Consider the following 72089-nt stretch of genomic DNA (forward strand, 5'->3'; position numbering starts at 1 on the left):
TCTCCCCGTGTCTGTGTGGGTTTCCTCCGGGTGCTCTGGTTTCCTCCCACAATCCAAAGATGTGCATGCAAGGTGAATTGGCCACGCTAAATTGCCCATAGTATTCGGTGTATTAAGGGTAAATAGGGGCATGGATCTGGGTGGGCCAGAGTGGACTTGTTGGTAACTTAATCAAAAGGCAGCCTTTCTGCAAAGTGATTCTTTGGATGGCATAGTGACTCAGTGGGTAGCACTGCTGCTATACAGCTCTAGGACCTGGGTTCGATTCCATCCTCAGGAAACTGTCTGTTCAGCTTGCATGTTCTGCCCAGTGTCTGATTTGATTTCCCTCTGGTGCTCTGGCTTCCTCCCGCAGTCCAAAGATGTGCAGGTTAGGTGGATTGGCCATACTGAATTGCCCCATGGTATCCTGGCTAGGTGGATTCATTGTGGGAAAGACAGGGATCGGGTAGAAAATGGGTCTGATTGGGATGGTCTTCTGAGGGCTGGCATGTATACAATGGGCTGACTAGCCTGCTTCCACACTGTGGGGATTCCATGATTTAAAATAAACCACCATCTGTTTGCAAAAGTGTGTGTAATCTATCTAAGGCAGGTAATAGGTAAGAACAGAAGTACAAGCATTTGGTAGAGTGCCCTGACTCTAAATCTAATGAGAAACCATGAGGTTGTAGGGAAAGATTTGGGGGAGTGTGGCTTCTACACCAACTTTGATTAGATTAGATTAGGTCAGATTCCCTATAGTGTGGAATCAGGCCCTTCGGCCCAACCAGTCCACACCGACCCTCCGAAGAATAACCCTCCCAGACCCATTTCCCTCTGACTAATGCACCTAACACTATGGGACAATTTTGCACAGCCAATTCACCTGGCCTGCGCACCTTTGGACTGTGGGAGGAAACCGGAGCACCCAGAGAAAACCCACGTTGACACGGGGAGAATGTGCAAACTCCACACAGACAACACCTAACCTCAATGCTCCTAGTTGCTCTGTTGGCTGATTTCCTACAAATGAAAGCCAAGATAATGAGATCAAGGGAAGCCAAGCATTTTTCTAAGAGTTTGAAGGCGATTTTGATGAGTGAACCAGTGTTGACTGCACAAAGGCAGCAATTGACACTAATGGTTTGGGGGTACTATAATCTTATTACAAAATGCTGGCATAGGGAAACCAGTGGGATATGTTTCTAAAATGATCAAAAGAAATACTGTATGCTTGGAAAAGAAAGTTTAGGACTACTGCTAGCTGTTCAATGTTTTGGAATGCATGTCTAACATGACTACAGGGAGAAATGTATACAGTATATACTGATCACAAACTCTTAGCCTGTGGAATGATTCAAAAACCAGAATGCCATAGCATTTCAATAGAATTACAGCCCTTCCATTTAAAGATTATCTGCATTGTGAGAAGAACAATGCAATTGCTGATGATTTGTCCAAATTGGAAAGAGTGCAAGAGAAATTTACAAGGATGTTGCCAGGACTCAATGGTCTGAGGTATAGGGAGAAGTTGGACAAGCTAAGACATTTTTCTTTAGAGCATAGGAGACTGAGGTGGCATCTTCTCAAAGTGTATAAGATCATGAGAGGCCTGGATAGGGTGAATGCACTCCGTCTTTTTCCTATGATTGCGGACTAGAGGGCATCAGTTTAAGGTTAGAGGAGAAAGAGTAAAAGTGAACCCAATGGGCAACTTCTTTTACATAGAGGGTGATACGCATATGATTCAATAAGCAAAACCAGCAGAAGTGGTTGAGGCGGGTATATTAACAACATTTAAAAGGCATTTGGCCAAATACATGGATAGGAAAGGATTAGAAGGTTATGGGCCAAATGCAGGGAAATGGAGTTAGCGTGGACAGATATTTTGGTCAATGATGGACCAGTTGGGCCAAAGGGCTTATCTCCATGCTGCAGAACTCTATGAATCTACTTCAAATTCTTTTTTATTATCTGAGTACCAAAATGATAATCGGGCAGGATTGCATTTACTATATATAAAGGCTGAATGAAAATGTGTCTTAATTTTCTTTGTACACTTTGTAAAGAAACATATTTTAAAAGTATGTGAAAATGAAGATATGTCCTTTGTTAATATTATTTTTTGGAGCAATGTTATTAAAATAATTGGTTCACTTAAAAGACTGAGAAGGTATTAACAGTGATATTTTAAGAAGGTCACGAGAAGGACAGTTTGGACATTTTTTTAAAGGCACCTACTGGAAGTGACAGATCTTAAGCAAACTGCTTTGGTTTGTTTATTGGAGATCGTGTGGCCACATTCATAGCTGTCAGGGGCTGTGGCTATTTGACACTGTTGGAATTCATTTGGTGCTGAGCTTAACAACTGCTCTTCCATCAGTTTTGACAATATTTCAGCGAATCCGGTGTCAGTGCTGAAAATTCATGCAGCTATTTTTCTGAGCAGCTTCTGGAAGAATTCTAACAGATGATTTCTGAATGAACTGCTTCTGAAAGGTGCCGGTGATGACCATATGTCACTCATCTACACGGGTTAGGCCGTGAGACCAAACGTCATTTGGAAAATTCATTTTACCTTTATCTTCTGACAAATTAACAATTTAGCCAAAGTATTTTTATGTGTAGAGCTGATCTCAGCAGATAAAGCTTTATTCTTTAGTTTCTTTAACTGGACTGTTTGTGTTTGAGTTTTAATTAGAATCATATATTTTATACTGTCATATTCCATATGCTGTTAATTAGCTTGCTTCTTTGTTAAGTCTTGCTTTATAATAAATAAGTCTTGTCAATTATTAAAGAATCCTGTGTGGCTGCTTTTTATTCAGAAACGGATAGATCAGTACGGAACATATATAGGTCAATATGGAATATGTATATAGGCTATTACAGTAACTGAGTAAAAGATGTTTTTAGAAGTATATGTTGTGATCTGCAGCACTAGACAAAGGCAGCACAGGCCTGAAACCTCAGTTGCAGCAACTGACGAGTGCGGGGTTAGGAGGTCGGACAGGAAGGTGGAGTTAAGGCTTTAGTCAGATAAGCCATGATCTTATTGAATGGCAGAGCAAGTTTGAGGGAGTGTGTGAGCCTATTCTGAAGACCTAAGTGCCGTTTCTGATGAACGGCAATCAGCTGGAACTCACAGCCTACCAATATGGTAGATTTGGAAACGGTCAATTATGTCAAAAGGAAACAGAACAGTCACCAGAAGGAAATAAACTTTCAGAACTACAGTGACAGAAGGGGGAACGAGAGCTGATCTCGAGAAGCAGCATGGACTCGGTGGATCCATAGATCTCCTTACAAGTTGGCAGTACTCGAGCACGCTTGGTGTTACCATGCCAGGTTCTGGCCACCATATCACATTTGACGTGCCCTGAATATTCATGTTCTCCATATCCCTCCAGGATAAAATTGAGGATTGTCCTGATAGAATCATGGTACACTTTCAGCCCAGGAGGCCATTCAGCTTGTCAGCTCTGTACCAGCTCTCTGTAAGAGTTACTCACCTCACCCAGTACGTAACCTTTCCCCAAAGATAATGATCCAATTCCCTTCTGAAAGTCTTGACTGACCCTGCACTCTCAGGCAGTACATTCTAGATGCTAACCACTCACTGTATACAAATTGCCTTTTTTCATTTGAATGTCTTTAAATTTATGAAGGGGTTTGATAGGATAGTCACGGAGAAACCATTTCCCCTTACGGACAACACCAGAACGGGGGGGCTATCAATATTAGACATTCAGAAAGAAAACCAGTTGAGAATTCAGAGAAGTGGGAGATTGTGGAACTTGCTCTCACATGGCATGACCAAGGGGAAGAGTGTTGATGTGTTTAAGGAGAAATTGGATAAACACATGAGGGAGAAAGGAATGGGAGAATATGTTAGTAAGGGGGATGGAGGCTTGTCTGGAGCAGAATGGACTATTTCTGTACCATATATTCTATGTGGATAAATTCAACAGATCTTTAGTACAGAGAAGATGGTTTCACGCACTTAGTGCTTTTAATAATTATATATCAGTAAGTCTGCTCTTTATTAAACAGTTGCCAAACAGACTAGCCATATCGTGATATCTCCATACATGTAACTTTAATATTTAAATATATACAGAGTATCTGCTCACTCAGCAGGACTGCAGGCAGTTACCCCTTTTTGCAGTGAAGGCTATTTTCTGTTGAACCCTGCTCTGGGTGTCTGAAAGGGACATTGCTTTTCTCCATAGCGAGGCTCCTGGGTGTTTAAGGTCCAGCTCCCACCCCGAGGCAAGCAACTCTGCATTTGTCCTGGGGCCTGGAACTCAAAGCTCTGAGCATCACTCCGTCCCTCAGGCCTCTTCATTACTGTTCAAAAAGTACAAGCTGTAAATTAGCACCAGAAACACAACAGCCAGAGCACCTCAATAGTTCAACAGGCCTACGATTCAAACTCAGTTGGGAAAAGTGGCCCTGTCCAGGTTTTAATTGCACAGACCTGGGGTGAGGTGACAATTTGGAGAAACAGGTCATGTGGATTGTGTCTGTAATACACTCCAGTTCCTCTTTACTCCAATACTGTCCAATGATGAGCATGGCCATCAGCAATCATCAGTGTGACTCTGTCAGTTCTGTGACCACACATCGCCCCAGCCCTCTGATTCACAACCAGGCCATTCAGCCCAGCTGCTCTGAGTAGACACAGAGAAGCCATTTCCTCTCATGAGTGAGAGACCAGAACAAGGAGACCATGCATATAAGACAGTCACTAATAAATCCAGTTGGGAATTCAGGAGAAAAGTGGGCAGAATGTGGAATACGCTGCCAGAGAAGGTGGTCAAGGAGAATATTGTCAATTTGTTTAAGGGAAAGGTTGGGTAAAGGGAGAAAGGAACAGAGGGACATGATGGTGGGGGTGAGTTGAAGAGGAGAAGAATCTGTGTACAAGCACCAGCAGGGAGCAGCTGGGCCGAATGGCCTGGTTGTCAATCGGAGGGCTGGGGCGATATGTGGTCACAGAACATACAGAATCCTTTCATAATCTTAAAGTCCTCTGTCAATCCAGTCTTCTCCCCACAGGATAAGGGCGCCCTCTCGGAATTGCAAACTGGCAACATGAATAAGTACAATTTGGTGCATCCTACTTGCTCCTGTTCCTCGGCATCCATTAAATGTACAGCAAATTGCCCAACCAGTGGCCTGCTCATCGGAACTGGCTTTTGAAATGAATTACCTGCAGTTCTGGATAACCACACGTTGCAGACTTTACATCCAATGGATGCAGCTACCCTTTGCCCTAAGAAAATCAAAAAGATTTCCACACTAACCCTAAACCCATCGTATACTCTTTCATCAGATAACTGTTAAAAAAAACAAGTTGGACTAAGTCTTATTGCATTTCAATGTCTGTTGTCACCTACCATCCAGAACTGTACCACTGACCCATGAGGAAGGAAATAACTTCCTCTCAGACACCACATTTCACAAGCTCCAGGCACTGCTGGGTTCTGTTACAGTCAATGACGAGCGCTATGAAATGTTGCAATGTGAAGAAACTAGCAGCAAATAATGACTGAACAGTCTGTGTTTACTCAGAATCACTGGTGTGGAAACAGGCCATTTGGTCAAACCAGTCCACACTGACTCTCGGAAGAGCATTTCACCCAGACTCATCTCCTCCACCCCCCTATCCCTGTAACCCTGCATTTCCCATGGCTAATCTACCTAACCTGCACATCCTTGGACCCTACGGGGCAATTTAGCGTGGCCAATTCACCTAATGTGCACATCTTTGGACTGTGGGAGGAAACCGGAGCACCTGGAGGAAACCCACGCAGACACAGGGAGAATGTGCAAACTCCACACAGGCAGTCGCCCGAGGGTGAAACCGAACCCAGCTGCCTGGTGCCGTGAGGCAGCAGCGCTAACCACTGAGACACCGTGCTGCCCCAGTTTAGTGCTGAGAGAAAAGACTGGGCCCCGAATAATGGGCCAAATCCCATTTGCTGTTCTTCTAATAGTGCAATGGAATCTTTCATGGCCTCCTGAGAGAGGGAGGGAAGGTCCTTTCTAAAAACAGCACTCCCAGATGTCATGGACAGTGCTGGATTAGTGACACACAACCCCTCCCGGTGATTGGTCTGTGCAACTCCTGTCAACCACATTCACCTCTGTCAGCTCCATCTGGTGACAAAACTTCCACTGCAATCTGTGTACGTCTGAGAGACCTGTCACTGGATACAGGAACTGGAGGAGGCCATTCGGCCCCTGCCTGGCAAGACCCTGGCTGATCCGTGATTTTACCCCACATTCCTTAACTTTAAAGAATGATGGGGAAAGTTAACACTCACAGATTTAAAATTAACAATTGCTCCGGCACTGATGGCCATTTGGGGAAGAGGAATTTCCCAACCTCTTTGTCCCTGAGTGTTGAAGGCTTTCCTCATTTCGTTTCTGACAGCTACAGCTCCAATAGGCAGTACCTCGCCTCCCCTCCCCCACCACCAACCATCAGCCAAAACCAGTGGAAATAATTTCTCTCTCTGCTCACCGTAATGTCTTTTAAACTTAAATCAAAACATGCCTTAAAGTTCTCAATCCTAATGTAACCCTAAGTTGTGTGATCTCTCCTTGTAATCGAACCCTCCGAGTGCAGGGAGGAAGCGAAACCGCTCTCCCTCCAAGGTTGACCTGTCCTTCCATATTGCTGCAGTGCAGCTTTCTTGCTCAAGTGGCCGAGTCGCATCCATTACTTACGTTTTTACAGAGGATGATGCCAACTAGAAGAGCTATTATCAGCTCCACCACACAATACATGAAAAGCAAAACCAATATCAGCATAGGTGATCGCTGTGGAGGGGTAAGGAAAGATAAAACAACATTGGTCAGTCACAAGCTACTGACAGCAATCCACTTTCTGTTTTAGCTAGAGATACACAATGGAAATCAGATTAAGTTACGACAGAAAATAGGAAGTTATTTTTAAGAAACCACCACCCTGTGAATACTAGCAGAACCTGGTGATGCCATGGGGCTTGTCAAGTCAAGTCGCCATAGTCTTACCAGACCGTAGGGCTGCTCTCTCCTCAGAGAGAGAGAAAAAGAGAGAGAGTGAGAGATGATTGGTGATGATGTAAGCCGAGGGCCACCATTCCTCAGGCGAGGAGAGTCCTTCATGGAAAGCTCAGCCTCGGCTGATGGGAGTTGAACCCATGCTGTTGGCATCACACTGCGTCACAAATCAGCCATCCAGCCAACTGAGCTAAATGACCCCCACGGAGCTTGTGGGTGGGTGGGAGGGAGCGGGGGATTGCTGAAACAGAGAGGGTAGGCCATTCGGCCCCTTTTGATGCAATCTCACTACCTCAGCAATCTAGACAGATGGCATCGGCCTCCCAGGTTGGCGCTGGGGTTTGCCCATGAGCAAATTAGCCCGTTGGGTGGGTTAATTCCTTGCTCTTCCTCAGTCCTTCCAAACGTGTTGGAGATTCTGAAAGGGATATGCAGGGAAGGTTCCACAGTATCATGCTTGTGCATGTGTGGGAAATGTTGCCACAAGGGTAAGAAGAAGCCGAGAATGGTGCTAGGGGGCGCGCGCACACACACACACACCAACAAGTGGTGCAAGATCTGAAGCAAAGGCAGCCCTTACCCATAAGTAGTATCGAGATATCATGGTTGACAGGATGTACACCACAGCTCCAAGGGCTGCTGCAACCGCACTGATGAAATTAAAGATCATCGCTAACTTTTTCTGTAAATCAACAAAGGCACAGGTGAAGGATGAGAATCTGGCCACTCTCACATAGATTTTACATCAGCAAGTATAGAAACAAAATATCCACATGACTGCAGCTTACAACACAGCAAAGACTACCCAGCTATCCAGATGTTCTTAGCCCCTTTAACGCAATCAAAACAACTGGTCTTCATACAGCTCCTTTTGCTTTGCAAAGGGGTGGTTCACAGAAGGGTACATCAGACACAAACTTGACCCTGAACTACTGAAGGTGATATTTCAACAAGCGACAAAAAAATCTGATCAAAGAGTGAAATCCAAGTAGGAGAAGGAGATAAAGCGATTGAGGGAGGGAAATCCAGAGTTGAGGGACAGCAGGCAGGTGAAGGTACAGTAATTGAAAAACGGGATGTTCAAGAAGCAGCAAGTGCAGGAATGCACCGTTCTTAGGAGGTTGCAGGGGTTGGGGACCAGCTTGCAAGGTGGACCACCTTCACCAGTTACTGGGTTCATTAGGTCCATGGCATGTGGGTAGTCCAGCCTCCCAGAAGGTTAGCCTTATGCAGTGACCTGCCACCTCATCACCAATGGGAGGGCCTGACTGCAATCATTTCTGCAGTCTTCCTTGCAAGAAATGAGCAAAAGGAAATCTGATCCGACGAGTCTTTTTCAGGATGCAGTTTTGTTCCATGGAGAGCAAACCATTTTGAAAGCTATGAGAATACACTTTAGCATCAACCTTCAAGACAGCGCAGCATTCCCTCAGCACTGACCCTCCGACAGTGCAGCCCTCCCTCAGCACTGATCCTCCGACAGTGCGGCCCTCCCTCAGCACTGATCCTCCGACAGTGCGGCACTCCCTCAGCACTGACCCTCCGACAGTGCGGCCCTCCCTCAGCACTGACCCTCCGACAGTGCAGCCCTCCCTCAGCACTGATCCTCCGACAGTGCGGCCCTCCCTCAGCACTGATCCTCCGACAGTGCGGCACTCCCTCAGCACTGACCCTCCGACAGTGCGGCCCTCCCTCAGCACTGATCCTCCGACAAGTGCAGCACTCCCTCAGCACTGACCCTCTGACAGTGTGGCCCTCCCTCAGCACTGACCCTCCAACAGTGTGGCCCTCCCTCAGGAGTGACTCCTCTAACAGTACATCCCTCCCCCAGTAATGACCTTCCAGCAGTCAGAACTCCCTCAGTAATGATCCTCCGACTGTGCAGTGTCGCCTCAGTTCCGGATCTCTGACATTCAAGCGCTCCTGCAATACGCTCCCATAATGAACGTCACCATTAATACTGACACCTAATGGTGCCATTCGAAGGGGGTTTAAACTTAAGCTGTGCTGGCCTTGAGAGGCTGAATACTATACACTGACCCACAGAGCTGCGGTTTAACAGAGGGCCCACTTGGTGCCTCATGCTGGTGCTTGCTACTGTACTTACCACACGTGGTTCTGGTGAGTCGACATTGAGCATTGTCAGTGCTCCTGAAATCACAAACTGTAACAGGGACAAAGCAACAAAGAGACGGTCAGACGCTGTTGGCCAATTGACAGATTTCACTCCATCCAATTTCACACACAATCCACTTTGGGAAGATAGTCACTACTGCTTGGTAACAAGCTGGTTAGATTGCTTTACCAGCAACTTAGAAGGACGGGACTAATAATTTGGACATTTCCCCTAAATGAGGGAAAATGGAATGTGAGCAAATTAAACCCTTCCATGGTAAATTTTTAATGCAGCAACTCCTGGACCATGTGCTGTTTGGGGAGATTTGCTGAGCCCATTATTGCCAGTTGGAGTCACTGGACAGAAAATGCTCTTGCAGAGGGGGAAGTCAGCAATGCTCATCTCAGTCCAAACCAACTGACTCCTCTTCCCCAGACTGCAATGATCTCTAAGTTCGCCAGCCGAGGGCGGGAAGCGGGCTAAAGGCCTCTTGATGTTGTCTCTGTCAAACTCTCCAAGAATTTTGATACGTTTCACTGAGACCACCACATATTCTTTTCAACCAACGGGAACAATTCCTCCGCCTTGACTTTGTTCAGACCCCTCATGATCTTGAGCATCTCACTCAGATCTCTCCACATTACGGCACTAGGGTGTTTACTGCAAATTGGACGCAAAGTGAGATACGAGATCGCACTGGAACGTTATATTGCAAAATGTCATCCTGAATTGTATTCTTAATGACTAAAAACATTTTAATAAATCACAGCTACTAACACATTCAAAATGTAACACAGTGATTGTTCCAGTGGTTGAGTGGGATGGGGGGGGCTCAGATTTTGCATCAACGAACAATCCTGAGAAAGGCAGGTGTGCATGTGGTAAGGATATAATAAGTGCAAAATGATGCTCTTCATAGCTTACTGAGAGGAAGTGAACAAGAATATTCAGCAATCTATTGTGCCTATGAAACTGAGAAAGTTAACAAACCAGAATTCCTGGCCACCAAGGGACCCACAGCCGAATGGCAATGACAAAAGGGGCCGCAAAGTATAACGGGACGCCAAACGTCAAGTTAATTATTCCCACCATGACCTGTACGACCTGCAGATGAGGCAGAGAGGCAGTTAGACCAGAGAAGCAACGAGTTAAACGACAAATTGATCTTGAAAGACTGAAGTACTGGCAAGGATTTTGAGAAACAGGATTTATGATTACTTGGAAAACCATAGTTTGATTAGAGATCATCAGCATGGCTTTGTGAGGGGCAGGTCATGCCTCACAAACCTTATTGAATTCTCTGAGGGCGTGACAAAACACATCGATGGAGGCAGAGCAGTGGATGTGCTGTTTTAGCAAGGTGTTTGATAAGGTTCCCCATGATAGGCTCATTCAGAAAATAAGGAGGCATGGGGTACAGGGAAATCCAGTTGTCTGGACACAGAATTAGCTGGCCCATAAAAAACAGAGGGTGATAGTAGATGGAAAGTATTCAGCCTGGAGATCTGCGAGCAGTGGTGGTCTGCAAGGATCAGTTCTGGGACCTCTGCCCTTTTTGATTTTTATAAATGGCTTGGATGAGGAAGTGGAAGGGTGGGTTAGTAAGTTTACCAATGACCCGAAGGTTGGTGGAGTTGTGAATAGTGTGGAAGGCTGTTGTAGATTCCAACAGGACATTGACAGGATGCAGAAATGGGCTGATAAGTGGCAGATGGAGTTCAACTTGGAAAAGTGTGAAGTCATTCACTTTGGAAGATTGAATCTGAATGCAGATTACAGGGTTAAAGGCAGGATTCTTGGCAGTGTGGAGGAACAGGGGGACTTTGGGGCCCATATCCATAGATCCCTCAAAGTTGTTACCTAAGTTGATAGGGTTGTTAAGAAGGCGTATAGATTCCCTACAGTGTGGAAACAGGCCCTTTGGCTCAACCAGTCCACACCGATCCTCCGAAGAGTAACCCACCTAGACCCATTCCTTCGAACCAATATTTACCCTGACTAACCTATACACCCCTGAACACTATGGACAATTTTGCATGGCCAATTCACCCTAACCTACACATCTTTGGAACATAGAAGGAAACTGGAACACCCAGAGCAAAACCCATGCACACAAGGGGAGAATGTGCAAACTCCACACAGACAGTTGCCAGAGGCTGGAACTGAACCCAGGTCTTGGCGCTGAGAGGCAGCAGTGCTATTCACTGAGCCACTGTGCCACCTCTTTCATTGTGTTGGCTTTCATTAGCAGGGGGATTGAGCTTAAAAGCTGTGAGATTATGCTGCAGCTCGATAGAGCCCTGGTTAGACCACACTTGGAATATTGTGTTCAGTTCTGGTCACCTCATTATAGGAAAAATGCTTTAGAGATTTACCATGATGCTGCCTGGACTCGATGGCATGTCTTGTGAAGAAAGATTGAGGGAGCTAGGGCTTTTCTCATTGGAACGAAGGAGGAGGAGAGGTGACTTGATAGAGGTGTACAAAATGATGAGCGGAATAAATGGAATGGATAGCCAGAGACTTTTTCCCATGGGGGAAATGTCTATCATGAGGGGGCACAATTTGAAGGTAATTGGAGGAACATTTAGTGGAGATGTCAGAGGTAGGTTCTTTAAACAGAGAGTGGTGGATGCATGGAATGCATTGCTGGCAGTCGTAACAGAGTCCGATACATTAGGGACATTCAAACGACTCTTGGATAGGCACATGGAAGATAGTACAATGTAGGTTAGAGTCAGATAAAACACTGGCACAACATCGAGGACCGAAGGGCCTATACTGATCTATGTTCTATGACATAATCTTCTCATTTCTCAAAAAAAACCAGCTGATCAAGAAGATTTATACAACTGAAGTTTGAAAGAAATATTCCTTTGAGTTTGTTCAGCACCGATTTGTGCTGGGTCTGTCAACACATCAAAGCACCCTGGTTGTGCCACAGTGACATATTTTCTTGATAGTGATGCAGGGAGGAGGAACAGTAAATGTGTGCTGAGCAGACTCCCACAAACGCTAAATTGTTTGAAACAAAAAACAGGAAGTACTGGAGAATCTCAGTAGGTCTGACAAGACCTGTAAGAGAGAAACAGAGTTAACACTTCAATACTTGCTCCTCAGGACTGACAAGAGCTGGAAATTCTTTTTTGCTAACGACAAAAAGGAAAGAGCAAGTGGAACAGATGGTAAGCATGGCCAGAGCAAAATATGAAGACAGTGACAATGGTCACTCCCTCAGCACTGACCCTCCGACAGTGCGGCCCTCCCTCAGCGCTGACCCTCCAACAGTGCGGCGCTCCCTCAGCGCTGACCCTCCAACAGTGCGGCAGACCTTCAGCACTGACCCTCTGATAATGTGACGCTCCTTCAGCACTGACCTTTGACAGTGTAGTGTTCACTCAAACTCACCTTTAAACAATGGGATGCAATGCCAACACTCCCCATTGCTGAACCTTGAACACTGCAGCACTCCCTCAGTACTGCTGCTTTGACAGTGCAGTTTTCCTTGGGTATCAATGTTCTGATCTATTATCATATGTGTACTTGACATTCTCTGTGACAGAACTTGTCAGGAAGAGTATGTCAGGCACAGACAGCAGCGATCGAATCAATGTTTGTAAGAGTATGAGGACAGTAGGAGTATACTAAAGAGGTAAATTAGGAGGACAAAAAGGGGGACATGAGATAGCCTTGGCAAGTAGTGTTATGGAGAATCCAAATATAAATATATTCAAGCACAAAAGGGTAACTACAAAGAGAATAGGGCCCCTCAGAGATCAGCAAGACAGCCTACATGTGGAGCTGCAGGAGGTGGGGAGATACGAAATGAGTATTTTGCATCACTATTTACTGTGGAGAAAGACATAGAAGATACAGAATGTGGAGAAATAGATGGTGACAGCTTAATAAAATGCCCATATTACAGAGGAGGAAGCGCTGGATGTCTTATAACACATAAAAGTGAATAAATCCCCAGGACCTGATGAGGTGTGCCTGAAAACTCTGTGGGAAACCAGGAAAGTGATTGCTGTGCCCCTTGCTGAGATATTTGTATCATTGATGGTTAGATGCTGGTAGACTGGAGGTTGGCTCATGTGGTGCCACTATTTAAGAAGGGTAGTAAGGACAAGCCAGGGAACTATAGACCAGTGAGCTGACGTCGGTGTTGGGCAAGTTGTTGGAAGGAATCCTGAGGGACAGGATGTACATGTATTTGGAAAGGCAAGGACTGATTAGGAATAGCCAAGATGGCTTTGTACGTGGGAAATCTGTCTCACTAACGTGATTGAGTTTTTTGATGAAGTAACGAAGAGGATTAATGAGGGCAGAGCGGTAGATGTGATCTATATGGACTTCAGTAAGGCGTTCGACAAAGTTCCTTATGGTAGACTGGCTAGCAAGGTTAGATCTCACAGAATACAGGGAGAACTAGCCATTTGGATGCAGAACTGGCTCAAAGGCAGAAGGAGGTGGTGGTAGAAGGTTGCTTTTCAGACTGGAGGCCTGTGACCAGTAGTGTGCCATCTGGTGCTGGATCAGTTGCTTTTTGTCATTTGTTCACATCAAATCATTTATATAAAAGAGGTACAGTTAGTAAGTTTGTAGATGACACCAAAATTGGAGGTGTAGTGGACAGCAAAGAAGGATACCTCACAATACAATGGTATCTTGATCAGATGGGCCAATGGGCTGAGGAGTGGCAGATGGAGTTTAATTCAGATAAGTGCGAGGTGCTGCATTCTGGGAAAACAAATCTTAGCAGGACTTATACACTTAATGGTAAGGTCCAAGGGAGTGTTGCTGAACAATGGAGTGAAGGTTCATAGCTCCTTGAAAGTAGAGTCACGGGTAGATAGGATAGTGAAGGTGGCGTTTGGTTTGCTTTCCTTTACTGGTCAGAGTATTGAGTACAGGAGTTGGGAGGTCATGTTGCAGCTGTACAGGACATTGGTTAGGCCACTGTTGGAATATTGTGTGCAATTCTGGTCTCCTTCCTATCGGAAAGATGTTGTGAAACTTGAAAGGATTCAGAAAAGATTTACAAGGATGTTGCCAGGGTTGGAGTGTCTGAGCTACAGGGAGAGGCTGAATAGGCTGGGGCTGTTTTCCCTGGAGGCTGAGGGGTGACCTTATAGAGTTTTATAAAATCATGAGGGGCATGGATAGGATAAACAGACAAGGTTTTTCCCTCTGAGGTGGAGGAGTGCAGAACTAGAGGGCATAGGTTTAGGGTGAGAGGGGAAAGATATAAAAGGGACCTGAGGGACAACCTTTTCATGCAGAGGGTGGTACGGGTATGGAATGTGCTGCCAGAGGAAGTGGTGGACCCTGGTAGAAATACAACATTTAAGATGGTATCTGGAGGGACATATGAATAGGAGAGGTTTGGAGGGATATGGGCCAAGTGCTAGCAAATGGGACTAGTTTAGTTGGGATATCTGGTCAGCATGGACGGGTTGGACTGAAGGGTTTGTTTCCGTGCTGTACATCTCGATTACTCTGTATGAGGAAAAGGTAGGGCTTCGCCTGGAGACTCTTCACTTTACTTCAGGACAATCACCGATCTTCTACGTCCACTGGGCCCAGATCCTTTGACTCCCTGCAAGATCAATGATCCCCCAATCTCAATCTTGAATATACTCAATGACTGAGCACCCACAGCTCTCTGGGGTTCACAATTCCAGAGATTCACAACCCTCAGTGTGATGACATTTCTCCTCACCTCACTCCAAAATGGCTGACCCCTTGGCAATGAGTCTGTGACCCCTGTCACCCTGTCCCAAACTCTCCAGGTGGTGTTTGGGGAGTAAGCGGGAAAGAGATTCTGAGCATTGACTTTGTTAAAGCCTCTTAGAATTATGACAATGCTCCATTTGGTACTGACATCAGGAATGCCGGCCTGGATTCTGGGACTTCAGTCCTTTGAGTGAGAGCTCAGTTCCTTGGGTTTGCCTGTCGTCAGATCAGTGGAGACTGACTCCAGGATTGTACACTAAAAGCTGTAAACATATGAAACACAAACAGGGAGAGAAGTGGCTTACACCAAAATGTCTCATGCGCCGTCGATCATTTCGCAGTAAATTGGAAGGAGAGCATGCATCAAGTACAGATGACATCACCTGTTGGGACAAGCACACCGAGTTAGACAACGTACATCATTGCCTGGTACTCAGGCAGCAGAGAAGGACGTTACCAAGGTCAGCTCAATCAGCAGATCCCAACCTTTTCAGTACCATAAGACCATAAGACATAGGAGTGGAAGTAAGGCCATTCGGCCCATCGAGTCCACTCCGCCATTCAATCATGGCTGAAGGGCATTTCAACTCCACTTACCAGCATTCTCCCCGTTGCCCTTAATTCCTTGTGACATCAAGAATCTATCAATCTCTGCCTTGAAGACATTTAGCGTCCCTGCCTCCACTGCACTCTGTGGCAATGAATTCCACAGGCCCACCACTCTCTGGCTGAAGAAATGTCTCCGCATTTCTGTTCTTAATTGACCCCCTCTCATTCTAAGGCTGTGTCCACGGATCCTAGTCTCCTCGCCTAACAGAAACAATTTCCTAGTGTCCACCCTTTCCAAGCCATGTATTATCTTGTAAGTTTCTATTAAGTCTCCCCTCAATCTTCTAAATTGAATACAATCCCAGGATCCTCAGCCGTTCCTCGTATGTTAGACCAACCATTCCAGGGATCATCCGTGTGAATCTCCACTGGACATGTTCCAGTGCCAGTATGTCCTTCCTGAGGTGTGGGGACCAAAATTGGACACAGTACTCCAAATGGGGCCTAACCAGAGCTTTATAAAGTCTCAGTAGCACAACGGTGCTTTTATATTCCAACCCTCTTGAGATAAATGACAACATTGCATTCACTTTCTTAATCACGGAGTCAACCTGCATGTTTACCTTTAGAGAATCCTCGACTAGCGCTCCCAGATCCCTTTGTACTTTGGTATCAAGGCACATTTCAATGGGACAAGCAGTTCCACAGGACATTCACTACTCTCATGTTGCATGTGCAGTCTCGGATGTCTGTGTATGAGTAGCCCTGACACTGAGAGTCAGCAGACATTACCTTTCATAATAGCTGAGGCACCAGAGGAGATCCGAAGCAGGGATGTGTCCCTGACATTCAGGTGAAGAAGCAATGCTTCCTGAGGTTCCCACAGCACACTTCACACCTGTGCTGTGATACAGTGCTGACAATCACTGAACTCTGCCACTTCCTCCAGCCTCCTCCCTGTCTCTGTAACCCCCTCCGGCCCCCTACACCCCCTCTCTATCTCTGTAACCCCCTCCAGCCCCCTCCCTATCTCTATAACCTCCTCCGCCCCCCTACACCCCTCCCTGTCTCTGTAACCCCGTCCGGACCCTACACTCCCTCCCTGGCTCTGTAACCCCCTCCAGTCCTTTCCTATCTCTGTAACTCCCTCCAGCACCTACACCCCTCCCTATCAAAGACAAAGTGGTCCGACCAACACTTTATTCCCTTCATATCCTGAAGTGCTCTTCTACACAACTGAGTGCTTTTATCTACCAGCTACCTAATTACCCATGGGCCAACTCCTTTCCATTCCCTTTAACAACGACAAATCTGACCAGTGGGGTTGGCAGTGTTCCAGTTGTGGATTGCTGTGTACAGTTCTTGTTGCCCTGCGTTTGGAAGGATTTTATTCAATTGGAAAGGCTACAGAAAGAAATTTACAAGGATGTTACCAAGTCTGGAGGGTTTGACTTATGGAGACAGCTGGATAGGCTGGGATTTTTTTTTCCCTGCTGTGTAAGAGGTTGAGGAGTGAGCTTAACAAGGTTTATAAAATTGTGAGGCATAGTTAAGGTGAACAGCCAAGGTATTTTTCCCCGAGGGTAGGAAAGTTCAAAACTAGAGAGCATAAGTTTAAGCTGAGAAGAGAAAGATTTTAAAGTTTTTCACACACAGGGTGGGGCATACATGGAATAAATTTCCAGAGGAAGTGGTAGTTTGGACAGGTATGTAAATGGCAAAGGTTTAGAGGGTAATGGGCCACGTGTAGGCAAATGGGACGAGTGTGGTTTGACAAAGCTGGTCAGCACACACAGCTTGGCGTGAAGGGTCCGTTTATGCTGCACGACTCCATGACTCTGACTCTGATCCAAGCCCCATGCATTGGCTCATACCTGCCCGGCCAGTATACTATCCCCACCACCATCCTGTTTGCTGACAAATTCCACCCAAGCCCACTCCATATGCACCACTTCCCAGGCACCTATCCCTGACCTCTCACCTCCCACAACCCCTCCCTGACCCTCCAACATCCTGTCCCTGACCTCTCACCTCCCACGCCCTCTCCCTGACACTCCAACATCCTCTCCCTGGCCTCTCACTTCCAACACCCCATCCCTGACCCTCCGAAATCCTATCCCTGACCTCTCACCTCCCACACCCCCTCTCTGATACATAGTATCCAATCTCTAACCTATGACACCTTATCCTTGACCTCTCAGCATCCACATCCTATCTGTTACCTCTGATACCATCTCTCCCAGATGTGTGAAACTCACTCTCCAACCCATATCACCGTCTCTCTGATTTCTCAGAAGGTATTCTCTGATTTCTGGGGTTGGGGGAGGGAACCCTGAGGGAATGGGTGGATCCCAGGGGCAGGGTGCAGACAAAGGGCAGGCAAGGTGAGGTGAGGTACAGGGCAGGAGCAGGGCCAGGTCCAGGAGTCAGTTGTGACGTGAAGCGGCGGGACCAGGCTGGAGGTCAGTGTGAGGTGAAGGGGTGGGGCCAGGCTGGAGGTCAGTGTGAGGTGAAGGAGTGGGGCCAGGCTGGAGGTCAGTGTGAGGTGAAGGGGCGGGACCGGGTTGGAGGTCAGTTGAGGTGAAGGGGCGGGACCAGGCTGGAGGTCAGTTGAGGTGAAGGGGCGGAGCCAGGCCTGGAGGTCAGTGTGAGGTGAAGGGGCGGGACCGGGTTGGAGGTCAGTTGAGGTGAAGGGGCAGGACCAGGCTGGAGGTCAGTGTGAGGTGAAGGGGCGGGACCGGGTTGGAGGTCAGTTGAGGTGAAGGGGCGGGACCAGGCTGGAGGTCAGTTGAGGTGAAGGGGCGGGACCAGGCTGGAGGTCAGTGTGAGGTGAAGGGGCGGAGCCAGGCCTGGAGGTCAGTTGAGGTGAAGGGGCGGGACCAGTCTGGAGGTCAGTGTGAGGTGAATGGGCGGAGTCAGGCCTGGAGGTCAGTGTGGTGAAGGGGCGGGGCCAGGCTGGAGGTCAGTGTGAGGTGAAGGGGTGGGGCTAGGCCTGGAGGTCAGTGTGAGGTGAAGGAGTGGGGCCAGGCTGGAGGTCAGTGTGAGGTGAAGGGGCGGGACCGGGTTGGAGGTCAGTTGAGGTGAAGGGGCGGGACCAGGCTGGAGGTCAGTTGAGGTGAAGGGGCGGAGCCAGGCCTGGAGGTCAGTGTGAGGTGAAGGGGCGGGACCGGGTTGGAGGTCAGTTGAGGTGAAGGGGCAGGACCGGGCTGGAGGTCAGTGTGAGGTGAAGGGGCGGGACCGGGTTGGAGGTCAGTTGAGGTGAAGGGGCGGGACCAGGCTGGAGGTCAGTTGAGGTGAAGGGGCGGGACCAGGCTGGAGGTCAGTGTGAGGTGAAGGGGCGGAGCCAGGCCTGGAGGTCAGTTGAGGTGAAGGGGCGGGACCAGTCTGGAGGTCAGTGTGAGGTGAATGGGCGGAGTCAGGCCTGGAGGTCAGTGTGAGGTGAAGGGGCGGGGCCAGGCTGGAGGTCAGTGTGAGGTGAAGGGGTGGGGCTAGGCCTGGAGGTCAGTGTGAGGTGAAGGGGTGGGGCCAGGCCTGGAGGTCAGTGTGAGGTGAAGGGGTGGGGCCAGGCCTGGAGGTCAGTGTGAGGTGAAGGGGCGGGGTGGGCTGCGAGTCATGGTTTTGGGGGCGGGGCTATGGTGACGATCACAAGAATCAGCTCCGCCCCCAGGGGGCGGTGAGCTCCGCCTGGCCCAATCCAGCCCCGCCCCCCAGATGGTGAGTGACATACCTCTCCCTGGCCTTTCCGTTTCCCGGTGGATGCTAGCCGCTGCCCACAGCCGGTGTCACCTTGTGAATATATGAATGTTTATACATGGGGGAGGGGGCTGGGCGGTTGGGGGTTGGGGGCGGGGTGTGTGTCCTTACCTACCCCCCCGATGTCTCTCAGCCGCCGCCGCTGCCGCTGCACGGGGCACGCTCCGTTTTCAAACCGGCGCCTCGCGCCTCACGTTCTAAACCGCCACAGCCTCGTGGCCGCGCGGCGCGGCACAGTATCAGCACGAGGCAGAGCATCAGGAGGGACCTTCCGTCAGTCACTGACTCCCTCATTAACATCCTCATTAACATCCTCCCTCACTAACACCCTCCCTCATTAACATCCTCATTAACATTCTCATTAACACCCTCCCTCATTAACATCCTCATTAACATCCTCATTAACATTCTCATTAACACCCTCCCTCATTAACATCCTCATTAACATCCTCATTAACATCCTCCCTCACTAACATCCTCATTAACATCCTCATTAACATCCTCCCTCACTAACACCCTCCCTCATTAACATCCTCATTAACATTCTCATTAACACCCTCCCTCATTAACACCCTCCCTCATTAACATCCTCATTAACATCCTCCCTCATTAACATCCTCCCTCATTAACATCCTCACTAACACCCTCCCTCACTAACATTCTCATTAACACCCTCCCTCACTAACACCCTCCCTCATTAACATTCTCATTAACACCCTCCCTCATTAACATCCTCATTAACACCCTCCCTCACTAACACCCTCCCTCACTAACACCCTCCCTCATTAACACCCTCCCTCATTAACACCCTCCCTCACTAACATTCTCATTAACATCCTCATTAACACCCTCCCTCATTAACATCCTCATTAACACCCTCCCTCACTAACACCCTCCCTCATTAACACCCTCCCTCACTAACATTCTCATTAACATCCTCATTAACACCCTCCCTCATTAACATCCTCATTAACACCCTCCCTCATTAACACCCTCCCTCATTAACACCCTCACTCACTCCCCATTAACACCCTCACTCCCTCCCCATTAACACCCTCACACACTCCCCATTACACCCTCACTCACTCCCCATTAACACCCTCACTCACTCCCCGTTACACCCTCACTCACTCCCCGTTACACCCTCACTCACTCCCCATTAACACCCTCACCACCTCCCCATTAACACCCTCACACACTCCCCATTAACACCCTCACTCACTCCCCATTAACACCCTCACTCACTCCCCGTTACACCCTCACTCACTCCCCATTAACACCCTCACTCACTCCCCGTTACACCCTCACACACTCCCCATTAACACCCTCACTCACTCCCCGTTACACCCTCACTCACTCCCCGTTACACCCTCACTCACTCCCCGTTACACCTTCACTCACTCCCCGTTACACCCTCACCACCTCCCCATTAACACCCTCACCACCTCCCCATTAACACCCTCACTCACTCTCCATTACACCCTCACTCACTCCCCATTAACACCCTCACTCACTCCCCGTTACACCCTCACTCACTCCCCGTTACACCTTCACTCACTCCCCGTTACACCCTCACTCACTCCCCATTAACACCCTCACCACCTCCCCATTAACACCCTCACTCACTCTCCATTACACCCTCACTCACTCCCCATTAACACCCATACACACACCCTCCCCCCTCCCCATTAACACCCTCACTCACTCCCCATTAACACCCATACACACACCCTCCCCCCTCCCCATTAACACCCTCACTCGCTCCCCATTAACACCCTCACACACGCCCTCATTCACTCCGTCACTCATTAACACTTTCACTCACTCTGTCACTCATTAACACCCTCACACACGCTCTCACTCACTTGTTTAAATGCATTATTGTGATCAGAGCATCTTCAGCTCTGTACAGGATTGATTGTCCAACCCCAATTGACTTTTAACAGCCCTTGAGGTAATCACCAACACTCTCCCCCTTTCTCTCCTCTCCTGACCCATTCGATTGCTCTCCCTCCTACGCAGTCTGACCTGTTCCTCCTGCCTTGCACGCCACACACTGCATGCTCCCTCTTCCCTCTATCTTTACTATCTATGCTTCTGTTCTGCTCTCACTCAGTGCACTCTTTACTTCCCTTCCACCTTCCTACTCCCACTGCCATCCCTTAAGGTCTATCAGGAGACATCTCCCTCGAATACTGACTATGGCCTTGGATTTACCCTCCCCACGCATCCACACCCTCTACACCCTGTTCACCTGCTCTGCTTTACCCCCTACACCCACACCCTCCACACCCTGTTCGCCTGTTCTGCTTTACCCCCTACACCCACACCCTCCACACCCTGTTCACCTGTTCAGCTTTACCCCCTACACCCACACCCTCCACACCCTGTTCACCTGTTCAGCTTTACCCCCTACACCCACACCCTCCACACCCTGTTCACCTGTTCAGCTTTACCCCCTACACCCACACCCTCCACACCCTGTTCACCTGTTCAGCTTTACCCCCTACACCCACACCCTCCACACCCTGTTCACCTGTTCTGCTTTACCCCCTACACCCACACCCTCCACACCCTGTTCACCTGTTCAGCTTTACCCCCTACACCCACACCCTCCACACCCTGTTCTGCTTTACCTTCTACACCCACACCCTCCACGCCCTGTTCACCTGTTCTGCTTTACCCCCTACACCCACACCCTCCACACCCTGTTCACCTGTTCTGCTTTACCCCCTACACCCACACCCTCCACACCCTGTTCACCTGTTCAGCTTTACCCCCTACACCCACACCCTCCACACCCTGTTCACCTGTTCTGCTTTACCCTCCACACCCACACCCTCCACACCCTGTTCACCTGTTCTGCTTTACCCTCCACACCCACACCCTCCACACCCTGTTCACCTGTTCTGCTTTACCCCCTACACCCACACCCTCCACACCCTGCTCACCTGTTCTGCTTTACCCCCTACACCCACACCCTCCACACCCTGTTCACCTGTTCTGCTTTACCCTCTACACCCACACCCTGTTCACCTGTTCTGCTTTACCCCCTACACCCACACCCTCCACACCCTGTTCTCCTGTTCTGCTTTACCCTCTACACCCACACCCTGTTCTCCTGTTCTGCTTTACCCCCTACACCCACACCCTCCACACCCTGTTCACCTGTTCTGCTTTACCGTCTACACCCACACCGTCCACACCCTGTTCACCTGTTCTGCTTTACCCCCTACACCCACTGACGTAACAGCGCCCTCCCCCCCCCACCTTCCCTCCCTCCACGTACCTTCCTCCATCAGTAACTACCCGTATGTATACCCCACCCATTTTTGCTCTGTCAGGACCCTTCTCGGCCAGGATCTCATCACAAGTTGTCAGCACAAGGAGGAACGGTTTGTCATGGTCTCCCTGGCGGGCAGGGATTGGGCTGGTTTGGACAGTTGTTTGAAAGTAGCAGTTTGCAGGAACATTTTGATTCTCAGAACCAGTGCCAGAGAGAATGAGGAAGACAATGACGGCAAACAGCAAAGATAGGGAGGGGGTGGGGGGGGGGTTACAGAGATAGGGAGGGGGTGTAGGGGCTGGAGGGGGTTACAGAGATAGGGAGGGGGTGTAGGGGCTGGAGGGGGTTACAGAGATAGGGAGGGGGTGGAAGGGGTGTAGGGGATGTCCCCCTGCCCGTGTTAACGGTGTGTACCAGTGTCCCCCTGCCCGTGTGAATGGTGTGTACCAGTGACCCCGTGTGAACCGTGTGTACCAGTGTCCCCCTGCCCGTGTGAACGGTGCGTACCTGTGACCCCCTGCCCGTGTGAACGGTGCGTACCAGTGTTCCCCTGCCCGTGTGAACGGTGTGTAGCAGTGTCCCCGTGTGAACGGTGCGTACCAGTGTCCCCCTGCCTGTGTGAACGGTGTGTACCAGTGTCCCCCTGCCCGTGTGAACGGTGTGTACCAGTTTCCCCCTGCCCGTGTGAACGGTGTGTAACAGTGTCCCCGTGTGAACGGTGCGTACCAGTGTCCCCCTGCCTGTGTGAACGGTGCGTACCAGTGTCCCCCTGCCCGTGTGAACGGTGCGTACCAGTGTCCCCCTGCCCGTGTGAACGGTGTGTACCAGTATCCCCCTGCCCGTGTGGACGGTGTGTAACAGTGTCCCCGTGTGAACGGTGCGTACCAGTGTCCCCCTGCCCATGTGAACGGTGCGTACCAGTGACCCCCTGCCCGTGTGAACGGTGTGTACCAGTGACCCCGTGTGAACGGTGTGTACCAGTGACCCCGTGTGAATGGTGTGTACCAGTGTCCCCCTGCCCGTGTGAACGGTGTGTACCAGTGTCCCCCTGCCCGTGTGAACAGTGCGTACCAGTGTCCTTTTGCCCGTGTGAACGGTGTGTACCAGTGTCCCCCTGCCTGTGTGAACGGTGTGTACCAGTGTCCCCGTGTGAACGGTGTGTACCAGTGTCCCCGTGTGAATGGTGCGTACCAGTGTCCTCCTGCCCGTGTGAACGGTGTGTACCAGTGACCCCCTGCCCGTGTGAACCGTGTGTACCAGTGTCCCCGTGTGAACAGTGTGTACCAGTGTCTCCCTGCCCATGTGAACGATGTGTACCAGTGACCCCCTGCCCGTGTGAATGGTGCGTACCAGTGTCCGCCTGCCCGTGTGTACCAGTGTCCCCCTGCCCGTGTGAACGATGTGTACCAGTGACGCCCTGCCTGTGTGAACGGTGTGTACCAGTGACCCCCTGCCTGTGTGAACGGTGTGTACCAGTGTCCCCATGTGAACGGTGTGTACCAGTGTCTCCCTGCCCGTGTGAACGATGTGTACCAGTGACCCCCTGCCCGTGTGAACGGTGTGTACCAGTGTCCGCCTGCCCTTGTGAACGGTGTGTACCAGTGTCCCCCTGCCCGTGTGAATGGTGTGTACCAATGACCCCCTGCCCGTGTGAACAGTGTGTACCAGTGTCTCCCTGCCCGTGTGAACGGTGTGTACCAGTGTCCCCGTGTGAACGGTGCGTACCAGTGTCCCCCTGCCCGTGTGAACGGTGTGTACCAGTGTCCCCGTGTGAACGGTGTGTACCAGTGACCCCCTGCCTGTGTGAACAGTGTGTACCAGTGTCCCCCTGCCCGTGTGAACGGTGCGTACCCGTGTCCCCCTGCCCGTGTGAACGGTGTGTACCAGTGTCCCCCTGCCCGTGTGAACGGTGTGTACCAGTGTCCCCCTGCCCGTGTAAACGGTGTGTACCAGTGTCCCCGTGTGAACGGTGCGTACCAGTGTCCCCCTGCCCGTGTGAACGGTGTGTACCAGTGTCCCCGTGTAAACGGTGTGTACCAGTGTCCCTGTGTGAACGGTGCGTACCAGTGTCCCCCTGCCAGTGTGAACGGTGTGTACCAGTGTCCCCGCGTGAACGGTGTGTACCAGTGTCCCCCTGCCCGTGTGAACGGTAGTTTGATGGGTGTGTCAGGATGTGGGGTGAGCAGAGGCCCAGACCAGGTGATTATGTTGTCGGACTATATGTTAAACTGAAACACGCTGATGCATTTTCAATCCATGCAACGTTTAATATTTAAGCAATTTACAGAGCTCGCGCCCTGATCGTCCAGACTCTGTTATAAACATTAAAAGATCATTTACATCAATAGACATTCCTGTTCAGGTTCAGCAAAGAATAACAAAGTGCTCAATTTCTTCAAGTCTCTTCAAACAGAAAGCCAATCGCGTGTTGTTTGCTCCTCCTTCCTTTCTGACCAGTTAAACCACTATCGTTCCCCTTGCCTGCTGGAACTGCTCCCTCACCACGTTAGCGTCCATTCACTGTGGCTGCAAAATCATTTAACAAAAAACAAATGGGTGGTTAGGGTAATTGGAAAACACGACAGTCTAACCCTCCTTTATCGGAAGGAACCTCAACCAATCGTCCCAGATCACTCGGTTGCTTGCAGGTCCCGGAGCGATGCAGTGTTGCGTCTGATTTTTATATAAAGTGCCTGTAGGAGAACAGTTCAAAGCAGCAAAAGGCAGGTTGAGAAAGCGCTGTCCCCCTCCTGCTGCTGATTCTGATCCTGGGCTTTATCAATAAAGGCAGAGAGGAGACAAGCCAAGAAGTGATGTCAAACTTGTACATGACTGGTTAGACCTCACGGAGGAGACCGCCCTGGGCTTCGTATTTGCAGAAGGTTGTGAACTTGTTGGACAGAATGCAGGAGAGATTCACACAAATGGACGAGAAACTCCAGTGAAGAGGATAGATGGGAGAGGCTCAGGTAATCCTTGCAGAGGAGAGGTCTCTCAGGAGGTCTGATAGAATTTACAAAGATCATTCAGGGTCTGTGTAAATAATTGGGGACAAACGTATCCCATTCATAAAAGGATCGAGAACATGCAATATACATCCACATCGAGTAGTTAGGGTCTGAGTTATGCCGGCTCAATAGCATCATTGAACAGGATACGAGATGAATATTTAAACAGATATAATGTGAGAGTTTCTGGGGGAAAGGTGGCAGATCAGCACCAAGTCCTGATGCTCATTTCACCAGCTGGTGTAGACAGGATGGGCCAATGGCTTCTTGCTACAACACAACATTCCTGGGATTATGGTAAACCACGGATAAAACTTCAATGGGAGTTTTGTCTCCGGCTCTGGGCACTGGGACGGGATTCGAGAGGATGCAGAATACATGGAGAAGGATGGATCCATGTTGAGGGACGTGGCAGGATTGGGGAAGCTGGTCTTGGTCTCATTGCTGGAGGGAAGATGGAGTGGAGATTGGATTGAGGGATTCACCATCAGGAGGGATCTGGACATGGTCGAGACGGAGAAACCTCCTGTTCATGAGAGGATATAAAATCACAGGGACACAGATACAAAGTGATTGGGGAAAGCTGCAAATGGAGACATGAGAGAAAAACGTGAGTGATTAGGGTCTGGAAGGTGCTACCAAACAGCGTGGGGGACCCAGTGTGATACAGAGACCGGGACTGTACACAGTGACTCCCAGTGCGATACAGAGACCGGGACTGTACACAGTGACTCCCAGTGTGATACAGAGACCGGGACTGTACACAGTGACTCCCAGTGCGATACAGAGACCGGGACTGTACACAGTGACTCCCAGTGTGATACAGAGACCGGGACTGTACACAGTGACTCCCAGTGTGATACAGAGACAGGAACTGTACACAGTGACTCCCAGTGTGATACAGAGACCGGGACTGTACACGGTGACTCCCAGTGTGATACAGAGACAGGGACTGTACACAGTGACTCCCAGTGTGATACAGAGACAGGGACTGTACACGGTGACTCCCAGTGTGATACAGAGACAGGGACTGTACACAGTGACTCCCAGTGTGATACAGAGACAGGAACTGTACACAGTGACTCCCAGTGTGATACAGAGACCGGGACTGTACACAGTGACTCCCAGTGTGATACAGAGACAGGGACTGTACACAGTGACTCCCAGTGTGATACAGAGACAGGGACTGTACACAGTGACTCCCAGTGTGATACAGAGACAGGGACTGTACACAGTGACTCCCAGTGTGATACAGAGACAGGAACTGTACACAGTGACTCCCAGTGTGATACAGAGGCAGGGACTGTACACAGTGACTCCCAGTGTGATACAGAGACAGGAACTGTACACAGTGACTCCCAGTGTGATACAGAGACAGGGACTGTACACAGTGACTCCCAGTGTGATACAGAGACAGGAACTGTACACAGTGACTCCCAGTGTGATACAGAGACAGGGACTGTACACAGTGACTCCCAGTGTGATACAGAGACAGGGACTGTACACAGTGACTCCCAGTGTGATACAGAGACAGGAACTGGACACAGAGACCCCCAGTGTGATACAGAGACAGGGACTGTACACAGTGACTCCCAGTGTGATACAGAGACAGGAACTGTACACAGTGACTCCCAGTGTGATACAGAGACAGGAACTGTACACAGAGACCCCCAGTGTGATACAGAGACAGGGACTGTACACAGTGACTCCCAGTGTGATACAGAGACAGGAACTGTACACAGTGACTCCCAGTGTGATACAGAGACAGGGACTGTACACAGTGACTCCCAGTGTGATACAGAGACCGGAACTGTACACAGTGACTCCCAGTGTGATACAGAGACTGGAACTGTACACAGTGACTCCCAGTGTGATACAGAGGCAGGAACTGTACACAGTGACTCCCAGTGTGATACAGAGACAGGGACTGTACACAGTGACTCCCAGTGTGATACAGAGACAGGGACTGTACACAGTGACTCCCAGTGTGATACAGAGACAGGAACTGTACACAGTGACTCCCAGTGTGATACAGAGACAGGAACTGTACACAGTGACTCCCAGTGTGATACAGAGACAGGAACTGTACACAGTGACTCCCAGTGTGATACAGAGACAGGGACTGTACACAGTGACTCCCAGTGTGATACAGAGACAGGAACTGTACACAGTGACTCCCAGTGTGATACAGAGACTGGGACTGTACACAGTGACTCCCAGTGTGATACAGAGACAGGGACTGTACACAGTGACTCCCAGTGTGATACAGAGACAGGGACTGTACACAGTGACTCCCAGTGTGATACAGAGACCGGGACTGTACACAGTGACTCCCAGTGTGATACAGAGACTGGAACTGTACACAGTGACTCCCAGTGTGATACAGAGACAGGAACTGTACACAGTGACTCCCAGTGTGATACAGAGACAGGAACTGTACACAGTGACTCCCAGTGTGATACAGAGACAGGGACTGTACACAGTGACTCCCAGTGTGATACAGAGAGAGGACTGTACACAGTGACTCCCAGTGTGATACAGAGACAGGAACTGTACACAGTGACTCCCAGTGTGATACAGAGACAGGAACTGTACACAGTGACTCCCAGTGTGATACAGAGACAGGAACTGTACACAGTGACTCCCAGTGTGATACAGAGACAGGGACTGTACACAGTGACTCCCAGTGTGATACAGAGACTGGGACTGTACACAGTGACTCCCAGTGTGATACAGAGACTGGGACTGTACACAGTGACTCCCAGTGTGATACAGAGACAGGGACTGTACACAGTGACTCCCAGTGTGATACAGAGACAGGGACTGTACACAGTGACTCCCAGTGTGATACAGAGACAGGGACTGTACACAGTGACTCCCAGTGTGATACAGAGACAGGAACTGTACACAGTGACTCCCAGTGTGATACAGAGACAGGAACTGTACACAGTGACTCCCAGTGTGATACAGAGACAGGGACTGTACACAGTGACTCCCAGTGTGATACAGAGAGAGGAACTGTACACAGTGACTCCCAGTGTGATACAGAGACAGGAACTGTACACAGTGACTCCCAGTGTGATACAGAGACAGGAACTGTACACAGTGACTCCCAGTGTGATACAGAGACAGGAACTGTACACAGTGACTCCCAGTGTGATACAGAGACAGGGACTGTACACAGTGACTCCCAGTGTGATACAGAGACAGGAACTGTACACGGTGACTCCCAGTGTGATACAGAGACAGGAACTATACACAGTGACTCCCAGTGTGATACAGAGACCGGGACTGTACACAGTGACCCCCAGTGTGATACAGAGACAGGAACTATACACGGTAACTCCCAGTGTGATACAGAGACAGGAACTGTACACAGTGACTCCCAGTGTGATACAGAGACAGGAACTGTACACAGTGACTCCCAGTGTGATACAGAGACCGGGACTGTACACAGTGACCCCCAGTGTGATACAGAGACAGGAACTATACACGGTAACTCCCAGTGTGATACAGAGACAGGAACTGTACACAGTGACTCCCAGTGTGATACAGAGACAGGAACTGTACACAGTGACTCCCAGTGTGATACAGAGACCGGGACTGTACACAGTGACCCCCAGTGTGATACAGAGACAGGAACTGTACACAGTGACCCCCAGTGTGATACAGAGACAGGAACTATACACGGTAACTCCCAGTGTGATACAGAGACAGGAACTATACACGGTAACTCCCAGTGTGATACAGAGACAGGAACTGTACACAGTGACTCCCAGTGTGATACAGAGACAGGGACTGTACACAGTGACTCCCAGTGTGATACAGAGACAGGAACTGTACACAGTGACCCCCAGTGTGATACAGAGACAGGAACTATACACGGTAACTCCCAGTGTGATACAGAGACAGGGACTGTACACAGTGACTCCCAGTGTGATACAGAGACAGGGACTGTACACAGTGACTCCCAGTGTGATACAGAGACAGGAACTGTACACAGAGACCCCCAGTGTGATACAGAGACAGGGACTGTACACAGTGACTCCCAGTGTGATACAGAGACAGGAACTGTACACAGTGACTCCCAGTGTGATACAGAGACAGGAACTGTACACAGAGACCCCCAGTGTGATACAGAGACAGGGACTGTACACAGTGACTCCCAGTGTGATACAGAGACAGGAACTGTACACAGTGACTCCCAGTGTGATACAGAGACAGGGACTGTACACAGTGACTCCCAGTGTGATACAGAGACCGGAACTGTACACAGTGACTCCCAGTGTGATACAGAGACTGGAACTGTACACAGTGACTCCCAGTGTGATACAGAGGCAGGAACTGTACACAGTGACTCCCAGTGTGATACAGAGACAGGGACTGTACACAGTGACTCCCAGTGTGATACAGAGACAGGGACTGTACACAGTGACTCCCAGTGTGATACAGAGACAGGAACTGTACACAGTGACTCCCAGTGTGATACAGAGACAGGAACTGTACACAGTGACTCCCAGTGTGATACAGAGACAGGAACTGTACACAGTGACTCCCAGTGTGATACAGAGACAGGGACTGTACACAGTGACTCCCAGTGTGATACAGAGACAGGAACTGTACACAGTGACTCCCAGTGTGATACAGAGACTGGGACTGTACACAGTGACTCCCAGTGTGATACAGAGACAGGGACTGTACACAGTGACTCCCAGTGTGATACAGAGACAGGGACTGTACACAGTGACTCCCAGTGTGATACAGAGACCGGGACTGTACACAGTGACTCCCAGTGTGATACAGAGACTGGAACTGTACACAGTGACTCCCAGTGTGATACAGAGACAGGAACTGTACACAGTGACTCCCAGTGTGATACAGAGACAGGAACTGTACACAGTGACTCCCAGTGTGATACAGAGACAGGAACTGTACACGGTGACTCCCAGTGTGATACAGAGACAGGAACTATACACAGTGACTCCCAGTGTGATACAGAGACCGGGACTGTACACAGTGACCCCCAGTGTGATACAGAGACAGGAACTATACACGGTAACTCCCAGTGTGATACAGAGACAGGAACTGTACACAGTGACTCCCAGTGTGATACAGAGACAGGAACTGTACACAGTGACTCCCAGTGTGATACAGAGACCGGGACTGTACACAGTGACCCCCAGTGTGATACAGAGACAGGAACTATACACGGTAACTCCCAGTGTGATACAGAGACAGGAACTGTACACAGTGACTCCCAGTGTGATACAGAGACAGGAACTGTACACAGTGACTCCCAGTGTGATACAGAGACCGGGACTGTACACAGTGACCCCCAGTGTGATACAGAGACAGGAACTGTACACAGTGACCCCCAGTGTGATACAGAGACAGGAACTATACACGGTAACTCCCAGTGTGATACAGAGACAGGAACTATACACGGTAACTCCCAGTGTGATACAGAGACAGGAACTGTACACAGTGACTCCCAGTGTGATACAGAGACAGGGACTGTACACAGTGACTCCCAGTGTGATACAGAGACAGGAACTGTACACAGTGACCCCCAGTGTGATACAGAGACAGGAACTATACACGGTAACTCCCAGTGTGATACAGAGACAGGAACTGTACACAGTGACTCCCAGTGTGATACAGAGACCGGGACTGTACACGGTGACTCCCAGTGTGATACAGAGACATGGACTGTACACAGTGACTCCCAGTGTGATACAGAGACAGGAACTGTACACAGTGACTCCCAGTGTGATACAGAGACATGGACTGTACACAGTGACTCCCAGTGTGATACAGAGACAGGAAATGTGCACAACTGTATAAGAGTGTTGTTATAAAGTCCTGTGCAAGTTTAACAAAAATGTTTGAGGTTTTCTATTCTATGATGTGCATATGGAATCGATCCCAGGGCTCATTAACCCCGTTTGTTACACAGCGATGTCTCTGTTGTATGTGTGTTGCCAGTGTTGATTGAATCGGCCCTATGAGAGAGTGGGTACTGCATGTTCCTGTTTCCTGCCTCTTGCTGCCAGGCCTGTCTGCCTGGAGATGCCCTCTTACCGATACAGTGTTGAGGTTGCAGCACCGGAACAGGTTCTTGCCGATGATCATGGCACATGCGATGGCGATCACCAACTCTGCCACGGTGAACAACTGTAACAGGATCACGAAGCTGACTGATGCCAACTGTGGATGAAGCACAATCACATTTAACCCGGGTCTGCCCACGATGCTCCCGCCACACAGGGCTGGGAAAGCACAGTAGGTCAGGCAGCATCTGAGGAGCAGGACCGTCAACGTTTCGGATATAAATCAGGAATGAGGCTCATGGGCAGGGGAGGGGGGCAACTGGGAGATAAATGGGAGGGGGTGAATGAAGGTGAGGGAGAAAGTGATAGGTCGGAGAGGAGGCTGGAGCAGACAGATGGGGAGGAAGATGGACAGGTCAGGAGGGCAGTGCCGAGTTGGAGGGATGGGACTGGGATAATGAGGAAAGATATGGGGCTCTTCCTCCAGGCGTCGGATGGTGATGGAGGAGGCCCAGGACCTGCATGTCCTCGGCAGAGTGGGAGGGGGAGTTAAAGTGTTCAGCCACGGGGCAGTGGGGTTGATTGGTGCGGCTGCCCCGAGATGTTTTCTGAAACCATCTGCACATTGGTGTCCTGTCTCCTTGATGTAGAGGAGACCACTTCGGGTGCAGCGCACACAGTAGGTGAAGGTGCAGGTAAATTTCTGTCAGATGTGGAAGGATCTTTTGGGGTCTTGGACAGAGGCGAGGGGAGTGGTGTAGGTGTAGATTTTACACTCCCTGCAGAGGCTGGGGAAGGTGCCCAGGAGGGGAGGGTGGGTTGGTGGGGGAACATGAATCTGACAATGGAGTCAGGGTGGGAATGGTCTCTCAGGAACGCTGATAGGGGTGGGCAGGGAAATTTATCTCTGGGGCCAGCGACCATTTGTAGGTGGTGGAAGTGGCGGAGGATGATGTGATGTTTACGGAGGTTGGTGGGGTGGAAGGTGAGGACCCGGGAGGGGGAGGGGGTCTTTCCTATGCGTTGGGTGGGGTGGAGTGTGCGGGAAGTGGAGGAGATGCACTGGAGGGCATTATTGACCACGTGGGAGGGGAAACTGTGGTCTCAGAAGGAGAGGCCATCTGGTGTGTTCTGTGGTGGAATGGGTTCTCCTGGTAGCAGATACGGCAGAGGCGGAGGAACTGGGAATATGGGAGAGCATTTTTGCAGGAGGCAGGGTGGGAGGAGGTGTTGCCCACATAGCTGTGGGAGTCTGTGGGCTGGGAGTAGATTCTGGCAGATCCTCTACATCAGGGAGACAGGACACCAACTTGCAGATCGTTTCAGAGAACATCTCTGGGACATGCCTGAACACTTAAACACCCCCTCTGACGCCTGGAGGGAGAACCCCTCATCTTCTCACTTGGGACCCTCCAACCACATGGGATCAATGTGGATTTCACCAGTTTCATCATTTCCATACTCCCACCTTATCCCAGTCCCATCCCTCTAACTCGGCACCGCCCTCCTGACCTGTCCATCTTCCTCCCCATCTGTCCGCTCCACCCTCCTCTCTGACCCATCACCTTCTCCCCCACCTTCATCCACCTCTCACATTCCAGCTACCCTACCCCCCCCCCCCCCCCCCATTTATCTCTCAGTTCCCCCCTCCCCAGCCCACAAGCCTCATTCCTGATGAAGGGCTTATTCCTGAAACGTCGATGCTCCTGCTCCTCGGATGCTGTCTGACCTGCTGCGCTTTCCCAGCACCACACTCTCGACTCTGACCTCCAGCATCTGCAGTTCCTCACTCTCACGATGACAGGTTTAAAAATAAACATAGCACAGCAGCAATTCGAACTGTTGCAGGCCACAACCCAGTTGCTATCCTCCCCACACCGTCTCACTGCGCACTGTTCTCTGATCTACCTTCCTTCTCCCATGTACCTTTGGTGAAGTCCATGCTATTACGGCCACGCAGCCTCTTAACTCTCAGCATCCCCATTCTGCTGGGTTCCTGAAAGCATCTCATTGCCTCTCTCACCTGCTTCCCTGCAAAGCCTTGCTTTCTCTCAATCCTGTCAGGAACCTGTAAATGTTGTTTTGCCTTTTACTTGACATCCCAACAACAGGAACCTGTCAACAGTCCCCAGTCTCCCCTTTTCACGTTCCCTACCCATTAAAGCCGCCTGCCATGTCCTCGGTGGTCAATACCCTGAATGGATCTGTCGACCAAGCCTGAAATGTATTCCGGGAGGGAGGAAGCAGTGGAAGGGAGAATGGAATGTATGAATGCAGCCAATAATATAAATCGTATGGCAGGCACATGGATGGGTCTAGATCAGGGTGGTGCTGGAAAAGCACAGCAGATCAGCCAGCATCCGAGGATGAAGGGCTTTTGCCCGAAACGTCGATCTTCCTGCTCCTTGGATGCTGCCTGGTCTGCTGTGCTTTTCCAGCATCACTCTGATCTAAGCTCTGGTTTCCAGCATCTGCAGTCCTCACTTTTCCCACATGGATGGGTCTACGCTCCCCACCCACTTCTCACAATGGGTGAGGATTCTCCAGCTCATCCAGTTTATCCCACACAATATTCCGATGCAGACAATCTCTGGCTCATCAAAACCACGAGGTCTGCTGGGTAAAGGTGAAAATAACCAGAATTCTTTTTAAAAAGAGGTTGCTTCATTAAGGAGTGAAGATGGGTTCAGGAGATCACTCCGGCCCTGAATTTCCTGCTTTAACTCCTCTCTTTGAAAGAATCAGGAGAACTGAACTAGTCATGAGCACTAAATACAAAAGCAGGAACAGTGAAGCAAGTCCAGAGGATGACAATGCTCCCACTTCCCTTCTGTCTTCCACATGCTCAATCCTCCAAGGATCATTCCCCCTTTTTTTCTTAAATTTGGTGTGAAATGATAACCTGAAGATGTTCTCCATCTCCCGAATAATCCAAGGGCAAACGGTTTAGCTTCTCAGGGGGTGGACGCACCTGGCGTCCTGTCACCCAACTCAGAATTCCTTTCCAGCTTCCAGAGATCCTGACTGCCTTAACGCCATCACTCCAGGAAAGTGCTGCAGCCCCTGGCTCCAGTCCAATGGAAAAGTGAGGATCAGAGTGGGGCTGGAAGAGCACAGAAGGTCAGGCAGCGTCTGAGGAGCAGGAAAACTGGCGTTTCGGACAAAAGCCCTTCATCAGGAATAGAGGCAGGAAGCCTCCAGGGTGGAGAGATCAGTGAGAGGGGAGTGGGGCTGGGGGGAAGGTCACTGAGAATGCAATAGGGGGATGGAGGTGATAGGTCAGAGGGGAGGGTGGAGTGGATAGGTGGGAAGGGAGATAGGCAGGTAGGACAGGTCATGGGGACAGTGCTGAGCTGGAAGGTTGGAGCTGGGGTGAGGTGGGGGAAGGGGAAATGAGGAAACTGTTGAAGTCCACATTGATGCCCTGGGGTTGAAGTGTTCCGAGGTGGAAGATGAGGTGTTCAGCCCAGCCCTGGGAGGAGAGGGGGATGGATGCTGGTCTCTGTGACCATGGTTGGAGTGCTGAGCAGGCCCATCCACTTTCAGCCTGTGACATGATGCTGAGTGAATTCTCCTGGAGGGGAGGGTGGGGGGGTTAGACATCAGGGAGACATCCTGAGGTCAGATAGACACTGACAGAGAGTTTCTGCTGATCAAGGAATCTAAAATATGGCAGATAGAGGATAGAGAGAGAAGGCTGATCATTTAGGACTGTGATGAGGAGAAATGTCATCACTCAAAGGGTTGTGAGCCAATAGAATGCTGTTGTACAGATCGGGTCTTTTTTGTTTAAATGTGGATTGTGGACAGGGAGTGCAGGGATCCCCTGTGGCCGTCCCCCTGCCCCCGGTATACCGTTTTGGATACTGTTCAGGGGGTGTGACTTACCGGGGGAAGCCAGGGGGTCCCTGTTGCTCAGAAGGGCAGGACGGAGAGGAGCAGACCATTTGTCACTGGGGACTCCATCGTGAGGGGGACAGACAGGAGGTTCTGTGGGAACGAGAGAGACTCACGGTTGGCGTGTTGCCTTCCAGGTGCCAGGATCCGTGATGTCTCGGATCATGTTTTCGGGATCCTTGACGGGGCGGGGGAGCAGCCTCTAGTCATGGTGCACATAGACACTAACGACATCGGTAGGAAAAGGGATGGGGATGTAAGGCAGGAATTCAGGGAGCTAGGGTGGAAGATTAGATCTAAAACAAACAGAGTTGTTATCTCTGGCTTGTTACCCGTGCCACGTGCTGGCGAGGTGAGGCACAGAGAGAGAGAGGAGTCGGACACATGCCTACAGGGATGGTGCAGGAAGGGGGGTTTCAGATATCTGGGTAACTAGGGCTCATTCTGAGATAGGTGGGACCTCTACAAACAGGATGGTCTTCACCTGAACCATAGGGGTACCAATATCCTGGAGAGGAGGGTTGCTCATGCTCTTCAGGAGGGGGGTGGGGACCTGCATTGTAGCTCCAGTGTCCAGGAGGTTGAGAGTAGTGAGGTCAGAAATGAGGTGTCAGGGTCGCAAGAGTTCACCGACAAGCAGGAAGGTGGTACGAAGTGTGTCTACTTCAACACCAGGATCTTCCAGAATAAGGTTGGTACCTGGGACTTCAATGTTGTGGCCATTTCAGAGACATGGATAGAGCAGGGACAGGAATAGTTGATGCAGGTTCCGGGATTTAGATGTTTCAGTAAAAACAGAGAAGATGGCAAAAAAGGGGGAGGTGTGGCATTGTTAGTCAAGGACAGTATTACAGTGGCTGAAAGGACGTTCGATGAGGCCTCATCTACTGAGGTAGTGTGGGCTGAGGTTAGAAACAGGAAAGGAGAGGTCACCCTGATAGGAGTTTTCTATAGCCCTCCGAATAGTTCCAGAGATGTAGAGAAAAAGATAGCAATAATAATTCTGGATAGGAGTGAAAGTTTGATTGATAAATTCTGAACCTTGCAAGGAATTAAGGGATATGGGGAGAGTGCGGGTAAGTGGAGTTGAAATGCCCATCAGCCATGATTGAATGGCGGAGTGGACTCGATGGGCCGAATGGCCTTACTTCCACTCCTATGGTCTTATGGAAAGTAACAGGGTTGTTGTTATGGGGGACTTCAACTTTACAAATATTGACTGGAAACGCTATAGTTTGAGTACTTTAGATGGGTCAGTTTTTGTCCAATGTGTGCAGGAGGGTTTTCTGACACAGGCCACCAAGGGGTGAGGCCACGTTGAATTTGGTATTCGGTAATGAACCCAGCCAGGTGTTAGGTTTGGAGGTAGGTGAGCACTTTGGTGATAGTGACCACAATTCGGTTAGGTTTACTTTAGCAAGGGAAAGAGATAGGTATATACTTCAGGGCAAGAGTTATAGCTGAGGGAAAGGCAATTATGATGTGATTGGGCAAGATTCAGGATGTATAGGATGGGGAAGGAAACTGTAGAAGATGGGCACAATTGAAAAGTGGAGTTTGTTCGAGGAACAGTTATTGCGTGTTCCTGATAAGTATGTACCTGTCAGGCAGTGGGGAAGTGTTCGAGCGCAGGAGCTGTGGTTTACTAAAGAAGTTCAATCTCTTGTCAAGAGATAGAAGAAGGTTTATGTTAGGATGAGACGTGAAGGCTCAGTTTGGGCGCTTGAGAGTTACAAGTTAGCCAGGAAAGATCTAAATAGGGAGAGCTAAGAAGAGTCAAGAGGAGACGTGAGAAGTCTTTGACAGGTAGGATCAAGGAAAATCCTAAAGCTTTCTATCGGTATGTCAGGAATAAAAGAATGACGAGAGCAAGATTAGGGCCAGTCAATGACATTAGTGGGAAATTGAGCATGGAGTCTGAGGAGATAGCAGAGGCGGTAAATGAATATTTTTCTTCAGTATTCACACCTGAAAATGACAATGTTGTCAAGGAGAATACTGAGATACAGGCTCCTAGACCAGACAGGGTGGAGGTTCACAAGGAGGAGGTGTTAGCAATTCTGGAACGTGTGAAAATAGGGAAGTCCCCTGGGCCAGATGGGATTTATCTGAGGATTCTCTGGGAAGCCAGGGAGGAGATTGCAGATCCTTTGGCTTGGATCTTTATGTTGTCATAGTCTACAGGAATAGCGCCAGAAGACTGGAGGATAGCAAATATTGTCCCCTTGTCAAGAAGGGGAGTAGAGACAACCCTGGTAATTATGGAGCAGTGAGCCTTACTTCAGTTATGGGTAAAGTGTTGGGAAGGATGGTAAGGGATAGGATTTCTAATAATCTAGAGTGGAATAATTTGATTAAGGATAGTCAACACGGTTTTGTGAAGGGTAGGTTGCGCCTCACAAACCTTATTGAGTTCTTTGAGAAGGTGATCAAGCAGGTGGATGAGGGTAAAACCGTTGATGTGGTGTATATGGATTTCAGTAAAGTGTTTGATAAGGTTCCACACAGTAGGCTATTGCACAAAATACAGAGGCATGGGATTGAGGGTGATTTAGCGGTTTGGATCACACAGTGGCTAGCTGAAAGAAGACAGAGGGTGGTGGTTGATGGGAAATATCCATCCTGGAGCTCAGTTATTGGTGGTGTACTGCAAGGATCGGCTTTGGGGCAATTGCTGTTTGTCATTTTTACAAATGACCTGGATGAGGGTGTAGAAGGATGCGTGAGTAAATTTGCCAATGACACTAACGTCGGTGGAGTTGTGGACAGTATGGAAAGATGCTACAGAGGGACATTGATAAGCTGCAGAGCTGGGCTGAGAGGTGGCAAATGGAGTTTAATGTGGAAAAGTGTGAGGTGATTCCCTTTGGAAGGAGCAACAGGAATGCATGGTACTGGGTAAATGGTTAGATTGTTGATAGTGTGAATGAACAGAGAGATCTCGGTGTCCATGTACATAGATCCCTCAAAGTTGCCACCCAGATTGATAGGGTTGTTAAGAAGTCATATGGTGTGTTAGCTTTTATTGGTAGAGGGGTTGAGTTTTGGAGCCACGAGGTCATGCTGCAGAGGTACAAAACTCTGGTGCAGCCATGTTTGGTGTATTCTGTACAGTTCTGGTCACCGCATTATAGGAAGGATGTGGAAGCTTTGGAAAGGGTGCAGAGGAGATTTACCAGGATATTGCCTGGTATGGAGGGAAGGTCTTATGATGAAAGGCTGAGGACTTGAGGCTGTCTTTGTTAGAGGGAAGGAAGTTGAGAGGTGACTCAACAGAGACATATAAGATAATCAGAGGGTTAGATAGGGTGGGCAGGGAGAGCCTTTTCCTCAGATATAGCACAAGGGGACATAGCTTTAAATTGAGGGGTGATAGATACAGGACAGATATCAGGGGTAGTTTCTTTACTCAGGGAGTAGTAGAGGTGTGTAACGCACTGCCTGCAACAGTGGTAGGCTTGCCAACTAGAATGGCATTTGAATGGTCATTAGATAAATGTGTGGATGAGAATGGAATAGTGTTGGTTAGATGGGCTTCAGATTGGTTTCACAGGTCGGTGCAGTATTGAGGGGCTGAAGGGCCAGTACTGCACCGGAATGTTCTATGATTGGAATGGATTAAAGGCTGTTTTCAAATCCAAGGGCTGAGCAAGGAATTGCTGCACTCTTAAAAACATGGTACACAGTTATACAACATGGAAACAGACCCTTTGGCCCAACCAGTCCATGCTGACCACAATTCCCAAACTAAACTAGTCCCACCTGCCATGCCTTGGTCCTTATCCCTCCAAACATTTCCTGCTCATGTACTTCCCTAAATGTTGTAACTGTGCCCACATCCATCACTTCCTCAGGAAGTTCAGTCCACGCACGAACCACTCTCTGGGTTAAAAAAGAAGTTGCCCCTTCATGTCTTTTAAAAATCTTTTGTCTCTCACCTTAACAACATGTCCCCCAGTTTTGAAATCCCCCACCTTAGGGAAATGACACTGACCATTCACCTTATCTATTCCTCTCAGTATTTTGTAAACTTCTATAAGGTCACCTCTCACTTGCAACACTCCAGTCAAACAAGTCCCAGCCTTTCCTATGTAACTCAAACCCTCCATTCCCAGCAACACCCGGGCAAATCTCGACTTGAACCCTCTCCAGTTTTAATAACACCCTTCCTATAGCAGGGTGACCAGAACTGGACACAGTGCTCCAGAAAAGGCCAGCAACTCATTGGGAGTTGTGTTTACACTGTTGTTTTGTACGCTGTGGGGAAGGAGGGATGAGCTGGCTCAGCAGTGGGTAGGATGTGCAGAACGAGTTGTGGCCAGCAACAGATTGCTGACTGTTTTTTTTTTGCAAATGTGGACGCCAGAGATGATCAGCCTGACAAAAAAGGTCTCGGAGTGAGTCCTAGGCAGCTGAACAGCCGGTGGGTCTGAACGATACAGGGACAACACACCTCCAGATTGGAAGAGGGCAGGATCTGTTTGAAACTGACTGCAGCACAGTAACTTACACCTGGAATCGGTCCCATCATTCGCTATAAACCATGAACCTGAATAATTATTGTGTAAATCCTGTGTGCCTTCAGCCTAGTGTTGAAAGAACCTGGAAGGAAGGAGAATGGAACATAGAGCACCCTGGGAAGAGACAGTGTACCTCATTAAACTTGGTGAGCTGGTGCAGTTGAACTGTGATTTCCCAACACTTCATCCTCCAGCCCTGGTGCTGTTTTTGGGGTTTTTTTTTGCCTGCTTGTGTATGTGTTTGTAATCATTTTAAAAAGGGTGTTCGAGTTCACTGGCAGAGTTGTGTGTTGATAGTTCACAGCTGTTTACCTGTGGTTAGCACTGAAGTGGGTCTGTTTAAGTACGGGAACCAAAATACTGAGAGGAATAGATAAGGTGAAACTGATACATCAGACAGGTAAATTAGGGGCCATGTTACTTCAATTAAATTATTAAGTTTGGCTACAAACCCAGAGAGAATCAGCATATTTTCCCAAGTGGCCCCGAACACTATCCCAGTGTTAAATATATTTAAGACCAGGGTAATATTTTTAATCACTTTGGGTTCAGGGGCAGTGGGCAGGCCAGTGGAGTTGAAGCCCATGATCCAGTGTATGATCGCTCTGAAGGGCAGCACAAGTTTGATTGGCCGACTCCTGCTCGTATTTCTTCTCTTTTCCTCCTTATTTGTGACACAAAGATATCTCCCAAACTGAAGAAGGAGATTAACTGAGGCACCCTCTGTGTCTCGGGAAAACTGGGATGGGGTTGTGATGGTATGAGCTGGAGTTGGCCAGTCAAACCTGCCCTATCCTTCAGAATGAACATACACTGCATCTTGGGCTTGAACTCCATTCCCATAGCGACCAAGGGCTACACTGAGGAGCTTTGACAGTCAACCTTGCTCCAGCGTTCCTCAAACTCGATTCAAGGGTAGAGATGTCTAACATAACCGGAGGAACACGGGGAGTGTAAAAGGGATGTCTGATCATGGATGGTATTTGCCCTTAGCATACTGGGTGACCATGGTAACAGACTAGCGGGGTTGAATGGCCTCCTCCTGTTCCCATCTTCCAAGCCTTCGAACCTAAGAACTAGGAGCAGAAGTTGGATGGGGCCCATCCAACCTGCTCCGCCATTCTATAAGGTCTGGCTGATCTCTTCATGAGCTCAGCTTCACCTAGCCGCGCCCTCACTGTATCCCTTAATCCCTTTAATTTTCCAAAAAAAACTACCTTAGCTTTAAAAACATTTACCGAAGTAGCATCAGTTACTTCCCTGGGCAGGGAATTCCACAGATTCCTGACCCTCTGGGTGAAGAGGTTCCTTCTCAATTCCGTCTGAAATCTGCTCCCTCTAATCTCCAGGCGATGCCCTCTTGTCCTGGTTTCACCCGCCAGTGCAAACAACCTCTCGGCTTCGAGCTCATCCATTCCCTTCATTGTTTTATACTTTTCTATAAAATGCCTCCTCGTTATTCTGAATTCCAATGACTATAATCCCAGTTTCCCCTCACAAACCGGGGGGAGGGGGGGTGGTGTGAACTTGTTGGGCTGAATGGCCTGTTTCCACACTGTAGAGAATCTGATCTAAAACCCATTATCTCCTCACACGGCTCTTTGGCAGTTTTTGTCCACTGATCCCTCCTTAAATCTGCCCTGGGATGTTAGAGACACTATTTAATACTTTGGAATATTTCAATCTCATCGGGGTGATCCTGGGAGTTGAGACTTTCAAGAGGAGCCTGGGGATTTATTTGTTATACTCAGACCCCTTGGCATCATGGTAGCCCACAAACCCACCAACACACTGAAACAGCAGCTAATGAACTTGAAAGACCCTATACAGACAAGCAAAACTAATGTCATTGACAAAATACCTTGCAAGGACTGTAACAAACACTACATTGGACAAACAGGCAGAAGACTAGCCACCAGGATACATGGACATCAACTAGCCCCAAAACGACATAGAGTCATAGAGATGTACAGCATGGAAACAGACCCTTCGGTCCAACCTGACCGTGCCGACCAGATATCCCAACCCAATCTAGTCCCACCTGCCAGCATCCAGCCCATATCCCTCCAAACCCTTCCTATTCATATACCCATCCATATTTTTTCTGAACTCTTTCAAGTTTCACAACATCTTTCCAATAGGAAGGAGACCAGAATTACACGCAATATTCCAACAGGGGCCTAACCAATGTCCTGTACAGCCGCGACATGACCTCCCAACTCCTGTACTCAATACTCTGACCAATAAAGGAAAGCATACCAAACGCTGCCTTCACTATCCTATCTACCTGTGACTCCACTTTCAAGGAGCTATGAACCTGCACTCCAAGGTCTCTTTGTTCAGCAACTCTCCCCAGGACATTACCATTAAGTGAATAAGTCCAGCTATGACCCTCTCTCACTAGTATCCTTACATGCAGATAAGGAAGGACACCACTTCGACTGGGACAACACATCCATCCTAGGACAAGCCAAACAGAGACATGCACGCGAATTCCTAGAAGCATGGCATTCCAACCGGAGCTCTATCTACAAACACATCGAGTTAGACCCCATCTACCACCCCTTGAGAAAAAGAACCGGAAATGACATCACCAAGGGAAATCACCAGCCCAAAGAAACCCAAACATATCAATAGAAAGCAGGAATCATGGACACTGCTTTGCCTGAGGCCCACTGAAGACGTTACCCAGTAGGGTGACGAAACGTCTGGAAATGAACCTCCCAACTCAACGAGCAAACCTACATCCAGAACCTCAACCTGGGCTGCAAATCTTCTCAAAATGATCTGTTAAGCTGAAAAGTCCAAGCATACAAAATAGCGTTTGATATTGCTGAGGAAGAGCCTCGTTAGATCAAGCATTTTGTCTCGTCCCCATCAGGACAGAATAGCAAGAATACCACATCTTAAAGGGAATACCAATTTATGCCCCGTGAGAAGAGGATTTTCCAATTGGCTGGCAAGTGAACTTTGATTGATCGAGGGGTTGTCATGGAGAATGCACCATGGAGATGATTGTTGTGGCTCCTTCCTTGGCAATACTTGGGAGTTTTTAATTAAAAATTCGATATGGTACAATACTGTTGCACTTACCGGCCGGTGTGCTCCGTGATAATAATCATGATAAACCAACGGATAATACAGGGACATGGAATATGCAATAATCCCCAGTCCTGCCATGAACGCACTCAGAACATTTGACGCAAACACAATCTTCACCTGCAAAACACACCCACGATAACATTAATGGGCAGCACGGTGTCTCGGTGGTTAGCACTGCTGCCTCACAGTGTTAGAGACCTGGGTTCAATTCCCGCCTCAGGCGACTGACTGTGTGGAGTTTACACATTTCCTCCGGGTGCTCTAGTTTCCTCCCACAGTCCAAAAATGTGCATGTTAGGTGGATTGGCCATGCTAAATTGCCCGTAGTGTTAGGTGAAAGGGTAAATGTAGGGGAATGGGTCTGGGTGGGTTGCTCTTCGGAGGGTCGGTGTGGACTCGTTGGGGCCAAAGGGCCTGTTTCCACACTGTAAGTAATCTTAAAAAAAATGTTCTGATTAGGGAGGGTCTCCTGAGAGATATCACACAAGAGTAGGAAGTGCCTCCTTTTTATAAGGAGCTTCTTATGGGACCTGAAGTACTTGAGCAAAGTGGAGTTACAATGAGAAGCAGGGTGAATGGCTGCCAATATTCCTCCATATACAGCCAAGTGGTAAGTGACTGCATCATTTGTTATAATGCTCTTGGGGCCAGAAGATGAGGCAGAACTTGAGTTCACTTGCTGATCTTTGGGGGACCTTGCTGCACATTTACTACCATGAATAAATAAACTTAGAACATCGAACATTGCAGCGCAGTACAGGCCCTTCGGCCCTCGATGTTACACCAATCTGAAGCCCATTTCACCTACACAATTCCAATTTCATCCATATGACTATCCAATGACCATTTAAATGCCCTTAAATGTGGCAAGTCAACTACTGTTGCAGGCAGTGCGTTCCACGCCCCTCCTACTCTCTGAGTAAAGAAACTACCTCTGACATCTGTCCTATATCTATCACCCCTCAAGTTAAAGCTATGTTCCCTCGTGCTAGCCATCACCATCTGAGGAAAAAGGCTCTCATTGTCCACCCTATCTAACCCTCTGATTATCTTATATGTGTCAGTCACTGTGAAGAACTTTGGGATGTCCTGAAATGATGGTATGTTTTATATAAATACACATATTTGATTCCAATCAGCACACAGCCTGTTGTCATTTCGATGCCATACTTGGTCCTGATGTTAATGGCAGTCTCTTTTAGCTCTCCTCTTGTGTTCAGCTCTTTTCTCTAAACATATGAGCATACGTTTAAATTACTTACAGCGTGGAATCATTCCTGAAGAAGGGCTCATGTCCGAAACGTCGATTCTCCTGCTCCTTGGATGCTGGCTGACCTGCTGCGCTTTTCCAGCAACACCTTTTCAGCTCTGTTTAAATTCGGAGCAGCAGTAAGTCTCTCAGGCCCCTGAAACCTGCAATGCCAGCCAAGACAAGTCACGATGACCTGTTTCTTCCACATTGCTGCCTACCCTCATAACCTGTCACACCGTTTACTTATCAACAAGCGATCTGCCGATGTCTTCGAAATGTTCAAGGACTCTGCTTCCACCATCTCTCACTCTCTGAGAGAGAAAAAAGCAGATTTCTCCTCAGCTCAGCTTCCTTTCCTCCTTTTTCCTGATTTCCACCTTTCTCTAGGATGTTACTTGGAACCTCCATGGAAAATACCTGTTCGTTACCTCTGCCACTTCCCTTTCTCTTAATAATTCTCTCGACTGACTTTCTCTCAGACCAAAACTTACTGTGTTCATTACTCTTTTCTTTTAAAAAATCTTCAAAAACTCTTACTATCTGTTTTAATATTTATAGCTAACTTTCTCGCATTCGCAAATCTTTCCCTCAATAATTGTTTAGTCCTTCCTTGCTTTTTAAAAAATATTCTGTCCAATCTTATTAACTGCAACTCAGCTTTGTATAATTGAATGCTTTTCCTTTAATTTTGATGCCATCTTTAACTTTTTTTCAGTTAACTACAAATGGTGTGTGTGTCCTTCCCTTGGAACTTGTATTGAGTTTGTTTTGAGTCTGCCTGCTCTGTGTATTCCTCTTGCCACTGTATCTTTATTGACTGATCTCCAATCTAATTTGCCAACTCATTTTAACTATGACTTGGAGATGCCGGTGTTGGACTGGGGTGTACACAGTTAAAACTCACACACCAGGTTATAGTCCAACAGGTTTAATTGGAAGCACACTAGCTTTCGGAGCGACGCTCCTTCGTCAGGTGATGGGTTATTTTAACTAGCTCTGCTTCTGTATCCTCACCATGGTCCTTATGTGTGTTTCAACTATTCGTCTTGGATCCAACTATTTGTTCCCTCAAACTAAAACCAAAATTCAATTGTCTTATGATTACTATTGCCTAGAAGCACCTTCACTGAGAGTTTATTAATTAATCCTATCACATTACACACCATCAGGTACTGTTCAAAGAATCTATCCTGAAATTGCTCGATTATGAACACCTTATCGAGGTTATATTTGCCCATCTGATTTTCCCAGGTTATATGTAGACTAAAATTCCGGTTTTATTTCTATCACACTGTACCCTTCTCTGTGGTTACTGGTCGGCCTCCTGCATACCACTCCCACAAATGACTCTGTGCCTTGATCGTTTCTGATCGCTAACCAGACCACTTCTAAATCCGAGATTTCCTCAGCTATACTAACACTATCATTCATTGATAACGTAACCCTCCACTTTCTCCCAGATTGTTGGATCCATCAATATTCAGCTCCCAATCTATATCAATCTATATCTAGGGGCGGCACGGTGTCTCAGTGGTTAGCGCTGCTGCCTCACGGCGCCAGGGACCCAGGTTCGATCCCAGCCTCAGAGCGACTGTGTGGAGTTTGCACGTTCTCCCCGTGTCTGCGTGGGTTTCCTCTGGGTGCTCCAGTTTCCTCCCACAGTCCAAAGGTGTGCAGGTCAGGGTGGATTGGCCATGCTAAACTGCCCGTAGTGTTAGGTGCATTAGTCAGGGGTGAGTGTAAGGGAATGGGTTTCGGTGGGTTGCTCTTCGGAGGGTCGGTGTAGGCTTGTTGGGCCGAAGGGCCTGTTTCCACACTGTAGGGAATCTAATCATCATACTGTAGCCTCTATCTGCTTGTGTTTAACCTAATGTTCAAAACAACCTGTTCTAAGAAGTTATGATATATCTCTGGAGCAGGTATGAACCCTGGGCCTCTCGGTCCACTCTGTAATGGCTGTCAGATTGTATAAACACAAGTCAGTGAGCAGACAGTACATGTTTGGTTTCAAACACTTTTGCACTCAGATTCAAAGCTCTCATTTTTGACCTTCCATTGTAGTTGTATTCTTTGACCTTACCTGTTGATTTCCTCTTGGGTTTGTACTCTGTATCCCTTCCTGTTCCTAATGTCTGGATTGATGCTGTCAAGGGCTCAGGAGCTGACAGCTCTGGGCAGAACCCGATCTATGTATCCATGAGCACGTCTAGCTCATTCATGGGATGTGGCTAAACGGGCTGGGCCAGCATTTATCGCTGTTTCCGAGTTTCCATGTTTGAAAAGGTGGTGGTGAGCTGCTTTCCTGAACCCCTACAATCCCTGTGCCATCCTCGGGGAGGGAATTCCGGGATTCTGACCCAGCGACGCTCAAGGAACCGGGATCTATTTGCAAGTCAGGACAGGGAGTGACTTGGAGGTGGGGGGGGGAGCTTGCAGGGGGTTACCTGCTGCTGCCCTGACCCTCCCAGGTGTTTGTGTTTGTGGTTTGGAGCTTCCCCAGGTTGACACTCCCATGATGCTCTGGCCGTGCTGTCTTGCACTCTCTGTTGAATACCTGGCCCCTAATGGTCATGGTGGAGGTTTGTCAGGCCCTGAGAGTGTGGATCGCTTTTGAATACAGTTCTGCTGCAGCTGACAGCTCACAGTGCCCCGGGGGAAACCCACCTTTGAGCTGTTTGATCTGTGACGGTGCCACACGACATGACCGAGTACACCGTCAGTGTTCAGATGGGGCTTTGTCTCCACCGGGAGGGTGCAGTGATAATTCTCACCTGCAGCAGGGAGATCGGAGAGGATGAGGTGAAGTTTGGTTTTGCCTCTTGTTGGTTCCTCCACCATCGGTTGCCCACCCTGTCTCTGGCAGTAATGTCCTTGAGGATTCGACCGACTTGGTCAGTAGTAGTGCTGCTGAGCCACTCCGAGTGATGTCCAAGTCCCCACCCAGAGCACAGACTGTGCCCTCCCCACCCTCAGTACTTCCTCCTGGTGTTGTTGAACATGGAGGAGCACAGATATGTCAGCAATGTGGGGGGGGCTGGCATTTGACCAGATGCTGTGAGACATCATAGGCAATGTTGAGGACTCCCCGGGGCACCTCTACTGGGCCTGTCTTACTGGTACCACAGGGTATGCCCAGGGATAGTGAGGACACTGATCCTGTGAGTATGACATGACTGTGGGGCGGGAGGTGAGGGGGAGCAGCTCTCCCCACTTGGCCAGATGTTAGTCATGAGGTGGGGCAGGATTTGTTGCTATCTCCGGTGCCCTGACCTGGAGCTGGGTGGTCCTCCCACTTCCTATGCCCTTTGTTGTAACGCCAGTTTGAAACAGTGGAGTGGGCTCACTCGGACAGTGCACAGCCAAGCAGGTGTGGGACCATGTGTAGGCCGGCCTGAGCAAGCTCAGCAGCTACTCTCCCCTGAGGGACAACAGGCAGCTGGATTTGTTTAGACGCCAAACCACTGCAGTACCGCGAGGATCTCTTATTCCCAGCCTTGCCAATGCAATCTCCATTCTAACATCTGCAGCTTGCTCTGGTGATCTGCATTTTTGAACCAGGACTGACCTTGAACGAGTTGGATACGTCCTTTATTTCCGTTGTCAATGCTCCTGAAATGATGTACTGTGAAGGAGATTGACAGAATGGTTAGTATTGATTTGCCGACACACACACAGGGCTGGCGTGACCCGCAGAACCTCGGGCTACATCTCTACAAGAACGGCTTCTATTCAACAACAGATGGGAATCTCCTTCCATTCTCTGCCTTCAGTTCAGACACTGCACCACAGGAAGCATATACTGGCAACGGCAAAAGATTACAGGGATTTTTTTTAAAAAGGCTAAGTTCTGAGGAAAGATCACACACTTGTAAACTCCTGAATCAAACTGTGTGGACACATGTCTGCGAGTGGGAATGGAATCCTGGAATTCTGGTCCAGAGGTAGGGACACCGTCACAGAGCCACCAGAACTAGGCCTGTTTTCTGAGATTAGAAGTTTCAGATGTCACCAAAATAAGGTGTTTTAAGATGCTTCAGGAGTTGTTGGGAATGACATAGAGAAACTATTCCCTTCAGAGAGGTGACGGATGGCAGTGAACATTGGGATTAGAGTGAGCATCTTCAGGAATGATCTTGGGAAGTAGTTTGTCATAGAAAGGGGAATGGAGATCAAGGACTACCCCGCCCCCTCAAAACCAACTGGGGATCACGTAAAGCTTTCAAGATTGAAACTGAGAGATGTTTATTGAACCAGGGTATTAAAGGAAATGGAGCAAAGTCAGGTAAATGGATTTGAGAACCAGAACTGAAAGTATCTAGTTGAGAGGAAGAGGTTCAAGGGGCTGAATGGGCTCTTCATGTTCCCAACAGGCAGGCTAGGGAAGGGGCTGAATGGCCCTCCTCCTGTTCCTGTGGGACAGGCTGGAGAAGGGGCTGAATGGCCCTCCTCCTGTTCCTATGGGATAGGCTGCAGAAGGGGCTGAATGGCCCTCCTCCTGTTCCTGTGGGATGGGTTGAGGAAGGGGGCTGAATGGCCGTCCTCCTGTTCCTGTGGGACAGGCTGGAGAAGGGACTGAATGGCCCTCCTCCTGTTCCTGTGGGTCAGTCTGGGGAAGGGGCTGAATGGCCCTCCTCCTGTTCCTGTGGGACAGGCTGGGGAAGGGGCTGAATGGCCCACCTCCTGTTCCTGTGGAACAGTCTGAGGAAGGGGCTGAATGGCCCTCCTCCTGTTCCTGTGGGAGAGGCTGGGGAAGGGGCTGAATTCACAGGCAGATGGTATATCAGGCTGTTAGAAAAATGCACTGTATTAGTTTATTCACAATATAGCACAGGCCTATCGCACTCCCTCACTAATTCCTACAATCTCAGTGACTGGAACACCCAATTGAAATGGAGGGCCCTCCCCCACCTTCTGGTTCAGTACGGATCGTGTCCTTTATTAACAGGGCCCCACCCCCACCTTCTGGTTCAGTACGGATCGCGTCCTTTATTAACAGGGCCTCCCCCCACCTTCTGGTTCAGTACGGATCGCGTCCTTTATTAACAGGGCCTCCCCCCACATTCTGGTTCAGTACGGATCGCGTCCTTTATTAACAGGGCCTCCCCCCACCCTCTGGTTCAGTACGGATCGTGTCCTTTATTAACAGGGCCCCACCCCCACCTTCTGGTTCAGTACGGATCGTGTCCTTTATTAACAGGCCCCCCCCCCCACCTTCTGGTTCAGTACGGATCGTGTCCTTTATTAACAGGGCCCCACCCCCACCTTCTGGTTCAGTACGGATCGCGTCCTTTATTAACAGGGCCTCCCCCCACCCTCTGGTTCAGTACGGATCGTGTCCTTTATTAACAGGCCCCCCCCCCCACATTCTGGTACAGTACGGATCGCGTCCTTTATTAACAGGCCCCCCCCCACATTCTGGTTCAGTACGGATCGCGTCCTTTATTAACAGGGCCCCCCCCCCCACCTTCTGGTTCAGTACGGATCGTGTCCTTTATTAACAGGGCCCCCCCCCCAACATTCTGGTTCAGTACGGATCGTGTCCTTTATTAACAGGGCCCCCCCCACCTTCTGGTTCAGTACGGATCGTGTCCTTTATTAACAGGGCCCCCCCCCAACATTCTGGTTCAGTACGGATCGTGTCCTTTATTAACAGGGCCCCCCCCCAACATTCTGGTTCAGTACGGATCGTGTCCTTTATTAACAGGGCCCCCCCCCACCTTCTGGTTCAGTACGGATCGTGTCCTTTATTAACAGGGCCCCACCCCCACCTTCTGGTTCAGTACGGATCGCGTCCTTTATTAACAGGGCCTCCCCCCACCCTCTGGTTCAGTACGGATCGTGTCCTTTATTAACAGGCCCCCCCCCCCACATTCTGGTACAGTACGGATCGCGTCCTTTATTAACAGGCCCCCCCCCACATTCTGGTTCAGTACGGATCGCGTCCTTTATTAACAGGGCCCCCCCCCCACCTTCTGGTTCAGTACGGATCGTGTCCTTTATTAACAGGGCCCCCCCCCACCTTCTGGTTCAGTACGGATCGTGTCCTTTATTAACAGGCCCCCCCCCCCCCCCCTTCTGGTTCAGTACGGATCGTGTCCTTTATTAACAGGCCCCCCCACCCCCACCTTCTGGTTCAGTACAGATCGTGTCCTTTATTAACAGGGCCCCCCCACCCCCACCTTCTGGTTCAGTACGGATCGTGTCCTTTATTAACAGGGCCCCCCCCCACCTTCTGGTTCAGTACGGATCGCGTCCTTTATTAACAGACCCCCCCACCCCCACCTTCTGGTTCAGTACGGATCGTGTCCTTTATTAACAGGGCCCCCCCACCCCCACCTTCTGGTTCAGTACGGATCGCGTCCTTTATTAACAGGGCCCCCCCCCCACCACATTCTGGTTCAGTACGGATCGTGTCCTTTATTAACAGGCCCCCACCCCACCTTCTGGTTCAGTACGGATCGTGTCCTTTATTAACAGGGTCCCCCCCCACCTTCTGGTTCAGTACGGATCGTGTCCTTTATTAACAGGCCCCCACCCCACCTTCTGGTTCAGTACGGATCGCGTCCTTTATTAACAGGGCCTCCCCCCCCACCTTCTGGTTCAGTACGGATCGCGTCCTTTATTAACAGGGCCCCCACCCCACCTTCTGGTTCAGTACGGATCGTGTCCTTTATTAACAGGGCCCCCCCCCCACCTTCTGGTTCAGTACGGATCGTGTCCTTTATTAACAGGCCCCCTCCCCCACATTCTGGTTCAGTACGGATCGTGTCCTTTATTAACAGGCCCCCTCCCCCACATTCTGGTTCAGTACGGATCGTGTCCTTTATTAACAGGCCCCCTCCCCACATTCTGGTTCAGTACGGATCGTGTCCTTTATTAACAGGCCCCCTCCCCACCTTCTGGTTCAGTACGGATCGTGTCCTTTATTAACAGGGACCCCCCCCCCCACCTTCTGGTTCAGTACGGATCGTGTCCTTTATTAACAGGCCCCCTCCCCACCTTCTGGTTCAGTACGGATCGTGTCCTTTATTAACAGGCCCCCTCCCCACATTCTGGTTCAGTACGGATCGTGTCCTTTATTAACAGGCCCCCTCCCCACCTTCTGGTTCAGTACGGATCGTGTCCTTTATTAACAGGCCCCCCCCCCACCTTCTGGTTCAGTACGGATCGTGTCCTTTATTAACAGGCCCCCACCCCACCTTCTGGTTCAGTACGGATCGTGTCCTTTATTAACAGGCCCCCACCCCCACCTTCTGGTTCAGTACGGATCGCGTCCTTTATTAACAGGCCCCCACCCCACCTTCTGGTTCAGTACGGATCGTGTCCTTTATTAACAGGGCCCCCCCCCACCTTCTGGTTCAGTACGGATCGTGTCCTTTATTAACAGGCCCCCCCACCCCCACCTTCTGGTTCAGTACGGATCGTGTCCTTTATTAACAGGGCCCCCCCCCAACCTTCTGGTTCAGTACGGATCGTGTCCTTTATTAACAGGGCCCCCCCCCCCACATTCTGGTTCAGTACGGATCGTGTCCTTTATTAACAGGCCCCCACCCCACCTTCTGGTTCAGTACGGATCGTGTCCTTTATTAACAGGGCCCCCCCCCACCTTCTGGTTCAGTACGGATCGTGTCCTTTATTAACAGGGCCCCTCCCCCACATTCTGGTTCAGTACGGATCGTGTCCTTTATTAACAGGGACCCCCCCACCTTCTGGTTCAGTACGGATCGTGTCCTTTATTAACAGGGCCCTCCCCCCCACCTTCTGGTTCAGTACGGATCGTGTCCTTTATTAACAGGCCCCCTCCCCCACATTCTGGTTCAGTACGGATCGTGTCCATTATTAACAGGGACCCCCCCACCTTCTGGTTCAGTACGGATCGTGTCCTTTATTAACAGGGCCCTCACCCCCACCTTCTGGTTCAGTACGGATCGTGTCCTTTATTAACAGGCCCCCTCCCCACCTTCTGGTTCAGTACGGATCGTGTCCTTTATTAACAGGCCCCCTCCCCACCTTCTGGTTCAGTACGGATCGTGTCCTTTATTAACAGGGCCCCCCCCCCACCCTCTGGTTCAGTACGGATCGTGTCCTTTATTAACAGGGCCCCCCCCCCACCTTCTGGTTCAGTACGGATCGTGTCCTTTATTAACAGGCCCCCCCCCCACCTTCTGGTTCAGTACGGATCGTGTCCTTTATTAACAGGGCCCCCCCCCCACCTTCTGGTTCAGTACGGATCGTGTCCTTTATTAACAGGGCCCCCCCCCACCTTCTGGTTCAGTACGGATCGTGTCCTTTATTAACAGGCCCCCTCCCCCACATTCTGGTTCAGTACGGATCGTGTCCTTTATTAACAGGGCCCCCCCCCCCACCTTCTGGTTCAGTACGGATCGTGTCCTTTATTAACAGGGACCCCCCCACCTTCTGGTTCAGTACGGATCGTGTCCTTTATTAACAGGGACCCCCCCACCTTCTGGTTCAGTACGGATCGTGTCCTTTATTAACAGGCCCCCTCCCCACCTTCTGGTTCAGTACGGATCGTGTCCTTTATTAACAGGCCCCCTCCCCACCTTCTGGTTCAGTACGGATCGTGTCCTTTATTAACAGGGCCCCCCCCCCCACCTTCTGGTTCAGTACGGATCGTGTCCTTTATTAACAGGGCCCCCCCCCACCTTCTGGTTCAGTACGGATCGTGTCCTTTATTAACAGGCCCCCTCCCCCACATTCTGGTTCAGTACGGATCGTGTCCTTTATTAACAGGGCCCCCCCCCCACCTTCTGGTTCAGTACGGATCGTGTCCTTTATTAACAGGGACCCCCCCACCTTCTGGTTCAGTACGGATCGTGTCCTTTATTAACAGGCCCCCTCCCCACCTTCTGGTTCAGTACGGATCGTGTCCTTTATTAACAGGCCCCCTCCCCACCTTCTGGTTCAGTACGGATCGTGTCCTTTATTAACAGGCCCCCACCCCACCTTCTGGTTCAGTACGGATCGTGTCCTTTATTAACAGGTCCCCACCCCCACCTTCTCGTTCAGTACGGATCGTGTCCTTTATTAACAGGCCCCCCCCTCCCCACCTTCTGGTTCAGTACGGATCGTGTCCTTTATTAACAGGCCCCCCCCCACACCTTCTGGTTCAGTACGGATCGTGTCCTTTATTAACAGGGCCCCCCCCCCCACCTTCTGGTTCAGTACGGATCGTGTCCTTTATTAACAGGGCCCCTCCCCCACCTTCTGGTTCAGTACGGATCGTGTCCTTTATTAACAGGCCCCCACCCCCACCTTCTGGTTCAGTACGGATCGCGTCCTTTATTAACAGGCCCCCACCCCCACCTTCTGGTTCAGTACGGATAGCGTCCTTTATTAACAGGGACCCCCCCCCACCTTTTGGTTCAGTACGGATCGCATCCTTTATTAACAGGGCCCCCCACCCTCTGGTTCAGTACAGATCGCGTCCTTTATTAACAGGCCCCCACCCCCACCTTCTGGTTCAGTACGGATCGCGTCCTTTATTAACAGGGCCCCCCACCCTCTGGTTCAGTACAGATCGCGTCCTTTATTAACAGGCCCCCACCCCCACCTTCTAGTTCTGCAAAGCTAAGTGCAATTTCTCAACTTTTCCATTTTTCCACCCACTACACCAAATTGACGTATGTGCTTATATTTCCAAATCCCTTTGCCCCATTGGACCACGTAGTTTATTATTTCACAAGCTGATAAGAATCTAGCCTTAAATTCCCTTTGGATGTTCTCTCCCTGTGCACTTGCTGCCTCTTATCATCATCGTCACCATCTGCAGGCCCGGGGCTCCATCCTGGGTGAGTTGCTATTTCACCCCCTGCCACAGACTCCCACAAAGATGGATAAGGGAGGAGGCTGGTCTGGAGAAGAAACTGGCATGGACCCACATGGGCTGGACAACATGTTTCTGTCACGACGACGTTTCGAATGTGTCACCGAACTCCATGTTCTCATTAGTCCCTGACGTTTCTTTTGAATTCTCTCGTGGATTTATCAGGGTCTATCTTGTAGGGCTGAGTTTTTTTTCCGTTACCCCTTCTTGGGATGGGGAGGAGGGGAGCATCGTCGGTAACGCTGCTCCCTAACTGGCCCTGGCCCTGGAACTGAGGGGCTTCACTCGGTTAGTTCAGAGGTGAATTCAGAGTGTGGCGTGTTACTGCAGGTCTGTGGAGACATGCTGGCCACACCGGGCGATGGGAGTTACGGACAGTTGGTGCCAGTTTCTGTGGGCACGATCACCGAGACACCTCAGATTCTCTTCAGCGGAATTTCTAACTCTCGACAAGCACCTGCCAAACTGCAGATGGAGCTCTCACCCCACAGACAATCGCAGTGTCGGTCACAATCTCGTTTCTTACAAGGCTGCTTTGGTCACCCTTCTCGTCTCGATCACCATCTCACTTGGCAGGGATTTTTAACTCAATGCCAGCTTTTGGGTGTCACTGGTGGGTGAGGGGGGTGGTGAGTGCCATGTACAGGGAGTATTCTGGAGACAGTATGGACCAGTCCAGAACAGTGTAATTATCAGCACCAACTTCCTGTTCCAGTGTGGGAGGACAGTGACAGGGACCTTGTACTGATGCCCACACCATGTCTCTCCTTGCCTTAGTTACCCCATCGTTGCGCTGTCGGACCCCTTTCTCATTATAAGCATTTCCCGAAGATCAGCTGTCAGTCCTCCCTGTTCCAAAGCACCTCCAAACCACCCCCTCCCCCTACCCCCCGACCATGCCAAAAATTCGAGAGTTCTACCCGAGAAACATCACTAACCGCAAAACTATCAACAAACCCATATCCCCGTCCAAAACGGTGTGGCGATGTTTGATCCAAAGGTATTCCTCGTCGCAAAGAAGAAGGGAACTCCGAATGTTACTTGGATAACTCCGAGCATTATCTGCGTGACCTGTGATCAGAGATGTTTATAAAATTAATTGTCAGCCACGGCAGCAGAAAACAGCCATGTTACTTTGTACACTGAACCTTCCGGAGGGAGGAGGCCATTTGCAAGAAGATGTCAACAAGAGGTTTACAATAAAAACAACCAAATCATGATTTCCAGAGTTCAAGTTCATAAACAAACATTTTGACCAGATGTGGGCGCCTACTGCTCATGAGCTATTATTTTTTCCAGATAAGGGTGTATTTGGCTGAAAACACGTGGCTGAATGTTTTGCTGTAACTTGGTCAGTTGCATTGGCTTTTTAAAAGGTTTCTCATGGTGAGACTGAGAGTTCTGTCGATATACAATGCTGATTGATATCTATCCCACGCCAACAGCCTCCATTTCCCCAAACTCTTGTACCTGCTGCAGAGACCTTGCTATGGGTGAAAGTCAGTGTTGCCTGGCCCATGTTGGGGTTCACCTATGACACCCCCTTTGGTCTGATTCGAGCCCCAGCTTACTACGTGTCATCCCACTCGGTCAAATGACCACCATCGCTGCTGTGTGTGTGGGAGAACAAAGCCGCTGGGTGAGCGCTGGCACTCTGACGCTGCCCTGCATGGGGACGCACAGTCATTCTGAAGATGGCATCACAATACTCCGACAGGGACCTGATGTCCTGGTGGCATAGAGAACTGGCAAAGGAGGCCATGCCAACAGGGCACTGACAGCCTGGTGCAAGGTTGCCTACCCAGGTCTGTGCAGAGGAGTGGCCAGCAGTACAGGAAGGCCAAAGACCTTTCCCACTCTGTGAGGGCAATTGCCACACCCATCTCGCTGCTACCTCACATACCACTTCCCTCAACACGGCAGCCAGGGCCCATCAAGCTCCTGATCTCTTGCTCCCGTTCCCAACACATGCCCACGCACACACTCACACACACTCACACTCTCTCTCACACACTCTCTCTCTCACACACACACACACTCACACTTTCTCTCACACATACACACACACACTCTCTCACACACACACACACACTTACACTCACACTCTCTCACACACACACTCACTCTCTCACACACACACACACACTCATACTCTCACACACACACGCACTCGCTCACACACACACGCGCACTCTCTCTCACACACACACGCGCACTCTCTCTCACACACACACGCACTCTCTCTCACACACACACTCGCACTCTCTCTCACACACACACTCGCACTCTCTCTCACACACAATCTCTCTCTCTCTCTCACACACACATATATACACATTCACTCTCCCTCAGACACGCACACACTCTCCCTCAAACACACACTCCCTCACACATACACACACACTCTCCCTCACACACACACACACACACGCACTCGCTCACACACACACACGCACTCTCTCTCACACACACACATGCACTCTCTCTCACACACACACATGCATTCTCTCTCTCACGCACACACGCACGCACTCTCTCACACACGCGCACTCTCTCTCACACACACACGCACTCACACACACACATTCTCTCTCACACACACACTCGCACTCTCTCTCACACACACACTCGCACTCTCTCTCACACACACACACACAATCTCTCTCTCTCTCACACACACACACACACACTCGCACTCTCTCTCACACACACACACAATCTCTCTCTCTCACACACACACATACACACACACACACACACACACACTCCCTCACACACACACACTCCCTCACACACACACACTCCCTCACACACACACACACACTCTCCCTCACACACACACACACACTCTCCCTCACACACACACACACACACTCTCCCTCACACACACACTCTCCCTCACACACACACACACACTCTCTCAAACAGACATGCACACACACACCCGCGCTCTCTCTCTCACACACACACATGCACTCTCTTTACACAGACACGCCCACACATGCACTCTCTCTCTCACACACACACGCGCACTCTCTCTCTCACATGTGCACTCTCTCTCGCTCTCACACACACGCGCGCGCACTCTATCTCTCACACACACACATGCGCTCTCTCTCTCTCACACACACGTGCACTCTCTCTCACACACACGTGCACTCTCTCTCACACACACATACACACACACACACACACACTCTCTCTCTCTCTCACACAGACACGCACTCTGTGGAGTGCCTCCGAGATGGATTCTTAGAACAGCTGGTGCTGGAGCCTACCAAGGGGAAGGCAATTCTGGATCTGGTATTGTGCAACGAACCAGAATTGATCAGGGACCTTGAAGTGAAGGAGCCATTGGGAAGTAGTGACCATAATACAATAAGCTTCAATCTGCAATTTGAAAGGGAGAGGGTACAATCGGTCGTGACAATATTTCAGTTGAATAAAGAGAACTACGGAGCTATGAGGGAGGAGCTGGCCAAAGTTCAATGGTGCAATACCTGAGCAGGGATGACCGTGGAGGAAGAATGGTGGATATTTCTGTGTATAATGCAGAAGATGCAGGATCAGTTCATTCCAAAAAGGAAGAAAGATCCGATGAGGCGGCAGGAATGGCCATGGCTGACAAGGGAAGTTAAGAAACATATAAAGTCAAAAGAGAAAAAGTATAACATAGCAAAGATAAGTGGGAAAACGGAGGACTGGGAAGCTTTTAAAGAACAACAGAGGATTACTAAGAAGGAAATATGCAGAGAAAAAATGAGGTACAAAGGTAAACTGACCAAAAATATAAAGGAGGATAGTAAAAGCTTTTTGAGGTATGTGAAAAGCAAAAAAATGGTTAAGACTAAAATTGGGCCCTTGAAGACAGAAACAGGGGAATATATTACAGGGAACAAAGCAATGGCAGAAGAATTGAATTGGTACTTGAGATATGTGTTCACTGGGGAAGACATAAGGAATGTCCCTGAGGTAACATTGGCTGAAGGACCTGAACTGAAGGGAATTTATATTTACCAGGAACTGGTGTTGGAGAGACTGTTAGGGCTGAAGGTTGATAAGTCCCGGGGCCTGATGGTCTACATCCCAGGGTACTGAAGGAGGTGGCTCGGGAAATCGCGGATGCGTTGGTGATTATTTTCCAGAGTTCGATAGATTAGGGATCAGTTCCTGCGGAATGGAGGGTGGCTAATGTTATACCACTTTTTAAGAAAGGTGGGAGAGAGGAAACAGGACATTATAGACCAGTTAGTCTGACCTCAGTGGTGGGAAAGATGCTGGAGTCAGTTATTAAGGATGAAATTACGACACATCTGGATAGCAGTAACAGGATAGGACAGAGTCAGCATGGATTTATGAGGGGAAATCATGCTTGACTAATCTTCCGGAATTTTTTGAGGATGTAACTGAAGATGGACAAGGGAGATCCAGTAGATGTAGTGTACCTGGACTTTCAGAAAACCTTTGATAAAGTCCCACGTAGGAGGTTAGTGAGCAAAATTAGGGCGCATGGTATTGGGGGCAAAGTACTGACTTGGATTGAAAATTGGTTGGCTGATAGGAAACAAAGAGTAGTGATAAACGGCTCCATTTCGGAATGGCAGGCAGTGACCAGTGGGGTACCGCAGGGATCAGTACTTGGGACCGCAGCTTTTTACAATATATGTTAATGATATAGAAGATGGCATTAATAGTAACATTAGCAAATTTGCTGATGATACAAAGCTGGGTGGCAGGGTGAAATGTGAGGAGGATATTAGGAAATTACAGGGTGACCTGGACAGGTTAGGTGAGTGGTCAGATACATGGCAGATGCAGTTTAATGTGGATAAATGTATGGTTATCCATTTTGGTGGCAAGAACAGGAAGGCAGATTACTAGCTAAATGGAGTCAAGTTAGGTAAAGAGGCAGTACAAAGAGATCTGGGTGTTCTTGTACACCAGTCAATGAAGGTAAGCATGCAGGTACAGCAGGTAGTGAAGAAAGCTAATAGCATGCTGGCCTTCATAACAAGAGGGATTGAGTATAGAAGCAAAGAGGTTCTTCTGCAGCTGTACAGGGCCCTGGTGAGACCACACCTGGAGTATTGTGTGCAGTTCTGGTCTCCAGATTTGAGGAAAGACATTCTGGCTATTGAGGGAGTGCAGTGTAGGTTCACGAGGTCAATTCCTGGAATGGCGGAACTATCTTATGTTGAGAGACTGGAGTGACTGGGTTTGTATACCCTTGAGTTTAGAAGACTGAGAGGGGATCTGATTGAGACATATAAGATTATGAAAGGATTGGACACTCTGGCAGCAGGAAACATGTTTCCGCTGATGGGTGAGTGCCGAACCAGAGAACACAGCTTAAAAATAAGGGGTAGGCCATTTTAGGACAGAGATGAGGAGAAACTTCTTCACCCAGAGAGTGGTGGCTGTGTGGAATGCTCTTCCCCAGAGGGCAGTGGAGGCCCAGTCTCTGAATTCATTTAACAAAGAGTTGGATAGAGCTCTCAAGGATGGTGGAATCAAGGGTTATGGAGATAAGGCAGGAACAGGATACTGATAGAGGATGATCAGTCATGATCATAATGAATGGTGGTGCAGGCTCGAAGGGCAGAATGGCCTACTCCTGCACCTATTGACTATTGTCACTCTCTCTCACACACAAACACGCGCACTCTCTCTCACACAGTCACGCACACACACATGCACTCTCTCTCATACACACGTGCATTCTCTCTCTCACACACACACATGCGCACTCTCTCTCTCACACACACACACTCACACACACACATACACTCTCACACACACACATACACTCTCACACACACACTCACACTCTCACACACACACTCACACTCTCTCTCTCACACACACACGCACTCTCTGTCTCTCACACACACACACTCTCACACACACACACATACACGCTCACTCTCTCACACTCACACACGCACTCTCTCTCTCACACTCACACACGCACTCTCTCTCTCACACACACACACTCACTCCCTCACACACACACACTCACACTCACTCTCTCACACTCACACACGCACTCACTCACACACACACACACACACTCACTCCCTCTCACACACACACACACTCTCACACACACACATATATACACACACACTCTCACACACACACATACACGCTCACTCTCTCACACACACACACTCACTCTCACACACACACACACACTCACACTCTCACAAACACACACACACACTCTCTCACATGCACACGCACCACACATGTGCTCTCTACATTAGTTTCCAGGACATCTCACACCTTTTACACTAACAGCCATGCCACCTATTTTAACCTCATTCAATCTCCCCCTCCCTTCCCCACAATGGGACAGAAAGGGCTCAGATAGGTGGACCACTGCCTCAGTCCCAAGGAGGAGAGAGTCCTGTCCTTCACAACAGAAGACCAGGATTGTTCCTGCAGGATGACTCCCCTCCCCTCACACTGCTGTGAATCACACTGTCAGTGCCATTCATTGCATACTGCATTGGCTGCTGGACCTTCCCTTCCTTACATCTTGCAGGTCCCAGTAGGATGTCCACCATCCCAACAGAGAAATGGCCAGCTCCACCAGAAATCACCTTCTTGAGCATGGAGGTTGGGAATACTAAGACCTCTGAGGCAGAATCATCGAGGCTGCCTCTCGCACTCTCCACCTGCTGAGAGACTGAATCTCAGGATTCAGGCACTCAGAAGATGGCTAGAAACCAGGCAGCAGCTGAGCCGGAGACAGGAGAGGACCCTATAGTACTTCACCCACATGCACAGGTAGGACTAGGAGTGGCAGACAGCTGTGTGGGATACAGTGGTCCTCACAGTCCCGATGCTGCAGGAGTGCAGTGCACAGGGAGATGGCTGCAATGGAGGGCTGGGTGCAGTAACTACTCTCTACACATCTACTCTCAAGCAGCCCATTATCTCAGCCACTGATCCTCGAGACCAAAGGCATGGTGATGGGGGCAGAGCCAATATGATCGGCACTTCAGGAGCCCTTTCCTGACGAGGAAGATGTGGTGACACCAAGAGGCAACCAGCCGCAGGAGGAACCAAACACAACCCTCTCAAACATCTCCTCGGAGGTTTCCCCTCCACCTCTGCTTGTCCCACCCCCTCAGATTCAAGCTTCTGGCAAGGTGACCCTCAGCATTCCTGGGCTATGTAGAGAAAACCACCCATGGAGTCACCCAAACAAAACTCCTGGGAGACAGGGCCCTGTCCCCCTGTAGCCCCTCCCCCCACCCCCAACCAAGTCAGCACACAGGGTGCAGAATATCTGACACTCCTGTTTATATCTGTCAGCCACAGCTCCCTGATTTGTCCAAATTAACAGCTCTCATCGGGGAGCTCATATTCTGTGAGATGCAGCTGCCTGATCTCAGTACAATCACAAACAGTACGTGCCCTGACATCGATGTCAACAATTGTCCAGACCCAGTTTGTTGTATTTGGGATGGTTAGATGTTGCATATTAATGAGGTGACTTTAACAAGCTATAATCCCCTTTAATTGACAGCTCAACACCACCCAACAAGAAACATGTGTGGATGCTCCGCAGATGCATAAAATATGCAGCGAGTTGCTCCCAGTGTCAACACAGGCCTGGGAAGACTCTGGCACAGTTCACATTGTTCACAGTCTGAATAGACTGAACCCATTATCTGTCTAGTTAAGACTATAATATAATTTTGCTTTATAATGCGTGCAACATAGTGTGTTTGACAAGGATATCTTGCAAGAGAAGGGTATATTTGGTGGATCTGAATAAATTTTGATGAACAATTTGCTGGTCGTGAGTATATTTAGGTTTATGTTTCTTGGCAAAGTCTTATTTTGCTGGAAATGGAGCTCTTACTTGACAGGATAGAGATACATTTTATTAGATCAGATTCCCTACAGTGTGGAAACAGGCCCTTCGGCCCAACCAGTCCACACCGACCCTCTGAAGGAAAACCCACCCAGATCCGTTTCCCTCTGACTAACGCATCTAACACTATGGGGCAATTTAGCATGGCCGATTCACCTGACTTGCTCATCTTTGGACTGTGGGAGGAAACCGGAGCACCCGGAGGAAACCCACACAGACACGGGGAGAATGTGCAAACTCCACACAGTCAGTCACCCGAGGCTGGAATCGAACCGGGGCCTCTGGTGCTGTGAGGCAGCAGTGCTAACCATTCAGCCACCGTACAGTCAAGAGCTCTTGAGCTGGAGTTTCACACCTCAGTCCATATGGGTACAGCGGATTGGTTTAAAGAATGATGGGCCAGAGGTTTGGAGGTTCCCATCTCATTCCCAACACTGACAATGTACCTCGGTATGAAAGCGCATGGATAGTGAGCCCGTTCCTGAACTTGCTGGCTCCGTGATGATTGACGTTGGGCAATTTGGAACCCTACCCCAACCCCAAAGTCCTGGTTTGCCCCACAATTCTGATGGAACCAGGTTCAATTCTGAAAAAGCAGTACATCTGAGAAGTTGGAAACCACGTGACAGCCCGCGTTTGAAACTGGGAACGCTTTGAGTTGACAACTACATGTCAAAATGAAACGCTGTAAGTTTAACAAGTTTTTAACACAGTGATTAATTTAAGGACTTTGTTCCTGAAAGGTAAATGAACAGTAAGTTGATAAGCATTGTGCAAGTATAACTGTGGTTAGATGCAGGAGAGTACATTATTAAATAAGCAGGTGGGGCTCTTCCACATAAAGGAATTTGACCGTATTGATTGCACCCAGCGAGTTAATTTTATCCTTGAATTACAGCTCAGGTGCCTGTCTTTAAACTTAAATAAATAGCTGAGGTATTTCAATCACTTCACAAGCTCAAATTTATTAGCTCTGAAAACTTTGTTTGTACAGTCATACAATGGAACCCCATGGTGAATGCTTGGCTGAGCTACAAACTCCCAGAGGAGGAGTTGCAGACACACTGGTCAAGAGGGTGAGAGTTTGATTGACAGTTTATGACCATTGAAAAGGTTAGTTTATTCTTTAAAATCAAATTTTGAATAAAGTGCTTGTCTGTGCTGATAGTTACACCGTAATGTGAAAGACGTCACACTGTTATGACAACGTTTAGGAGTTGTGTGGTGAGTGGACACATGGGTGAGTGAGAGTGGAGTAATGAGGATGGGTAAGGAACGTCAGGATAATGGGTCGAGAGTTTCACACTCATTGACGTAACTCAGGTAAATCAAGACTGGCCTTATAATCTGCTTTCCTCAGTATCTGCCAGGGTCCAGGGCCAACCAGCCTCTGCCATCTTTGATGGAAACAGTCAGAGAACGAGGTAGGACCACAACACTAGAAATTTGGGTTACATGCGGTCCCTACTTTGAAGGTGAAAATCAGCTCGTAGGGTCATGTCACGTTGTTTGATCTAGTGGACCCGTGTTTGCTGTTGAATAGTTCTACGAGCTCCAGCTCCTCCTTTGTGGCCCTGCAAGTTTATTTTGGTTGTGTCCAGTTTGCCTTTGAAATCAATCACGAGCCCTGCGGGAGTGAGTTCTATGTCATTGTAACTGGCTGGTAAGAAAGTTCCATTAGAGAGATTCATACAGCGAGAAAACAGACCCTTCGGTCCAACCTGTCCATGCCAACCAGCTTTCCCAAACTAAACTAGTCCCATTTGCCTGCATTTGGCCCATATCCCTCTAACCCTTTCTTATTCATGTACCTGTCCAATGCTGTAACTGTACCTGCATCTACCATTTCCTGACAGTTTTCTGTCTTTTCTCTCTCACCTTAAAATTATATTCTCCAGTTTTGGGCTCCCCTACCCTGGGGAAAAGGCTTTTAACTATGCACGTTAACTATGAGTTTATAAACCTCTATTAGCTCCCTGCCTCAGCCTCCTACGCTCGAGTCAAACCAATATCCCAGCCTCTGCAGCCTCTCCTTATGACCCAAACCCTCCAGTCCCAGCAGCATCCTTGTAAACCTTCTCGACATCCTTTCCAGTTTAATAACGTCCTTCCGATAGCAGGGTGACCAGAATTACACACAGGACACCAAATGTGACCTCGCCAATGTCTTGTGTAGTCACAGCATGACATCCTAACTCATATCCAATGTTTTAACCAATGAAGCAGTGCATGCTAAATGCCTTCTTCATCACCCTGCCTACCGGTGACACCAGTGGCAAGGAACTATATTCATGCAACCCTAGGTCTCTCTGGCTGACCAAACTCCCCAGGACTCAACCGTTAACCGTAAGTCCTGCCCTGGATTGCCTCACCAAAATGCAATACATCACATTTATCTGAATTAAACTCCATCTGCCACTCCTCAGCCCACTGGCCCGGCTCATTAGATAACCTTTCTCATTACCCACTGTACCACCAATCTCAGTGCCATTCACAAACTCTTTAGCCATGCCTCCTGCATTGCCGAACAGCAGTGGACCCAGCACTATTCCTTGTGGGGCATCCAGTCTGAACAACAACCCTCTCCCACCACTCTCTGTCTCCAACTGTCAAGCCAACTTTGTACCTAATTGGCTAGCTCACCCCGAATCCCATGTGGTCTAACCTTACTAGCCAGTCTACCGTGTGGAACCTTGTCAAAGGCCTTGCTAAAGTCCATGTAGAAAGAGTCTACAGTTCTGTCTTCATCTATCTCTTTGGTCAGCTCTTCAAATCAAGCTTGTAAAACATGATAACCCACGGATAAAACCACACTGTTTCTAACTGCATGTAAATCCTGTCTCTCAGAATCCCCTCCAACATCCCCACCACTGATGCCAGGCTCACTGGTTTGTAGTTCCCTGGCTTTTCCTTGCTTATGGAAAGGCATCACATTAGCCACCCTCCAGCCTTCCAGCACATCACCTGTGGCTGCGGAAGACAGAAATTTCTCTGCTAGAGGTCTTGTAATTTCTTCCTTAGCTTCCCACATTGTCCTGGGACACACTTGACCAGATCACAGGGAATTAACTACCTTTATGTGTTTTAATACCTCCAGCTCTTCAGGCATGCAGACTGTTTTCAAGACATCATTATTTGTTTGCCAAGTTCCCTCACTTCCATTTTATTTCCATAGTAAATACCGACATGAAGGATTCGTTTAGTATCACACCCATCTTCTATGGTTCCGCACCTCAATGATCTTTAAGGGGCCCTGATCTCAACCTAGCTGCTCATTTCGCCTTAATGTACTTGGAGAATCTCTTTGGATTCTCCTTAACCTTATCTACCAAAGCTATGTCATATCCCCTTTTTGCTTTCCTGATTTCTGTCTTAAGTGTGCCCCACTCCCAATATACTCCTCCAAGGATTCACTAGATCCCAGCTGTCTATACCTGACAAATGCCTCCTTCCTTTTCTTGACCAGAGCCTTAATTGTTCTAGCTATCCAGTGTGCCCTACTTTTACCAGGCTTACTCTTCGTTCTTCAATGTACGGCATCTGAATTCCTGTTATCTTGCTTTTGAATGTCTCCCACTTGTTAGTCATCCCTTTAGCTGCGAACAGCCTAACCTTACCTGTGAACAGCCTAACCTTGCCTGTGAACAGCCTAACCTTACCTGCGAACAGCCTAACCTTGCCTGTGAACAGCCTAACCTTACCTGTGAACAGCCTAACCTTGCCTGTGAACAGCCTAACCTTACCTGTGAACAGCCTAACCTTACCTGTGAACAGCCTAACCTTACCTGCGAACAGCCTAACCTTACCTGTGAACAGCCTAACCTTACCTGTGAACAGCCTAACCTTGCCTGTGAACAGCCTAACCTTACCTGCGAACAGCCTAACCTTGCCTGTGAACAGCCTAACCTTGCCTGTGAACAGCCTAACCTTACCTGTGAACAGCCTAACCTTACCTGCGAACAGCCTAACCTTGCCTGTGAACAGCCTAACCTTGCCTGTGAACAGCCTAACCTTACCTGTGAACAGCCTAACCTTGCCTGTGAACAGCCTAACCTTGCCTGTGAACAGCCTAACCTTACCTGCGAACAGCCTAACCTTACATGTGAACAGCCTAACCTTGCCTGTGAACAGCCTAACCTTACCTGTGAACAGCCTAACCTTACCTGCGAACAGCCTAACCTTGCCTGTGAACAGCCTAACCTTGCCTGTGAACAGCCTAACCTTACCTGTGAACAGCCTAACCTTGCCTGTGAACAGCCTAACCTTACCTGTGAACAGCCTAACCTTGCCTGTGAACAGCCTAACCTTACCTGTGAACAGCCTAACCTTACCTGTGAACAGCCTAACCTTACCTGTAAACAGCCTAACCTTGCCTGTGAACAGCCTAACCTTACCTGCGAACAGCCTACCTCAAGTTGCCTGTCTCGTACTCTCAAAGTTGGTTTTGTTCCAGTTGGAATCTTTAAACTTTCATCTTTTTCTATAAGTGTTGTAAGATCAATAGAATTATGATCACTGCTCCCAGAGTGCTCCCCCACTAACATCTCAGTCACGTTCCCTACTTGATTTCCCAAGGGAAGGTAAAGTTTTGTTCCTTCTCCAGTGGGTACACCAACATGTTAAAAAGAAAATTTTATTGAACACACTTAACAAATTCCTCCCAAGCACTTAACACTCTGGCAGTCCCGGTTGATGTTTGGAACATTAAAATCCCTACATCAGAACCCTATTATTCTTACAGACACTTGAGATCTCCTTACATATTTGCTCCTGTTTCCCACTGAGAAGCAAGTTCCATCAAGCTGATCATCCCCTTCTCGTTTCTCAGTCCCACCCATTTCTATTTCTCTTATCAACTTGCTCAATATCCACAGGCAGCCTCTACCACCCAGAACATCAAAGGCTTAGGAACATCATCATCTGCAAATTCCCCTCCAAGCCTTGCACCGTTGTGACTTGGGAAGATGTCACCATTCCTCAGGTGACACTGAGTCAAATTCCCCCTCCGCCTGCCCCCCCCCCCCCCCCCCAACATTGTTAGTGTGCCAGTGGAAACCTAGAAATTAGGAGCACATGTAGGCCTTTTGGCTCATTCCTGATGAAAAGCTCACGTTTGAAACGACAACTCTCCTGCTCCTCGGATGCTGCCTGACCAGCTGTGCTTTTCCAGCACCACACTCTCCAACTCTGATCTCCAGCAAGTGCAGTCCTCACGTTCTCCCATTTGGCCTGTCGGGCCCAGTCTGCCATTCAAAGTGATAATGTCCGCTAACGCAGGACCATACTCCTCGCCCCATGTCCCTTAACATCTTTAGCTTCCAGAAAACTATTGCTTTCTTTAGAACAAAGCCACTAACTCAATACTGCCTCTCCCTAGCAATTCCCCCAAAATGTAGTATCTCTGTTAAAATCTATGTACCGCCTGTCTGCCCATTCTGCTCGCTCACCCACATCCCATTGACGTCAATCTGAATCATGCTTACTGTTTGCTACTCTTCCATGTTTGGCAAAATCTGAAATTTTACCCCATATTCTGTCATCAGTGATTTATGTCGAAAGCTGACCAGGATCTAAATGCACAGTCTGCAGGCAGCCAATGCAGACAGTCAATCCAGGTCATATTTTGTAAATTCCACTTTGGAAATAGGACCAGTCTGACTCAAGACTGGGATACAGCCAGACGCTAACCCCACACCTTTAATACATTGTCTGAGCTGAGATGTCACCTTTTGTTATAAAACCTTAAGTTATCTCGAGAAGGTAACTTAAAAGAACTTCTGGGATTTACATATTAATGAACTGAAACCTGCAACCCATTCTAAAAGATGAAAGACTGAACAACAATCCAGGTTTGTTTAATATATCATTTCAGTTGCATGACACTGTGATCTTTTGCTATAAATTCTGTGTCTTACGGTCTTAGTCTCCACAACCACCTGATGAAGGAGCGGCGCTCTGAAAGCGCATGCTTCCAAGTAAACTTGTTAGCTTATAACCTGGTGTTGTGCGATTTTTTTTAACTATAACTAGCAAGGCAGAGGCTGAAGAGAGAAAATTCTACGAGAGAGGGCCAAGAGAGTTTAGGACTGGTTTGTTGGCAGTGGGAAGGGGATTTATAGATGGGAGGAAAGGTCAGAACCTAAGAACCAAAACATTCAGAACTTGTCCAATATGGCCAGAGCTGGTTGCAGATGGGAAAACGAGCATTTATAAACAGAATGGGAGTTTTAATGTGAATGCATGTGGAGGCAAGGCCAGATCGTGAGGCTGCGAAGTAACAGGAGATTGGAATTTAGGTATGAGGCAGGAATCAGGCTTTATGGTTTGGATGACGTTGGAGTTGACATTGCAGGAGGGTCTTTGAGGAGTACAATCCACAAGTCAGAGAAAGGTTTTATGCGATTCATCAGAACATCTTACATAACTGAACAGAAGAGAATAGACTCTTACTCCTAAGGAACTCAGCTCTCCACTTAAACCTTTCGACGACATGGCTGGTTCAGTCTGTCTGGAAGCTCACATGGACTGCAACAGACAAAAGTGGAGAAAACGTGAGCAATGGATGCAATCCCTGTCATTATACATGAAACATTCAGATAGCAGCAGAGCCGTGTCAATGGTCCAGTTCCGTCTCTCTGGTATCAGGATAGATGTGGGGTGCTGACATTTCACAGAGGCCTCCCTGCATTTCTTACTCTGCCTGGATCCAACCACCCTCCACTTTGGCCTCATTTAACACAAGGGGTGAATTCCGCATTCCCACCATGCTCTCAAAAAAACTCAGACCAACATTTTTGGATTTTGCATTTTGCCCACATTTGGAAAAGGAAGCCCATTTGTCCAGCCTGCTACATGGGAACAAGAGTAGGCCATTCATCCCTTTCCCCAACCTGTTACGTTGGAAAAGGAGGAGCTGCTTCATCCCCTTCCCCAGCCTGTTACAGAGGAATAATGTACAGGTCTTCTGTTTCACAGGGAGGTATCCCACATGGGATTGTGCTGGGGAATCCATTATTCATCACCATATTTTTTTCTAAATATCTTTTATACAATCCCTACAGTGTGGAAACAGGCCCTTCAGCCCAACAAGTACACAACGACCCTCCGAAGAGTAATCTACCTGGAACCATTCCCCGATTATCGCATATTTACCCCTGAATAATGCAGCTAACCTACACACCCCTGAACCTCACCTAACCCCAATCCACCCGAACCTACACATCCCTGATCACTATGGGACAATATACCACAGCCAATCCACCCTAACCTACACATCCCTGAACACTGTGGCACAATTTAGCACGGCCAATCCACCCTAACCTACACATCCCTGAACACTATGGGACAATTTAGCACGGCCAATCCACCCTAACCTACACATCCCTGAACACTGTGGGACAATTTAGCACGGCCAATGCACCCTAACCTACACATCCCTGAACACTATGGGACAATATAGCACTGCCAGTCCACCCTAACCTACACATCCCTAAACACTATGGGACAATATAGCTCGGGCAATCCACCCTAACCTACACATCCCTGAACACTATGGGACAATATACCACGGCCAGTCCACCCTAACCTACACATCCCTGAACACTGTGGGACAATTTAGCACGGCCAATCCACCCTAACCTACACATCCCTGAACACTATGGGACAATTTAGCAAGGCCAATCCACCCTAACCTACACATCCCTGAACACTATGGGACAATATACCACGGCCAATCCACCCTAACCTACACATCCCTGAACACTATGGGACAATTTAGCACGGCCAATCCACCCTAACCTACACATCCCTGAACACTATGGGACAATATACCACGGCCAATCCACCCTAACCTGCACATCCCTGAACACTATGGGACAATATACCACGGCCAATCCACCCTAACCTACACATCCCTGAACACTGTGGGACAATTTAGCACGGCAATCCACCCTAACCTACACATCCCTGAACACTATGGGACAATATACCACGGCCAGTCCACCCTAACCTACACATCCCTGAACACTATGGGACAATATACCACGGCCAGTCCACCCTAACCTACACATCCCTGAACACTATGGGACAATATACCACGGCCAGTCCACCCTAACCTGCACATCCCTGAACACTATGGGACAATATACCACGGCCAGTCCACCCTAACCTACACACCTTTGGACTGTGGTTTGGAAAGCCAGCTTTCTGTGTTCCCGATCCAGGAGACATTACAAGCCGTGAAGGTGGCACTGCAAAGTGATGTTGGTTGAAAAGTGGTGACCAGAATGGCACATCGTACTCCAGCTGTGGCCAAACTAATGTCATATAACGTTCCATCAAACCTCCGAACCTTTGTATTCAATGCCTTGACTCAAGGCAATTCTCCCATACGTTTCTTAACAAATTGTGCACTTGGCTTGATACCTTCAAGGATTAATGGACATGCAGACCAAGGTCTGTCTGATCCCCTGCACTGCCTAGGGGTTCTATCATTCACATATACTCCCTTGCCTTGTTAGTACTCCCAAAATGCTTCACCTCTCACTTTTCAAGATTCACTTTATTTGCGACTGTCCAGCCCATCTGAAGTGGCGTCTATATTGTCCTGTAGTCTAAAGCGTTTGTCCTCACTATTTACCATCTCACCAATTTTTGGTCTCATTCCTGTAACTACCCCTACTTTTATGTTAAGATCGTTAATGTACACAATAAACAGCATTGGACCCAATAATGAACCCCGTGGCTCATTGTACAATCAGCATGTGCTGTTTGACCATCACTCTCTGCCTCCTGCCACCATGACAAGTTTGGATCCAATTTGCCCAATCCCTCTGGATGCTGTGAGCTCTCAGCTTCTTAACCAGCCCCTGATGAGTGATCTTGTCACAGGCATTACTGAAGTTTATACAAACGATACCAAATTCACTACCCTCACACTACATGGAGGAGACAGTGTAGTCTGCAGATGCTGGAGCTCAGAGTTGAGAGAGAGTTGCTGGAAAAGTACAGCAGGTCAGGCAGCATCCAAGGAGCAGGAGAATCAACGTTTCGGGCAAGAGCCCTTCATCAGGAACGTGAAGGGCTCCAGCCCAAAACATCGACTTTCCTTGGATGCTGCCTGACCCTGCTTTTCCGGCACCACACTCTCAACTCTCATCTCCCTATTCACCTCCTCAGAATTTAGTCAAATTTATTTGAGATGATATCCCCTTGATAACGTCCAAGTGGAGGTTTCTTCTGCCCCTCAGAGTATTTTTTTCAAGTTTCTCCATGACAGATGTTGTGTTCACTGGCCTGTGGTTTTCTGGGTTACCCCTAACATCCATCCCAGATAATGGGACTACATCAACCCTCCAGTCTCTTGTGGCCAGAGAGGATTTGAAAAGAATATTAAAGACCCTGCAATCTCCACCCGTGCCTTGGACATACCGTATCTGGGAAGGGGATAAACCAACCAGTGTTAACAAAGGATGGCTTCAGATGAAAGAAGGAAAACACATAGATTGATCGTAAACCAAGAATTGGGAAAATTGTAAAAATACAACAAAAGATGGCCAAGGGAATAATAAGGATGGGGGATATATAAAATAAGGGTGAGGGTAAGCTAGCAAGTAATATAAAATAATCAGTGAACATGTCTTAAAATATTTAAAAAGGAAGAGTGAGTGAACAATGTGGAATATTGTGTGCAGTTCTGGTCCCCATATTTCAGGAAGGATGTGGAAGGATTGGAAAAGGTGCAGGGGAGATTTACCAGGATGTTGCCTGGTCTGGAGGGAAGGTCCTATGAGGAAAGGTTGGGGGACTTGGGTCTGTTCTCATTGGAAAGAAGAAGGCTAAAAGGGGATTTGATAGAGACATACAGATGATGAGAGGATTAGACAGTGGGAGTCTTTTCCCTTGGATGATGACGTCAGCTTGTACGAGGGGGCATAGCTGCAAGTTGAGGGGTGATAGATTTAAGACAGATGTCAGAGGCAGGTTCTTTACTCAGAGAGCGGTAAGGGCGTGAATTGCCCTACCTGCCAATGCAGTTAACTCAGCCACGTT

At 49.0% G+C, this 72089-nt stretch overlaps 1 long non-coding RNA gene across 1 annotated transcript; it reads right to left on the reverse strand.

Moving 5' to 3' along the window:
• Positions 1-24740: 24740 nt before the first annotated feature.
• LOC132834560 (uncharacterized) lies at positions 24741-43158 on the reverse strand. Its single transcript, XR_009647206.1, has 3 exons — positions 43044-43158; positions 31565-31690; positions 24741-25001 (listed from the first exon to the last, which is right to left on the reverse strand). It is a non-coding gene; the product is annotated as an uncharacterized LOC132834560 (long non-coding RNA).
• Between the last annotated feature and the right edge of the window lie 28931 nt (positions 43159-72089).

This window comes from Hemiscyllium ocellatum, chromosome 40, assembly GCF_020745735.1.
Source record: "Hemiscyllium ocellatum isolate sHemOce1 chromosome 40, sHemOce1.pat.X.cur, whole genome shotgun sequence".
Classification (NCBI taxonomy): Eukaryota; Metazoa; Chordata; class Chondrichthyes; order Orectolobiformes; family Hemiscylliidae; genus Hemiscyllium; species Hemiscyllium ocellatum.